General features: G+C 48.9%; 1 protein-coding gene and 1 pseudogene across 1 annotated transcript; one reads left to right on the top strand and one right to left on the bottom strand.

The window, feature by feature from the left end:
• Positions 1-47,998: 47,998 nt before the first annotated feature.
• Positions 47,999-62,023, bottom strand: LOC149335530 (calcium-activated chloride channel regulator 1-like). The gene is made up of 5 exons (XM_089553957.1): positions 61,772-62,023; positions 52,802-53,099; positions 50,789-50,895; positions 49,086-49,259; positions 47,999-48,130 (listed from the first exon to the last, which is right to left on the bottom strand). The coding sequence occupies exons 1-5, from the start codon at positions 61,916-61,918 to the stop codon at positions 47,999-48,001; spliced, it is 858 nt and encodes a 285-aa protein (XP_089410083.1). The 5' UTR covers positions 61,919-62,023.
• LOC149335531 (uncharacterized) lies at positions 53,818-56,102 on the top strand (annotated as a pseudogene).
• Positions 62,024-69,808: the final 7,785 nt, after the last annotated feature.

Here is a 69,808-nt window from a genome sequence, read left to right as displayed (position 1 = left end):
AGTTTAGCGCCAAAAACGAGGACAAAGTAGGAGTGAAGACACAACACGAGCGCTTAGCGCTCGTGTTGTGTCTTCACTCCTACTTTGTCCTCGTTTTTGGCGCTAAACTTCATCATGTACTAATGGCTGTCGGTGTAAAATTGGCAGGGTTAATGCACGTGCTGCCTGCCGAACCTCCTGCAGGATTCATGCAGATGGTCTCTTCGGCGATTGAACATGTCTCACTTAGCCAAAATTATGAAGGTCTTTGTATACATATGTTATCACAAGCCACTGGTGTGCTTGCGTATGAAAGGGGCAGATTTATATATAGCTTGCACCGACGTCGCATCCGGTGGCCGTAGGATGTCAGTCGGCCATGCTGACGAACAACCCCCAGACCGCCCTCTTTGTTAGCTCTCATCGGGTTAGTTCTCGTCCATCCATTGCTTCGATACAGCTTTATGTGCCACCCTTGGCTGCTCCAACCGTAGCGACAGCTCCAGGTGAAAGAAGTAGCCGATTAACACGAACTTCGGCATTCGTTTGGTAATCGTAGAAATGCAAGTGCGAGCGCTCCAAGACTCTCAGTTCGAATCGGCGCGGGCTGTAGCTGGCTCGCATTAACTGTGGCGATTTGTACACCGACAACTCCAATTTAATTGTGTATATAGTGCATTTTGTGACAGGTAAGAGGCTTGTGCCTTGAGCTAAATGTTTGCGAAAACGTGGGAAGCAGTTGGACTATGCCCTGAAGTGAATGTTGCTGCTTTGATCGATGCCATCTGATTTGTCTGCCAACACAATCCCAGACTGGGTCCCGCATCGCTGCATCTTGGCTACAGCACTAGGCAAGCTGGTTCACATCGCCACGAGCGCAGCGAGCAACGACAGTAGGGCAAGCGGCGTGCCGATGCCGAGCTTTTCGCCTCTTGGGTGCATGGCAGACAGGCTTCTCACCCACCTGCTGGGGAAATCCTTGTGTGCCTCCAATTATTTGAAGGCTTTCATTTCTTCCGACGTCACAAAGCTGGAAGAGTACACGATATCCCCATGGGTGATATCGCGGAACTCAACGCCCATCGTGTGCCGACTCCTGGTCGCAGTGTGTATGGACCCATATTGTCGCAAATTTTTACTTTAATTTTTTACTTTTACTTTACTTTCGCATTGGGGCAGGAGCGATCGGGCATCACAGCGTGGATGGGCGGGGACGGCCGAATGGTTCGGCAGCATGGCCGCCAGCGCTTAATGGGAGCGGAAGTGCCGTCACGTGCAAGCTATATAAGCTATATATAGGAACGTCGTCCCCCCCCTCCGGAAGCGAAGCACATTGGAAACAATGTGCTGAACGAGATTTATTTTTTTCACACAGAATGCTAGGTTAACCCCGCCAGATGGCCAAGAGCTTATGCGTCTCGGCGACCCAGTCAGCCCGTTGGACGAGCTGAGCCTGAAGGTCCTGCGATCCTGAAGGACCGTGTGCTGTGCAGCGTGCTCTCTCTCTGCTCCTTGGTAGTGATTAACGGAAAATGGCTGATAGAGTAGGCCCACGTGATGTGGGATAAGGTAGTGGGCTCACCGCAGAATCTGCAGTGGGAAGATTAGAGAGTGGGATAGATTATACTCATATATGTTCTGCAGTGGGAAGATTAGAGAGTGGGATAGATTATACTCGTATATGTTCTATAAATTCATGATTCAAATTGGACGGCCCCTCCAAGAGTAACCCATCAATCCGCCCCTGGCATGAGATGGCTCAAGAAACTGATCTCTGTGGAACATGAGAAAATTTCAAACGCTGAAGCGTGCACCGTAATACGTAATAGACATCTTTAGCGTACCGCGTACTTGCAGTAGACGTTGCCGGAATACCCAGAGCCCGCCCACCGTCAGTGCGGGCGCGCTGAATGGTCCCGTTGCAGCAGGTGAGCGCGCTGCGGCCGGGTACCTTGTGCCATCTGACGCCCTTAAGGCGATCTGGGCATGCGCACTGTATGTGCGCGGTCTCCCGGTACTGCGGTATCGACAGGGTGTCGAACCGGCATTTTTTCGGGTTCGGTTCGGGTTCGGGTTTACGCCTTTCGGGTTCAGTTCCGGGTTCGGCTCCAGAGGGCCATTTCGTTCCTGTTCGAACCGGTTCGGACCGTCCCGAACCGGTTCGAACCGGTTCAAACGGGTTCAGGACGAAAAAAATTGAACGCAGATGAGTTTGTCAACCTTGCTATGCGTTTTCATTTTTCCGGTACATCGGTATACATAATAAAAAATGCAAAGATTTGTTTACAAGAACATAAAACAGGGCTAGCTGGTAAGAGTTCATGCTTAAGCAGCGCAATAAACAGGACAAAGGAAGACTGGAGACGACACAGACGCTAACAACTGGTTGTTACATTCTAGTAAAAGTGTATGAAGGCGCAGGACACAGTGAACAATGCAAAAAACAGAAGAACAAAGATTAAAACTAAAGAAACATACGGCGCATGCCCACCATGGTCGAGTCATGACATCTTTTTCAACAAAATACGAAGACTGTATTCCATAGTAGACAGCAATTCTCTATCTTCTGGAACTCGCACAGTTGCCAAGAAAGCCTGACTCCTTCTCTACTAATTGACGGATGGTGAAGCAGCACGCCCATCTGCTTCCTTCCTGATCATAAAGGCCTCCACCACGTCCCTACAAATTCGATCTTGGTGAATAAGCAGGAGACTTGTCTTTCTAAATTGGTAAGCAATGAGCATTTGTTCGAACATCACAGATGGGTGAAAAAGTAGCGGTGTCGTACAACTTGGCTTTGCATTGCAGCGAGTGCAACGATTGCTTAACCCGTAGATAAGACAAGTGCCGTGTTAATAACCCTGTTTGCATAAGTAGGGAGTTGGTCGAGGCCTATATGACCAGGAAGGAAGCTGATGAGTGTGTTGCCTCACCATCTATCAATTTGGTAGATAAGGAGTAAGGCTTTTTTGGCAACAGTGTGATGCCCAGGAGATAGCGGATTGCTGTCTATTATGGAAGATAGTCTTAGAATTTCGTTGAATAAAACGTCATGACTCAATTGTGGTGTGCATGCGCAGTATGGTTTTTAAGTTTTAACCTTTGTTCTTCTGTTTTTAGGGTTGTTCCTTGAATCCTGCGCCTTTATATACTTTTGCCAGAATAAAATAACCAGCTGTTAGTCAGCGCTTGTGTCGTCTTCCGTCTTTCTTTTGTCGTGTTTACTGCGTTAATTAAGCATGAAAAATTGTTTAATGCGAGATGTTCTCGCTTTACCCATTTTACTTATTGTCCGCAGCAAAGACAAATTTACGGCAAGAGCCGCAAAATGAAATGAACTCGAAATTGATGAAAATCGGCTATGTATACGCTATAATCCACCTTATGAGGTGTAAGGCGAAAAGCCGGTGGATTTTCAATCTACAAGACCCTCCCGCTTGAGCAATTTGGGAGACCCCGTTGCGCGAGTAATACGTCTCTTTTGAAGCTTGAGTCAGTTGGGACTTTCTCGTACGCAGTGTAATTACGGGGCCCCAAGATTGCCGACGCACGCGCCCTCTACGTTCCCACGCACTACTAAGAAAAGAAACTGCCATGTATCGGTACCTACATACAGACGGACACCTTTCCGTCGCCCCAAAACCGACTTGCCAGTCACCCCTCCTTTACTCAATGGTAAGAAAATGTGCGAGAATCCCTCCACCGCCCATCTGCCGCCCAATGAGAGCCTCGTGGGAGCACAGGCTCTCCCTAACTTGCAGAACTTACCAAACATATTTTATTTAAATCACATATTCGACATCACCTTTGCTACTCACGTTATATATCCCGAACCCATATAGCTCAGTATCTTCAAAAACACAGCTAATCGTGGCTTCTCAATATAGTACAGTAAGAAATTACGACATTGACTTATTATGATGACGTCAACCCCCTCTCTTCTGATAAAAATAGTATCATGAAAACGCACGCTTGGATGGGTTGAGAACGCTTCGTTTTTGCACGGACACAAAATGTCAACAGCCCCGCCGCGGTGGCTCAGTGGTTACGGCACTCGGCTCCTGACCCGAAAGACGCGGGTTCGATCCCGGCCGCGGCGGACGAATTTCGATGAAGGCGAAATTCTAGAGGCTTGTGTACTGTGCGATGTCAGTGCACGTTAAAAGGCCCCAGGTGGTCGAAATTCCCGCAGCCCTTCACTACGGCGTCTCTCATAGCCCGAGTCGCTTTTGGACGTTAAAATCCAATAAACCAAACCAAACCAAACCAAAGAAATTGGCAACATGTTTGTTGCGACGTTGAGCTGCAGCATTCTTGCAAGTGCAACATTGTGCGAGGAAGGAGATATACTTGCACTACATTGAATGTTTGAGACTTTTCCTGGGGCGCTATCAAAGGGAACCTTTGCGTCAACAGAATTTTTTTGCGCCCTTGATAGAGTGATAAAGAGTGGTTAATCTGGCGTGCACCATTTGTCCATCAATTTGTTTCACGCATTTATTTTCAAAACTACAAACAACCCCTTTCTTATGCTTTCTGGGCGTGATCACTAACGCATGCCAGCGAGCGCATATATTTCCGCATTGCCCTTTTGATTATCCGGTATTTAATTTTTTTTTCTTATTAGTGCATCTCCACCGTTGCCAAGAACCCGCCTTTCGTTGCTTATTTCCGTCGCTGCAAACAAGAATATGCGGATTCCAAAAAAAAAAAGCTGCACCAATTTATACATCCTCGTTTTGGTAAAACTAGTAGTAATATCGCAGGTTTAACGTGTCGAGTAGACATTGAGGCTATAGGATAGACGGTGTAGTGGAGGGCTCCAAATTAACCGAGATCAGCTGGGGATTTTCGGCGTGCGACAGAGCACGCTGGTTTTTGTATTTTTAGGATCAGCAGCCGAGCTCCACACTCATTGAGCCATTTTTATGCGAAGCATACTACTATAGCTACCACTTCAGCCCTTCACCTTGGTTATGCGCCTCCAAATCACGTGATACATGACGTCACACCACGTGACACGATGACTTCACGACAGTGGAGAAACGGGGGCCCACCTCGCGCCGTCGCTGTGGTTGTGCGCCTCCAAATCACGTGACACGACGTCACACCACGTGACACGATGACGTCATGACAACGGCGTCACACCACGTGACACGATGACGTCACGACAGTGTAGAAACAGGGGCCCACCTCGCGCCGTCGCTGTGGTTGTGCGCCTCCAAATCACGTGATACATGACGTCACACCACGTGAATTGATGACGTCACGACAGTGGAGAAACGGGGGCCCACCTCGCGCCGTCGCTGTGGTTGTGCGCCTCCAAATTACGCGACACGATGATACTTCGCATTCTCCAGGCTTAACCAAGTTAAGCCTCAGCCATTTTTTTTTTCTTTGTTGCCCTGCATCGTGAGGGGTTTTATTTAGAACCTGCTGTCTGAGACAATGAGCGCCTACAAAAGTATATGTTGCACTACCCACTGCGGTGGCTCAGTGGTTACGGCGCTCGGTTACTTATTCGGTGTATCCGGGTTCGAACCCGGCCCCGGGGGACACGTTTCGACGGAGGCGAAGCGCAAAAGGCACCGTGTGCTGCGCGATGTCAGTGTACGTTAAAGGGCAACTGCGCCACTTTTTGAGAATATTGAGATACTCAAGGATTCAAATCTATATAGGCTGTAGGTAAGACATGCTAAGTTTTTTTGCACTACCATTTAAAATAGCGAAGTAATCGACGATTAAATTTTGCACTTTTCAAAACAATGGAGGAGCGCGCGCGGGGAAGTTTAGTGTGACGTCATGGAAGGTATGACTTCGACCACTGCCGTCAGCCACGCCCTGCCGTGCCTAGTGGGACGCGGCCAAACAACGTTCGGCGGGCTTTGCCTTCGGTGGCATTGGTTTTTTTCCTTCAAAGCAGGCGTTTATGCGTTGGAAATGTACTGATACCTTCGATGAGAAGCTTGAAGGCCGTCCCAATTTTAATTGGTGATTATGTCAGCGTTTCAAATGCTAGGCCAAAAGGACTTCGCATACTTTACCTGGAAATTTCACACATTCGACCCTTTTTAGCTCGTCGATTTCTAAAACCTATGCAGTTGCTCTTTATTAAGGATCCCCAGCTGGTAGAAATTATTCCGGAGGCCTCCCCTACTGCGCCTGTTTCTCTTTTTTCTTTCACTCCCACCTTCCTCCCTCTCTTACGGCACGGTTGAGGTGTCCATCAAGAAGTGAGACAGGTACTGCGCCATTTCCTTTCCTCAAAAACCACCATCACAACGTTGTTGGATCCTCGCGCTAATATTTCATCTATTTGTGAGAAATGACGCAAATAAAAGGAAGGCATTCTCAATCGGTGCTTAAATGACTATGATGATGATCAAAACGTTTATTAAAGCCACAATGCCTTAGTTGAAGGGAAGGCTGATCGGGTCCCTAGTCCGGGACGCCGTTGGTGAAAGCCGCTGCCCGTGCTCTGGCGACGAGGGCTCGTTGTTCCTCGAGGTCCGAGCTGGACAGGGATGGATGGATGGATGGATGGATGGAAACAACTTTATTACACACACACACACAAAAAAAATCTTCCAGGGTGGTCCCCTACTGGTCCAGGAGTCCACGGGCAAATGCTTCACGTAAAGCCCGATCCACCAGCCATTTCTGGTCGGCGGGCTGAGCGGTCCGTAAAGCAGCCTCCCAGGAAGAATGAGTGGGATTGGGGATGGGGGATACTGCCTTTGGGGAAGGACATTCCCAAAGGTAATGGAAAAGTGTGGATTTGGGCACGCCACAGGTGTTACAATCAGGAGGAAAGGTGGGATGAAAGCATGAGAGGCGGTGGGGTGAAATAAAGCAGCCTGTCTGTAATTGCCGCCATGTGGCGCTGGATAAGGGCGACAAGGTACTGTGGGGTGGTGGCAGTGTCATGCGGCTGAATTTGTAAAATGTGGTAATTTGGTGATATGTAGAGAGGACCGAAGGGGCTTCTTGCGCAGGGTTGGGTGCCTGATCCTCCGGGGTCCGGGAGGAGAGTTCTCGGGCCAGCGCATGAACGCGCTCATTACCGGGGATCGAGGCATGCCCAGGGACCCACGACAGAGTAACCGTTCGGTCGAGAGAGGTGGCCGTGGTAAGAATACGTTGTGTTGCCGGAGTCGCCACGCCCTTTAGGTAGTGGCGGTACGCGGCCTGTGAATCTGTGCAAATTTCTGTTATGTTTTTGTCAATGATGGAGTGGGCCAGAGCAAGTGCGATGGCGGCTCCTTCCGCCTCTGCAGGCGAATTAGTTCGAATAGTGGCGGCGGCCCCCACTGTGCCGTCTTCATAGGCTGCGACTGCCGTGAAATATCCTGGTTTAGAATTTTGTGCCGCGTCGACATAAAGGATATCGAAGCGGTTGCTGTATGTTTTGGTGTAATAGCTCGCTCGTGCCTGCCGCCTACCGTGACCTGGAGACTAGCACTCATATTGCGCGGTAGGGGCTTCTGATATATGTGATCCTGCGTGCGCAGAGAAATCATGTAAGGTGTAGGACTTGTTGGGGTGGAAATGGGTGGATTGAGACGTAGCTGTCGCAGTAGGCATTGTCCTTTTTCCGTGCGACTCAGGCGGACTAATTGGTTGGTGCGTTGAGCCTCTATTAATTCGATCACTGTATTGTGGGTACCAGTGGCCAGGAGACGTTTCGTGCTAACCGTCCGTGGAAGACGTAAGGCAGAGGTGACAGCCGTGCGTATTAGGATGTCTGCCTGTTGTCTTTGCCGCTGAGTGAGTATGTGGTATGGAAGGTGGTATGTAATGCGGCTAATGATTAGTGCATTTGTCATATTGAGGGTCTCGCGTTCAGACAGCCCATGATTGCGTGCTGCCACCCGCCTGATAAGTGCAGCGACCTGTTTGGTCTGTCTCTGCAAGAGCTGAAGGGTGGCGGTTGCATCGAGTGTGTTGTTAATTAGAAGGCCGAGAATCTTCACCTGAGGCACAATGGGCACTGGATTCCCGTACATGTGCAGTTCAATCGGGGGGTCACTGGACAGGGCCGCCTCCCAGCCCTCCCGCGTTGGCTGATTTATGATGTCAATGCTGTCATTTTTCTGACAAGCCCATACCATGTGGTACAAGTTTGCCTTCTGGCCACAAAATTTGCACTGTGCCGAAAAGGACTCGACCTCAATGGCGTGAAGCGTAGCTGGGTTATTGAAAGACAGTTTGTAGCCTGCGAAGGTGACATTCCTCCGATTTACTGAGACCCTTAGCGGGCCTCGGGAGACACCCAGTTTTATTGCGTGTTTCTCCTTTCAAATGACGCCATAGATATTAGAACAAACGGATCACCGTGTGGTATTCGCCTACTGCCACTAAATAATTTAGAAACTAATTTTTTCTTCTATGCTGTCCCGGTTTCACCAACCGAATGATGGCTGTGATGTGAATGAAGCTAAGAAAGGCTGTGATACGAACGCTGTGAAGAAAGGCTGTGATACGAAGAAAGCTAAAAACTGCCCCAGCACACATGAAAAAATTGGCTTACGAAACTTGTCTGCGGTCTTTACTTGAATATGCTTCAGTCGTGTGGGACCCGTACACGAAAAAGGACATAATGGTCCTTGAAAAAGTCAATAGGAAAGCGGTTAGGTTTATATACGGAAAATACAAAAGGGAAGACTCGCCCTCGCAGTTAATGATGTCAAATAACATTCCTACACTAGAAATCCGCCGAAGGATAAATAGATTGGTATTCTTGTTTAATAGTTTAACAGGTAAAAATAAACTGAAGCTTCCGGAGTGCATTAAGCGTCGTCTAGTGAGAAGGACTCGGAACGTTCATGAACATTCACTTACTCCTCTTTTCGCCAAAACTCACAGTTTAAATACAGTTTTTTCCCTAGAACAGTGCAACATCGGAATTCTGTACCGGAATCTGTTTTTTCCTCGGAAAATTTTTCTGATGCGTTAAATCGTCTACTTACCTGCTAATATTGCTTATATGTATGTTTTGTATCCGTGTGCTGCTAATATTGTATAAGTTTATTCTTTTGGTTTTATTCTTTTGGTATCCGTGCGCTGCTAACATTGTATAAGTTTATTCTTTGGTTTTATTCTTTTGGTATCCGTGTGCTGCTAATATTGAATAATTTTATTCTTTTGGTTATGTAACAATGTAAGTTCACTCCTGCTTGGGCCAAGCAGTGGCCTGCAGTATTCTGAAATAAATAAATAAATCAACATTAGGTCACGTGAGGCACGGAAAAACTAATACAAACACTGATGCGTTGTTTTGACTCACTCTAGCACTTAAATCAGCTGGCTTCAAGACCTATAATCACAACGAACGACGTATCAGCAGTTGTATTGCCATTTTATTGCACCTCACGCGGCCTAATTTCCTCTACACGTCACAGCCATCGTTATGTTGGTGAAACCGAAACAGGGTCATGAAGAAATTCAAATATAAATTATTTATTATGAGTTGGTGAGATACCACGCGGTGCTCCGTGTACACCAATGTCTAACGCATCGTTTGAAAGAAGAAAGCACGCAAGCAAACATTTGGTATCAATAGTCCTTCATTGAGTTAGAGCAGTGCTAAGAATTTGATTAAAGATTTACGCAAATATGTAAAAGGTGAGGAATAATAGCTCAAGATTTCACATAAACTTGAAGTACAAAGAATTGGCGGTAGTACATTGCAAAAGCGTCAATTAGGCATCTTCCCAGGCCCCAGACTTCCTGTAAGTTTTCTGTCGCATATAATGGGTACCATTATCGCACTTCCCAGCGCAGACAGCTACGGGTGGTTAAATCTATGCGCCAGATCATCTCATTTTGTCCGGAAACAAGAAGTATGCCGAGATGGAAAAAAAATGGGGCTGAACCGGGTACCGAACCGGTTCGGAACGGTTCCTTTGAATCGTTCCGGTTCGGGTTCAGTTCCAAGATGGCGAAAAAATTATGGGTTCGGTTCGGTTCCGGTTCCGGGCGAAAATTCGGGTTCGGTTCTGGTTTAGGGTTCGGGTTCGGTTCCGGTTCGACACCCTGGGTATCGATAACGCAGTATGCTAAGGTGTCTAATATTTTGGCGACACTTGTACATTTAAGACTCCATCGGGGATGCCACCGAGTATCGAATGAGAAGTGCCAGTCTGAATTCGCTCTTGCTATACGCTGCATATCTTCTGTTCCTCTACGTAGACTCGGCGCTGCACTTAACCTGCGTCAACAGTGAGAAACTCCTGCTTCGCGACACTCTTCCCTGTGCCTTCTGCAACGGTGGCGTCGTGTTCCGCGAATCTGGGTGCTGTAATTTCTGAAAAGAGGGCGCCACGCATATGATGAAGCGACTGGCAGACGCTGGGGGAAGGGGGGGGGGGGGGGTCATATTGTCCGAATACTTGCGCGAGTAGACAGCATTCGAAGATGATCTTTCGACAGTATACCCCGATTATTCATAACACGGTGGCGGTGTTGTAGTTCCGTAACGCGAATGCGCAGGATACAAACCGTGAAATGCATCCTGCATTAAAACCTGGAAAATACAGAACTACATTTCTGGGGGGTTTAACGTCCCAGATCTACTCGGGAACGCCGTAGTTGAAGGTCTCTGTAAATTTCGACCACCTGGGATTCTTTAACGTGCACTGACATCACACAGTACACGGGCCTCTAGAATTTTGTCTCCATCGAAATTAGACCCCAGCGGCCGGGATCGAACCCGCGTCTTTCAGGTCAACAGCCGAGCGACATAACCACTGAGCCACCGCGGCAGCTCAAATATGGAAATGGAACTACAGAGGAATTCAGTGGTTGTAAAAAAATCGAGGAAAAGACACCAAGGGCGACTGAAATTCGTAGTTGGTCCAGACGAACAAATGAACAGGGCGGAAATTTCGCGTTACTCGCTCTAGACCAGGGGAATTCGACCTTGACAGGTGCGAATTCTGCAGGCATTATGCTGACCCATACCACATGGTGTGGTGCTGCCAGTATAAAAATTGGCTGTGGCTTAGATAAGGTTAAGCCTGGATATCTCGAAGGGAAAAGCTCTCGCTGCTTTTCAGCCAACTCCCAAGCTACCACTTCTGGATCGGTGTTTCTGCGCCGTCCGACTGTTGCTCCTTCTCCTTCCATGGCAATTGGCTGCGCCTGTTCTATGGGCAACTGCGCACGGCTGCGGCGAAAGGTCAAACGGTGGCGAGGAGGAGAAGCGACGGCGCACATGCGCAGTAGCGCGCGGCTGCGGCGACGGCGGCCACCTGCGCCGTGCGTGACGTCGCTCGGTTTCGCGCATGCGCAGAAGTGGCAAATCTGGCCTCCGGCTCACGCGAAGTGCGGTGTTGACTAGCCTAGTGAAGCTTTGCGCTTCAAAATACAAATATAGACAGCATAAGTCAGCAACTAGGGAGTGCTGGGAGGCGGCCCTGTCCAGCTCGGACCGGGACGCCTAACGGGCACTGGTCAACCCGCCGAGGTGGCTCAGTGGTTAAGGCGCTCGTCTACCGAGCCGGAGTACCCGTGTTCGTACCCGACCCCGGCGGCCGAGTTTTTATAGAGACGGAACGCAAAAGGCGACCGTTTGCTGTGCGTTGTCAGTGCACGTTAAAGATCTCCAGGAGGTCGAAATTACTGTGGAGACCTGCACTACGGCACCTCTTTCTTTCACTCGCATCTTCCTCCCTTCCCTTACGGCGCGGTTCAGGTATCCACCGAGATGTAAGACAGATACTGCGCCATTTCATTTCCTCAAGGAAGTATTAAGTGACGTCACTGTGCGCAGGTGGCGTGCCTCGCCGCGCGCGCTCGCCTTCCTTTCCTTAAAATGATACAGGCCACCCTGCACTGTGACGTCACTGGCAGTGTCAAGCTAGTCGGCCGCGCGCTGTTGGCAGTGCAGGGGAAAACTGAAAATTGGTTTTGAGAAAAGTAAATGGCGCAGTAACGGACACCCCAACCGCGACGTAAGAAGGAGTGAAAGAAGGAAGGAAGAAAGAGGTGCCGTAGTGGAGGTCTCCGGAATTATTTCGACCGCCTGTGCAATTTCGCGCCATGTCAACGTGCCTGATGTGATGTGTACACCAGAGTGATGGGTCACGGCAACTTCTGTTGTGCTGTGGGGTGCACAAATTCTTCATCTGTGACAACGGGCGTGATCTACAATAGGTTTCCTAGCAATAAGAACCTTCGCGACAAGTGGGTGAGAGCTGTCCGCCGTGTCAACTGGTCTCCGAGGAAGCATTCCCGCTTGTGTTCGGAACATTTCGCGCCAGATTGCTATGAAGACAGCGTGTACTTCAGAGAGAGCTTTGGACTTGCTAAGGTTTCGTTCAACCGACGCTTGAAGGCATATTCTGTGCCAACGTTATTCGAGTACAACCGCCCATCGCAGCGGCCAGCTGAACGAAGCGCGGCCGTCAAGAGGAAGCGGTATGTTGGATTATGGCGTGAACTCACTTCGAAAAGCTTGCCGTCGAGACAAAGCTTCGCAAAGAGAATACTGTTGGTGGTGCATGCCCCTGTAAGGGCGTTGCGCACCGCGGCAACGTTCGGGCAGCAGATTCTTTCATCAGGCTGGGTCGGCCGGCACTCGCCACATGAACAGCTGTCAGCGGGAGCATCACATTAACTTTTGTTCTGACGACTGTGTCACAAATTCATGCACGAGAAATGGCTCAAGTAATTACTTCTCAGAGTTCAGACCGTCTCCATGCTGCAGGTGACGCGGCCTGTGGTGTGACTCGGCGGGCTCGCGCGGCGGTGGATCATACCTGAAAGGCGACTCGTCCAGTCCAAAATCGTCGAATGAGTCGTCTTCTAAAGACTCGCTGGTCTCAGAAAAGCTGTTCTCCGCTCTTTCAGTCATGTCGACAGCGCGGCTCAGGGTAGTTGCGATATCTTCGGGGACTTCGCAGCGCGGCGAATCCGTCAGTGACGTCACAGTCAATACCGCACGAAGGCACCTCCCCGGTTTCGGTTTTGCGGTTTCGGTTTCGAGTTGTGCGTTTTTTGCTGTTTAAAAATTATTTTAGGGTCACTTTTAAAAACCTTGTATCGTACACATTACAGGAGGTTCTTAGGAACACAAATCAGCCATTAACTTAAAATGGCTGAAAAATCGTCGGAGTTGCCCTTTAAAAGTGAGAAGGAGCGAAAGAGGGGGGAGGCGAACTCTTGCTCTTTCTGTGGTGAGTTTTCTTTTGCGAGTAGTCTCGGATCATTCCGTGGCGACGAACGGAGGACTTTGCATTTTCCCCGAAAGTCGTACTAACACCTACCGCGTTAAAGGGGAGGAGTTAAAAGGAAGATGGACTCTTGCCCTTTCTGCGATGAGTTTTCGGAGTAGCTTACGTGGAGACGAATGGCGGACTTCGCTTTTTCCCCGAACGTCGGGCTAACAGCTACCGCTTCAAAGGTTACTAGGGGCGAAAGAAGAGGGAACACGAACTGTTGCTCTTTCTGCGACGAGTTTTGGGAGTAGCTTCCGTTCATTCCGTACCGACGAACGGCGGACGTTACATTTTCCCCGAACATCGTGCTAACAGCTACAGCTTCAAAGGTTACTAGGGGCGAAAGAAGAGGGAACACGAACTGTTGCTCTTTCTGCGACGAGTTTTGGGAGTAGCTTCCGTTCATTCCGTACCGACGAACGGCGGACGTTACATTTTCCCCAAACATCGTGCTAACAGCTACAGCTTCAAAGGTTACTAGGGGCGAAAGAAGAGGGAACACGAACTGTTGCTCTTTCTGCGACGAGTTTTGGGAGTAGCTTCCGTTCATTCCGTACCGACGAACGGCGGACTTCGCTTTTTCCCCGAACGTCGGGCTAACAGCTACCGCTTCAAAGGTTACTAGGGGCGAAAGAAGAGGGAACACGAACTGTTGCTCTTTCTGCGACGAGTTTTGGGAGTAGCTTCCGTTCATTCCGTACCGACGAACGGCGGACGTTACATTTTCCCCGAACATCGTGCTAACAGCTACAGCTTCAAAGGTTACTAGGGGCGAAAGAAGAGGGAACACGAACTGTTGCTCTTTCTGCGACGAGTTTTGGGAGTAGCTTCCGTTCATTCCGTACCGACGAACGGCGGACGTTACATTTTCCCCGAACATCGTGCTAACAGCTACAACTTCAAAGGTTACTAGGGGCGAAAGAAGAGGGAACACGAACTGTTGCTCTTTCTGCGACGAGTTTTGGGAGTAGCTTCCGTTCATTCCGTACCGACGAACGGCGGGCGTTAGATTTTCCCCGAACATCGTGCTAACAGCTACAGCTTCAAAGGTTACTAGGGGCGAAAGAAGAGGGAACACGAACTGTTGCTCTTTCTGCGACGAGTTTTGGGAGTAGCTTCCGTTCATTCCGTACCGACGAACGGCGGACGTTACATTTTCCCCGAACATCGTGCTAACAGCTACAGCTTCAAAGGTTACTAGGGGCGAAAGAAGAGGGAACACGAACTGTTGCTCTTTCTGCGACGAGTTTTGGGAGTAGCTTCCGTTCATTCCGTACCGACGAACGGCGGACGTTACATTTTCCCCGAACATCGTGCTAACAGCTACAGCTTCAAAGGTTACTAGGGGCGAAAGAAGAGGGAACACGAACTGTTGCTCTTTCTGCGACGAGTTTTGGGAGTAGCTTCCGTTCATTCCGTACCGACGAACGGCGGACTTCGCTTTTTCCCCGAACGTCGGGCTAACAGCTACCGCTTCAAAGGTTACTAGGGGTGAAAGAAGAGGGAACACGAACTGTTGCTCTTTCTGCGACGAGTTTTGGGAGTAGCTTCCGTTCATTCCGTACCGACGAACGGCGGACGTTACATTTTCCCCGAACATCGTGCTAACAGCTGCAGCTTCAAAGGTTACTAGGGAAAAAAGAAGAGGGAACACGAACTGTTGCTCTTTCTGCGACGAGTTTTGGGAGTAGCTTCCGTTCATTCCGTACCGACGAACGGCGGACGTTACATTTTCCCCGAACATCGTGCTAACAGCTACAGCTTCAAAGGTTACTAGGGGCGAAAGAAGAGGGAACACGAACTGTTGCTCTTTCTGCGACGAGTTTTGGGAGTAGCTTCCGTTCATTCCGTACCGACGAACGGCGGACGTTACATTTTCCCCGAACATCGTGCTAACAGCTACAGCTTCAAAGGTTACTAGGGGCGAAAGAAGAGGGAACACGAACTGTTGCTCTTTCTGCGACGAGTTTTGGGAGTAGCTTCCGTTCATTCCGTACCGACGAACGGCGGACTTCGCTTTTTCCCCGAACGTCGGGCTAACAGCTACCGCTTCAAAGGTTACTAGGGGCGAAAGAAGAGGGAACACGAACTGTTGCTCTTTCTGCGACGAGTTTTGGGAGTAGCTTCCGTTCATTCCGTACCGACGAACGGCGGACGTTACATTTTCCCCGAACATCGTGCTAACAGCTACAGCTTCAAAGGTTACTAGGGGCGAAAGAAGAGGGAACACGAACTGTTGCTCTTTCTGCGACGAGTTTTGGTAGTAGCTTCCGTTCATTCCGTACCGACGAACGGCGGACTTCGCTTTTTCCCCGAACGTCGGGCTAACAGCTACCGCTTCAAAGGTTACTAGGGGCGAAAGAAGAGGGAACACGAACTGTTGCTCTTTCTGCGACGAGTTTTGGGAGTAGCTTCCGTTCATTCCGTACCGACGAACGGCGGACTTCGCTTTTTCCCCGAACGTCGGGCTAACAGCTACCGCTTCAAAGGTTACTAGGGGCGAAAGAAGAGGGAACACGAACTGTTGCTCTTTCTGCGACGAGTTTTGGGAGTAGCTTCCGTTCATTCCGTACCGACGAACGGCGGACGTTACATTTTCCCCGAACATCGTGCTAACAGCTACAGCTTCAAAGGTTACTAGGGGCGAAAGAAGAGGGAACACGAACTGTTGCTCTTTCTGCGACGAGTTTTGGGAGTAGCTTCCGTTCATTCCGTACCGACGAACGGCGGACGTTACATTTTCCCCGAACATCGTGCTAACAGCTACAGCTTCAAAGGTTACTAGGGGCGAAAGAAGAGGGAACACGAACTGTTGCTCTTTCTGCGACGAGTTTTGGGAGTAGCTTCCGTTCATTCCGTACCGACGAACGGCGGACTTCGCTTTTTCCCCGAACGTCGGGCTAACAGCTACCGCTTCAAAGGTTACTAGGGGCGAAAGAAGAGGGAACACGAACTGTTGCTCTTTCTGCGACGAGTTTTGGGAGTAGCTTCCGTTCATTCCGTACCGACGAACGGCGGACGTTACATTTTCCCCGAACATCGTGCTAACAGCTACAGCTTTAAAGGTTACAAGGAGCGAAAGAGTGAAGACGAACTCATACCCGGCGTGGTGGCTCAGTGGTTAGGGCGCTCGGCTACTTAGCCGGAGTACCCGGGTTCGAACCCGACCGCGGCGGCAGCGTTTCGATGGAGGCGAAGCGCAAAAGGCGCCCGTGTGCTGTGCGATGTCAGTGCACGTTAAAGATCCCGGGGTCGAAATCATTCCGGAGCCCTCCACTGCGGCACCTCTTCCTTGCTTTCTTATCTCAGACCCTCCTTTATCCCTCCTCTTAGGGCGTGGTTCAGGTGTTCACCGAGATAAGTGACACAGATGCTGAACCATTTCCTTTCGCAAAAACCGATTTAACAAAACGAAATTTTGCTCTTTCTGCGACGAGTTTTGTGAGAAGTTTCCGCTCATTCCGTGGAGACGAACGGTGGACGTTGAATTTTCCCCGAACGTCGTGCTAAAGGCCGATTCACACGACGGTCCGTTTGCCCGCGGCCCGCGCATGACGTGTTCATACGCCACTAAAAACTGGCCTGCGATCCGATGGCGTCCAGCGGATGCGACAGACCAAAATATCAGACGACGCGCTGGGTGTACCACAGTTGCCAGATTATTTTAAAATGTTTGGCAGCGCTAGTCGAACTGGTTTTTGCTTCCGACCCATGACTGTGCGATTGAATGAAAGAAAAACATCACTGAACTGCAGAGGAAACCCTGTAAAGCGGGTGCGGCCCTTTGTCCAATTCCTCAGTGGCCTGGGCCGTCTTGCTAGCTCAGTTGCCAGAACTAGCGCCCGCATCTTCACGGGCCGCCGCTAATTCCCACGAGGCGAGAGGCTCCTGAGTTTCCTTGCTTCACCAGGGCTACAAAGGGCTGTCGTGGGGCGGGGTGCAGTCGTGACCTGTTATTTTTTTTCTGATGCGTCTGCGTGTTTGAGTTCAGATGGGCAAAGAACATGGTTTGGTTTATGGGGTTTTAACGTCCCAAAGCGACTAAGGCTATGAGAGACGCCGTAGTGGAGGGCTCCGGAAATTTCGACCACCTGGGGTTCTTTAACGTGCACTGACATCGCACAGTAAACGGGCCTCTAGAATTTCTCCTCCAAAGAAATTCCAGCCGCCGCGGCCGGGATCGAACCCGCGTCTTTCGGGTCAGCAGCCGAGCACCATAACCGCTAAGCCACCGCGGCGGCCCAAAGAACATCATGTCAAACCGAAGATATCGGCGATTATAAACAAAGAACATCATTTATAATCGCCGATATCTTCGGTTTGACATCGCACAGCTCATAGATACCATCTGCAGCAACTCTTTCTCTTTCTTCTGTAACTCCCACGGCGCGGTTGAGGTCTCCACTGAGGACAGTTGCTGCGCCTTTCATTTTCTCCAAAATCAATTTAGCTTAAAAAATTTGCCGTGTGGTGACTAGTGATGGAATACCCGCTATTGCTATTTTCCTAACCGGAGTGAATGTCATTTCATGAAGAGAAAAAAAGCAACGGTAGTTTTGAGCTGATGGTCAGCCGGAATAGAATCAAGCGCCCGAGGCAAGGAAATTTTCTGCCGCCTGAAAATATTTCGAGATATTTGCTTCTTCACTGAGGAAGGCAAGTGGCGGCGAGTTTTAATGTACAGCAGCACTTTTCTATCCATGCGTGGCGTCCGAAAGGCTATTGAAAAGGCAACACGAACGAGCCGGTAATTGGTAAATTGGTTTTTTGAGGAAAGGAAATGGCACAGTATATGTCTCGCATATCTCGGCGGACACCTGAACCGCGCCATAAGGGAAGGTAGGAGTGAAAGAAGAAAGAGAGAAAGAGGTGCCATAGTGGAGGTCTCTGGAATAATTTCGACCACTATAACCTGGGGGTCTTTAGCGTGCACTGACATCGCACAGCAGACGGGCGCCTCTTGCATTTCGCCTCCATCGAAACGCGGCCGCCGCGGTCGGGTTCGAACCCGGGCACTCCGGCTCGGTAGACGAGCGCCTCACCACAGAGCCACCGCGGCGGGTCGAGCCGGAACGGCGAAGTTGTATCCAAACACAATAATACCAGAGGTATGGAATCATACAGGCGCGCATGGAGGCAGGCGTGCTTTGTGCAGCGGTGATATTGCATCATCATTATTACCGCTGTTAACTGTATACGTAGCCGACACTGCCCTTGGGTCACCGAAATTTTCTGCTTATTCCTACCGTGGATTTTGCCAATGCAGCTCCTGGTGTTACAGTGCACTGCCCAGCGCCGCCCAGTACCATCGCTAACGGAGCCGTCGACATCCCTCAGGGACCACTGGTAAAGGACGCTGTGGTCCACTATCGGTGTAATCCGGGCTACGGGCTGGTCGGACCCAGCGAGCGCACCTGCCAGAGCGACGGAACATGGTCGGGCGCCGAGCCCACGTGCCAAGGTCAGTGTGTGGTGTGGGTCTGGAAGACTGTTGGTTTTGCGTATTAAAGAAGCAAGACGAAGAAATGGACCGTAGTCCTCCACTTTCCTTTGTTTTTGTAAGCAGCGAAATGTGGGCTTGCACTGCAGCCCGTACTTACCGCTTCCGTCTTCTCATAAGTCCTCATATCCTCCCCGCGTATGTAAAGAGTGCACAGCATAATCTGAGCAGAAAAAAATTCAGGACGGTTACCGCTGGTAACACCAGCTAAGAGTTGGCGTGAAATAAAAAGAAAAGAGCAGCCACCATACTGCAATTATTGCATGCCTCACGGGATCTCAAATAGTCTGTTACGTCACAGCCGTCGTTCGGCCGTTGGAACCGGAACAGCATGCGAGAAAAAAATTATCAATTATTTATCTATTGTTGGCGAAATCAACGTGGCATTCCATGTATTCTAATGATCTGCGCATCGTTTGAAAGACAGAACACACAACACTCCTTCAAAAGAATATAGACACCCATTTTTGGCATCGTGTTTTCTCCTTTGTAATGATGCTTAAGGCGTTACTACACATTGGCCACCACATGATATTCGCATACGACCGCTAAATAAGCTATAATCGATTTTGTTCTCTCTCCTAGCTGTTTCGGTTTCAACAAACGACCGATGGCTATGACGTCAAATGCCAGTATGGGTCACGTGAGGCACGTAAATTGCCATATAATCGCTCCTTCGTCGTTTTAATTCTCTGCAAAGCTACAGCCAGGCTACCTTAAGAGTCTGAGTCACAACGAACGTGAAAGCAGCGATTATATATATCACAGCTTTTATGTAGGCCTCACGTGATATATGCTGGCCTTCACGTCATCATCCATCGCTCGGCTGTTGAAACCGAAAGTGATAAGAGAAGAAATTCAATTATAAACTATTTAGCGGCCGTAGTAATGCCTTAGGCATTAATATAACGATGCAAACGTGCAACCGAAATTTGTCTAAACGCATTTAATTAAGCGGTCGCTGCGCGAACCACGGAGCGAGATGAGATGCAGGACTTAGAAGGAGAACAAGACAAGTGCGGCCTATCATTTCCCTATTACCTCCACGACTTAACTGGCCCGTCAGTGTCACTCAAGTATAATTATGACTTAATTGGATCTTTGGACATTGTTACGTTCTAGCTTGGCGGAGTTAAGAGATGAGATGCCCTTGGGTTGTGATTCGTTCAGGCCCCTAGGTGCCGGCTCGATACGATGTTGTTCGGACTCTAGAGCTGTACTGTTACGGGGGAAACTGTGCAGTAGATTTATTTTACATTTTTAGAGCAGAGTCAGGAGCGCCTGGGTAACACACCATCAGCCCGATCAATACAGTTCATATTCGCCAGCCAGGAATAAGATTCTGTGAAAGCTTCTGCCCAGTCAAGTAGGCAGTTGTGGACACTTGGGGTAACGCCCATAACAGGATGCGATGCTAATGCACTCTCGTAGTTTGGTCAGTGGCAATGGGGAAAGACAGAGCAATCGAAAACTGCTGTGTCGGAGATTTCACCACTGCGGCAAGCATTCCGTTCAGAGCCCCCGGGAACGGAATTTCAACCCGCCTTTAGCAGACGAAGGTGAGCAACCTCGTAGTCCCCTTGCAGAATATGTGGAACTGAAGATCTCTGCCACTTCCGTAGCCACCTCTCGGTAACCCGGCAAGTTGGAGATTCCGTGTAAAGAGGGGGGGAGCATGTCGCTCCCTCAAGCAAACCGGAGATAGACTGCCATTTAACGCCGTCGCTGCCGCCGCCTGCATTCCTTTCCGCCTCGTTGCCTCCTGGTGGCTCATCCGCCTCCACCTTGGTGAAGAGTCCGCGAGGAATTTTGTAGCGAAAGCTACACTACTATAGCTGGTACGCAATTCGCCGTGAGCCACCGAATGACCTTGAAACGACCTTGAGAAAAATTATGGCTAGTGTTGTTATGCGCATATACCTAACCATGTGTGGTCCACTTAGTGGACCTTTTTGACCTTCAATTTTGATCTTGACATTGGACCTTTGACCTTGATATTTGACCTCGAATTTTGATCTTGAACTTTGACATTGAATTTTCACCTTGCAAGTTGTCGGCAGAGGCACTAAGAAAGCCACGCGGTAATCACGTTGTGTCGCGTAATTCAATTCACAGTTGTGGCGTCAGGGCGCATACAAACAAGAGCTGTGCGCTTGACTTAGACGCTGTGGAGGACGGAGAGCGGAGCGCGCGTATAGTGCTTCGAACATTGCGGCAAGCCGCTTCTGACCATACGGTAGACATCGCTTTTTTCTTATGTAGCTTTCGCTACGGGAAGCTCGGTTCGACAGAGTTGAACGGCTGCCTGACTTTTTTCCCATGCCCAAGTTCGCCAATCTCGACAACGAAGGACTTAAAATACGGACACATTGTGAAGATTTAGTGTTAGGAATGTGTGGACAAGAAACCCCAGGGACCAAATATTAAAAGTATTCTGCTTTAGAAACGAGAGTGCTGCAGGAATTTAGTGTGGGCAGCGAAACGGGTGAGCTAGCACGTGCTCGGGAGTGCTGCTTGATCTTGACTGTCTCCGCCACGCTGCGTCGTCTCCCCGCTACATGTTTTCTCCGCCGCTTCCGGTAGGCGCGCACTGAACGGCATACGTTTCGAGAGACGCATACGCACAATCTACTGAGCCGCCACGGTGGCTCAGTGGTTATGGTGCTGGGCTGCTGACCCGATCGAAAGACGCGGGTTCGATCCCGGCCGCGGCGGTGGAATTTATTTGGAGCAGAAATTCTAGAGGCCCGTGTATTGTGCGATGTCAGTGCACGTTAAAGAACCCCTGGTGGTCGATATTATCCGGAGCCCTCCACTACGGCGTCTCTCATAGCCTTAGTCGCTTTGGGATGTTAAACCCCATAAACCAAACCAAACCAAACCACAATCTACTTTGAGTGCTCATCGTGGCCGTACACTGGTGTTGGCCTATCCAGGTGGACCTAGGTCTTTCGAAAACTTTCACGCTGATGATCCGAAATTACTTTGCTTTGTACAGAACTTGTATACATGAGCAAACTGCATAAAGTCAACAATAGCCGCGTGCATCTATCGTTGCATACCATCTCACCTTCCGCTCCTACCCCTTTTTATGAGAGCGCTGCCTCCAACGCCGATAGGGTCTTGTTTGAATCATATGAGGGTGTTTTCTCGAAGACACTCAGTCCCCTGCCTACATGGGTATTCACTGGTTATTCACTGGTTATACACTCCCGTCGTATCCGGCACCCGAGCAGATATTGCGATGAGACCCGTGTCCATGGTCGCCTGTTGCTTTCAGCGGTACGGCTGCCATTACAGGTTCAGGTCCAGCACCTGCGAGTTGTCCTTCGCCCGGTTCCATCGCCAACGGTGTCATCGATGTGCCAGGGGGAGTTCTGGTAGAAAACACCAAGATCCAGTACCGGTGTAACCAGGGCTACACGCTGGTCGGAACCAGTGAGCGTACCTGCCAGAGCGACGGCACCTGGTCGGGCGCTGAGCCTGTGTGCCAGGGTGAGTATATGGTGTGCGTTTCAGGGGCAGGCGGTTACTATTGAGTCTTATGGCGTATTCAAATCGGCGATCCGGAGCAAGTTCTCTTGCTCCGCGAAGCCGAAAAGCGTGTTTCAGTGAGCGATGTGGACTCAGATCTCGAGTTCTGACTGGACCGCGACGGTATGGCCCCTACACTCCCGTGTTCGATCCCAGCCGCTGCATTCGCATTTCGATGGAGGCAAATTCTTTTACCCGCCGCAGTGGCTCAGTGGTTAAGGCGCTCGTCTACCGAGCCGGAGTACCCGGGTTCGAACCCGACCGCACCGGCCGCGTTTCGATGGAGGCGGAACTCAAAAGGCGCCCGTGTGCTGTGCGATGTCAGTGCACGTTAAAGGTCCCCAGGTGGTCGAAATTATTCCGGAGACCTCGACTACCGCACCTCTTTCTCTCTATCTTCTTTCACTCCCACCATCCCCCTTTCCCTTAGGGCGCGGTTCAGGTGTCCACCGAGATATGAGAGACAGATACTGCGCCATTTCTTTTCCTCAAAAACCACTTTACCAATTCTTTAAGCGATAAAATAGTCACTAATAAGATATTTTTATCAACACCGCAATGCTAGAGGCCCGTGTGATGTGCGATGCTGTGCACGTTAAAGAACTCCAGATGGTCGAAGTTACCTGGAGCCCTACACTGCGGCGTCCCTCATAGCCTGAGTAACTTTGAGACTTTAAACGCCATAAACCAAACCAACTCCCTCGAAACCTTGCTCCTTTGCGGAATCTGAAAGCTTCCCCTGATGGGCGATTTGAATGCGCCATGGAATGACAGGCAGGCATGGATGTAGATGACTACAGAAGGACGTAAAATCGAAACGAAATATTTAAATTGGACGGAGTTGTGCCCGCAAACAGAAAACAACTCGGCGACGGCGGGACAGTGGTATATGTACCGCGCTATAACCGAACATTTTCGTGCTTGATAGAATTGCACATTTCTCCCTCTAGCAGTTTAGACCGAAAATTCCCCGAAAGGAACATTACTGCGTCGGTAGCACCTGGACGGCCGTTGGGTCAGAATGGCCATATCTTTGAGCCGGACTGTATGACTGAACTTTCTAGATAGCAGAGCTCTGTGTCGTTGACACCTTTGTCACTGATGTTAACTGTTCAAACTTTACCTCTTATTACTGTATCCGAAACGGGCATGAGGGTCCCACGTTCATCTGGTTTCGATCTCCGCTCTTGCCGTTACAGGTTCAGGTCCAGCACCAGCGAGTTGTCCTTCGCCCGGTTCCATCGCCAACGGTGCCATCGACGTGCCAGGGGGAGTCCTGGTAGAAAACACCAAGATCCAGTACCGGTGTAACCAGGGCTACACGCTGGTCGGACCCAGCGAGCGCACCTGCCAGAGCGACGGCACCTGGTCGGGCGCTGAGCCAATGTGCCAAGGTAAGTGTATATGGTGTGTGTCTCAGAGAGATACGGGATGCTTTTTAGTCACATAAGCGCGCACTCGGCGAAAAACCCGTGATGCTTACTGACGCCTCCGGAGCAACCCTGTGGTAACCTTCATCCATGGTCAGAGAGTGCCTTGGAATATTTTTAAACCACGGCTGAAGTTAGCTGGGACACCCTGTGTATATATATCTATATATATTGTGACGAAGAAGCTGGAAGTGGCGCGGAACGGAGCGCTCGCCAGCGGCCATTAAATCGTCTGTTGTCCACCGTTCATCGCGCCTGTTTTATATATATATATATATATATATATATATATATATATATATATATATATATATATATATATATATATATATATATATATATATATATATATATTTAAAAAATATATATACTTTTTTTCTCGCAAGTCAGCCGGAAAAACCGAGATGTCTAGTCAGCTGTGATACTCTGAAGTTTTCTCTTCGGAACGAAGGATTGCTTACAGTGTTTGTCTTGAGACACGCTGGTTAGAGCGTACGAGTTTTGAGTCGGAACTCCTCACTTTGCAGTGAAACACGAACCACCTTTGCAGGCTGAGTGCTCGAAACTAGGTCTGCCCCCGAAGGGGGGCGCAGCGGGGTTTACGGAGCTTCCTCCAAGCGCACACCCCTGAAGAAGCCGGGCGCCGGGCCGGGGGAGGCTTGTATACCCATTTTTACCGGTGGGTGTCCGGCGGTGGGTTTCGAACCAACCACCTCCCGCAGCCGAAGCGGACGCCCAGACCACTAGGCCACGACTGCGGTCGTGGCCCAGTGGTTTGAGCGCCCTTCTTTTTTTTCTTCTGCTTGTCTAATTTAAAAAAACGATAACATATTCAGTAATATTCGGAATTGATCAACACCACAAAATAAATAACTTAAAAAAAATCCCCTGTGCCCCTTGGTTTCTGTGGCTGTTGGCTTCTGTCATATATATATATATATATATATATATATATATATATATATATATATATATATATAATAAGTTGGGGAAGTCACATTGAAAAACTTAACAGATTTATTCAACGTTTCGACCAGGGACTGGTCTTTTTCAAGAATCTTGAAAAAGACCAGTCCCTGGTCGAAACGTTGAATAAATCTGTTAAGTTTTTCAATGTGACTTCCCCAACTTATTATATTTTTAATCAGTTGCCTTGAAGATTTTGTTATCCCTTATATATATATATATATATATATATATATATATATATATATATATATATATATATATATATATATATATATATAGTTGCAACAGTCTTGTCGTTCAATGGGCCAGGAATACTTGTAGAAGAAGGGGTCACAACATTGCAATTATCTTCATTTAATACCGACAGTTTCGAACGGAGGACCGTCCTATACCTGAGGAAGGACGGTCCTCCGTTCGAAACTGTCGGTATTAACTGAAGATAATTGCAATGTTGTGACCCCTTCTTCTATATATATATATATTCATATATGAGAAGCCAACAGCCACAGCAACCAAGGGGCAAAGGGGATTTTTAATTAATTTATTTATTTTGTGGTGTTGATCAATTTTATAATATTACTGAATAAGTTATCGCTTAAAGCTAATTGATTAGAAAAGCAGAAGAAAAAACAACCACATGCCGCCGGTGGGATACGAACCCACGACCTCTGAATGGTGCTCTACCGCTGAGCTACGGCGACGGCTGTCAAACCTTCTGCTTTCGGGGGTATTTATGTTTACAAATAACCTAACCTTGGGAGTGTTCACCAGCGCCACCCACGTTCTTATGCGGCGGACGTAGCACGTCCTGAGTTACCGCTGATGTGACGTAGAACGTCATCGAACGGCGAGGGTGGAAGCTGTGTGAGAACCATCTTATGCTTCCTAAAGCATCAAGGCTGCCAGAACCGAGGCCCTCGTTAAGCAATTAAGCAGACGAGGAAAGGGGAATGAGGGGCTCGTTATAAATATGAGAGAAGCCAACAGCCACAGAGACCAAGGGGCAAAGGGGATTTTTAATTTATATATTTATTTTGTGGTGTTGATCAATTTTATAATATTACTGAATATGTTATCGCTTAAAGCTAATTGATTAGAAAAGCAGAAGAAAAAACAACCACATGCCGCCGGTGGGATACGAACCCACAAGGGTTCGGAGGTCGTGGGTTCGTATCCCACCAGCGGCATGTGGTTGTTTTTTCTTCTGCTTTTCCGCTTTGCGTGTAGCCTCGCTCGTCCCCTGTTTTACACCCGGTAGATCGTTGGCAGATCTCGCACCATTCCTGTCGCAGTGGTGGTGGAAAACGTTTATTTGCTCTACTTTACAATATTTTTTTGCGGCTTCAGAGGGAGTCTTCAGGGTCGGTTCCCCTAGTCCAGGGCTCCGCTGAGGGTAGCTGCCCTGCGTGCACGCCTTACTAGTCCTTGTTGGACTTTCAGGATGTCGCTGGATAGCATCCTCTCCCAGTGTTCCGCCCTCGGGTTTTCTATTATGGCCAGCGGTTAAGCGATGCTCCACGGTCCCGGCAGGTGGCTGTTCCAAGCGCTGCCACAGACGGGACTTGTGAGACCCAGGTTGCTTTCCCCGAGAACCTCTCGCGACCAGTCATTAACTTCGCTGCCACCTGCCACGATGGGCCGGTTGCGATGACGTCACAAGGTCACGTGACCTAGGTGGCGGGTGGCTCATGTTGCACACACGGCGATACCCGGATTTACCTAGCAGAGTGAAGCTATCGCTTCAAAAAAATATCGTTGCGGGTTCTACTGGAGAAATAATTCCACCTCCGCACGCTTCCTCAAACCGAAACTATAGTCGGCAAAAGAGCAACAGCGACGTCTCGTCTCCGCCTACTGACGAAGCATGGCGCCATCGACGGCGCTATAGTGCGAGCACCTGGCGTGCAGCCAGGATTTTTTTAACGTGGTAGTGTTAGTACCCTCATGTAGTGAAAAACTGTCCCGCGTGGACGCTGGCGACCGTTTGGGCCTCGCGGCAGGTGCGGCCGGAGCCACAGGTCACTCAAGAAACCTAGGAGGGCCACCTAGGTCACGTGACCTTGTGACGTCATATCACAACCTGCCAACCCGATTGTGAGCAAACTTACCACTGTGACAGGTGGAAATTAGATGAATGACTGGTCCCGAGAGGTTGCTCGGGGAGAGCAACCGGGGTCCCACAAGACCCACCGCTGGGAGCACCTGCCATCGCAGGGCAGTGGCGCATCATTAACCGCTGCACAACTACGCCAGGAGTGGCATGAGGATTTCCAAGGATCTATGAATGTAAAGTCTATAATGACCAATTCCGCATTATTCCGCTTAAGTGTGTCACCTTCAGTGTTTTTTTTCCGGAGGGACCCAAGGTAAATTCTTGCATTGAGCTAGAGGGGTTCACCTTGATCTCCGGGATGGGTAGAAAGGGCCTTCCCGGTGCCTCCCGTCCTCTCGGATACCCGGATACCCACCTTAAATAAAATTAATCTCCCACCTCCTCCATAAATCTCCGCCATACTACGGTGGAGAGAGCAAGCTGATGTCACGCGTCGCCATAGCAACGGAGAGGCTGACGTCACACCATCTGTTAGGCGCGGCGGCAGCTCCTCGAGGAGCAGGGGGGTCCACGGACCACACGACGGGCGGTTAGGCCTGGCGTAGTATTGCTTTCGCAATAAAAACTCGAGACGCTCAATACGATTGATGCGATTTATATAGTAAGAGTTGGCATTATGTTTAATGTCTCTGTGCGGGTTGCAACGGTTCAGCAATGCGCCACTGCTCTGCCATGGCAGAAGCTCCCAGAGGTGGGCCTTCTGCGGCCCAGATTTCTCTTCAGAAACGGCCAATCATTAATTTACTGCCACCTGCCACGGTGGAGAGTTAGCTTATTACCCGGTGGGCAGGTTGTGATGATGCCGAAAGGTCACGTGACCTACGTGGCCCACCGGCCTTCTAGTTTGCTCTGGGGGCCACCTGCAAGTGCCATGCTCGAGATTTCGTGCTCACAGCGCCGATACCAGATTTCCTGGAGATCTAACGGTGTCGGGTTAAAAAATTCAAACTGTTAAAAAATTCGTCTCCCACATACGAGCTTCCACCACCCACCCGCCCGCATTAGGCTTAGGCATTATCCGCATTAGGCATTATCCGCATTAGGCTTACCGCGGCCGCCAGCCGCCAATGCGCACGCGCAGATGCCTCCATCAGCGCATGCGCACTAGCGGCCGCGATAAGCGATCACAATACACACACTACACGCTAATGCTATTGTTTACATTAGATACATTATCTTACAGTTGCACTTTGTACATTTTACATTGGATAATTTATCTTACACTTAGAGTATCGTTAGTTTTTATTTTAGATATATCATGTCCCAGTTAGAGTATTATTAGTTTTTATTTGTGTTGTTATACAGTTGTTCTATTTCCGCAGTGGAGTCCTACGGCAGTCTTCCCTTTATACGTGTACCCGTACAGTACACGGGCGTTTTCGCACCCATCCTCCAACCTGGGTGACAGTCTCCGAGGCCGGGTTACTAGCCCGTGCACCTGCCCGACGCAGTCGCGTAACGCCTTAGCCACTGCGCCACCTCGAAGAGTGATTACCATGAGTGTGAGGGAGCCTTATGTGTGTGCAACGTCCAGCGATGAGCACTTTTAAGCTCCTTGACAGGCGTGACAGGAATATATAGCCAAGGGGTAGGGGTGCGAATAAAAGGGCCCTGAAATCCCCCCGGGCGAGCGGTTAAGCGATGCGCCACTGTCCTGCGATGGCAGGTGCTCCCAGAGGTGGACCTTGTGCGTCCCACGTTGCTCTTCCCGAGTGACCAATCATTAATTTAACTGCCACCTGCCACGGTGGGCAGGTTGTGATGACGCCACGTGACCTAAGTGGCCCACGTGACCTAAGGTCACGTGACCTAAGTGGCCCATGTGCCTCCTAGGTTGCTCTCCGTGCGCCACCTGCCAGGGTCATGTTCGTGATTTTTCGCTCACAACGCCAAAGCTGGATTTTCGCTCATAACGCCGACGCCTACAGCGGATTTTCTGGGCAAGGGGGAAAAGGTAAGGGTAAGGGAGAAATAGAAGCTCCGCCGTAGGTGGCTAATGCCTATATTGCGGAATTGGTTATTCTTAGGGTTCTTCGTTTTCGGGTTTTTTATTTTTTGAAATGCGGGGGCTTGAAATCGGGCGGTATTTTTCAACTTCATAGTAGGAGAGAAAGAGTTTTTTTCTGAAAACATTCCGAAATGGGACTTTTTTCTAGCTTAAGTTTACAAAAGATAATAATTTATTCGATATTTTTTAATTGCAGTGTAACAATTAGGGCTATGGCTGAGGCTGGTAAGCGAGGAAAAATTGAAGTTCTCAAGAAAATAGTCTGGAATTAGGCATTTCTTTTCTAATTAATAATTACTGTCAGTAAAGTGTTGGGTCATTTCGGACATGAAGCATTTTACTGACAAGTTGGTCATCGACTTTTTTTCAATATACCTGTATTAATGGGTCTTGCTTCCTGCAAGTACTAGTTAAACTCTTCGCTTGAAGCGCGACTACATAGTCGGTAACGGAAATCAAGGGAGGCCGGTAGTCATTAAAAGGCTGACTCAGCAGCCACTTCTGGAATGGATTCAGTACGGCTCCCAGTTTCCATAACGTCAACTGGTTTTCGTCTTTGTCTGTCGGCCGCCTCTCGCCCACGCGCCAACAGGGGGCAGGGTAGTTCCGCGGGCACAGTTGTTCCAGAATTCGAGGGAAAAATTGGCTGTGGTTTAGCTCTGGTTAAACCTGGAGGATTGCGAAAGCAACATCTGCGTAAGCTACATTGCCCACAGTCTCGCCGTTTCGCGTGCTCTTGCACGACCATACTGCGCATGCGCGAGGAGCAAGTGACGTCACTACGCACAGCTGGCGTGCCTCGCCGCACGCGCTCGCCTTTCCTTTCCTTAAAATGGTCGGTGTGTAAAACGTTGACAACGCCAGTGTCAATGAACACAATGCACGCCAATGGCCTATGGCTCAGCGCCGCGTTTCTGGCACAGCCTTGCCAGTGCCTACAGCTCACATCTCTCTCTGGTCACCCCACGTACCTATAAGCACTAATTAAGGCGTCCACTGACCCAGGGAGCCATTATGCGCACTTTTCCTTAAAATGATCGGAGTGTAAAACGTGGTCAACGCCAACGCCAATGATCACAACGAACGCCGACGGCCTATGGCTTCAGCGCTGCGTTTCTTGCACAACGTTGTCAATGGCAACGCAGAAGCGCACATCTATCACTACCGCCACTTAGCTTATAGCATGGTTTGGTGTCCACTGTTTCAAGAGGGCAGTTATGCGCCTTCCCTCTGGTTCTGGTGTCCACCGAGATGTGGACACCTCGCCCTCACCTCACGCTACGTATATCCTGGCATAGCGGAGCTGTTGTTGTTGCGACTGAAAGAAGGATGAAAAGGAAATTGCATGGGCCTGCCAACTGGCTCCAGCCGAGCCACCACCGCCGCCACGTGCAGATAGAGGAGAGTTGAAACATAAAAGGAAAGAGCGAAAGAAAAGAAAAGACGTGCGTCGCAGCAACAACCGCGTCCTTCGGAGCGGACGCTGGCTGAAAAAAAACAGATAAGCGGCCGTAGCCGCGTTTCGTCACCACCTCCCCGCATAGCAGAGCTAAGCCACTGCCAATTTTATATACATCACAATCCACGCAGATAGCGATGCGCAATCACTACTGCGCATCAGAGAGGGAGAGAGAGGGAGACTGTCGGCGAGGCGATGGAGAGCGCGCGGCGTCGGCCCCGGCTTGCCAGCTGCGCGCCGTCTGACGTCACCTGCTCCTCGCGCATGCGCAGCTTGGCCTTTCCAGAGCTCCGCAAAATGGCTCGGTGACTAGCGTAGTGTTGCTTTCAAACAAAATTGGGTTTTACCCGATATACTGAATATAGATTACCGATTAGTCGACTACCGAATCGGCCATTACCCGATCTTTCAGGAAGATGTTCGGGGTGCCAAAATGAGGCAAAATCTGCCTTTACCCAAAGAACCCTAGTCGTTATCTCATCATCACCTTCCATTCGCATCCTCACTCTCCTTTTACTTTCCCTTTCTTCTTCCCCAGTGTACTGTGCGATGTCAGTGCACGTTAAAGAACCCCGAAATTTTCGGGTGGTCGAAATTTTCGGAGCCCTTCACTACGGCGTCCCTCATAGCCTGAGTCGCTTTTTTTTATTGGTTTATTTTTGGTTTACAATGCATACGTAAACCAAGGACGAGCAGGCAAAAGGCGTTAAACAACACCTGACTAAGGCCTGCCCTCCTATACAAAAACAAACAACAAATTAAAACAAACATTCAAAGCATTTGACGTTAAACCCCAATAAACCAATAAGCCTTCCCCAGTGTAGAGTAGCAGGCCAGGGTCACCTTACTGCCGGCCGACCTCTCCACCTTTCGTTTCATTAGATTAGTTTCTCTCCTAGTCATCCTCTGCTTTACATTCATTGATCGCTTGGAGTGCTCCTGCCACTTCTGGCGCAGTTGTGCGGCGGTTTAGCGATGCGGCACTGTCCAGGGCTATTTCAAACACAGCCACCGATTTGTCTTGTGAGACCCTCTCGCGAGCAGTAATTAATTCAAATGCCACCTGCCACGGTGGGCAATTTGCTCACAATCCATTGAGTAGATTGGGATGACGTCACAAGGTCATGTGACCTACGTGGCCTACTTATTTCTCTGGGGATTTTTCGCTCACGCCGCGACGACGACGATGCCGGGTTTTCCGCGGAACATAGCCCTCAACGCTATTGCGTTTACAAAAAGTCTACTGAGGACAATGCGAAGTGATGCGGTGACAAGCGACAGCAGGGGGCGTTGCCTTTCGCTTTAAATTGTTCGCCTTCCCACTGCATTTTTGAATTTTTTTCGCCGTCACTTTTCCGTTCCGCTGATGCCTTGGCTCTTGGCGGGTGGATGCTTCTGGAGGGTAGAGCTGGGTGGACATTGTGGAGGGTGAAAACACATAGCCAGAATTTTTTCTGTGAGAGAGAGGAACGTAAATTCTTAGAGTTCCAGGAAAGACGTAGTTGATGACAGCGTTTACTAGCGCGTTCTCGTTAGTGCGCCCGTGTCGCAGAAAATCAGGCGTCGTCGTCGGCGTTGCTGACCGGGAGCGAAAAATCCCCAGAGAATCCCCAGTGTCGTGTCGCAGGATCACAGGTCACGCGACCTTGCGGCGTCATCGCAACCTGCCCACCGTGGCAGGTGCTCGGCAGTTAATTAATGATCTGTCGCTCGGGAAGAGTAACCTGGGCCGCACAAAGTCCACCGCTGGGAGCACCTGCCCTCGCAGGGCAGTGGCGCATCGCTTAACCGCCTAAACGGGGGGATTTCAGGGCCCTTAATTCGCACCCCTACCCCTTGCCTATGTGTCCCTGCCACGCCTGCCATCGAGCTTAAAAGTGCTTATCGCTGGACCTTGCACACACATAAGGCTCCCTCACACCCCTGGTAATCACTCTTCGAGGTGGCGCAGTGGCTAAGGCGTTACGCGACTGCGTTGGGCAGGTGCACGGGCTAGTAACCCGGCCTCGGAGACTGTCACCCAGGTTGGAGGATGGGTACGAAAACACCCGTGTACTTACTGTGCGGGTACACGTATAAAGGGAAGACTGCTGTAGCACTCCACTGCGGAAATAGAACAACTGTATAATAAAACAAATAAAAACTAATAATACTCTAACTGCAACATAAAATATATCTAATATAAAATAAAAACTAATGATACTCTAAGTGTAAAATAAATTATCCAATGTAAATTATACATAGTGCAACTGTAAGATAATGTATATAATGTAAACAATAGATTTAGCGTGTAGTGTGTGTACTGTGATCGCTTATCGCGGCCGCTAGTGCGCATGCGCTGATGGAGGCATCTGCGCTTGCGCATTGGCGGCTGGCGGCCGCGGTAAGCCTAATGCGGAGGTTGGCGGGCGGGTGGGATGATGGAAGCTCGCACGTGGGAGATTGATTTTTTAACGGTTTGAATTTTTTAACCCGATACCGTTAAAGGTCCCGTTCTCCAGGAAATCCGATGTCGGCGTTGTGAGCAAGAAATCTCGAGCATGGCTATTGCAAACTCTCCATAGAAGCAACCTATAGGTGGCAGGCGGCCGCCACTTGAACTTGTGACGTCATCATAATCTGCCTACCGGAGTGTGAGCAAATTGCATGCCCGCCGTGGCTGGTGGCAGTTAAAGTAAAGGTTGGTCTCGAGAGGTTGTTCTGGAAGAGGAACCTGGTTCTCGCAAGTCCTACCTGTGGCAGCACCTGTCATCGCAAGGCAGTGTCGCATCGCTTAAAGGGCAACTGCACCACCTTTCGAAAATTCGCGATATGCGAGGATTAAAATTTATATAGGCAGTAGGTAAAGCGTGCCAAGTGTTTTTGCACTAGCGTTTAAGACAGTGACGTAATCGACGATTGAATTTTGTGCTTCTCCTCAATGCACAAGAGTAGTGCGGGGAAGTTCAGTATGACGCCACGGAAGGTATGATTTCAAATTGCCGCTGTCGTCAGCCGCACGCTGCCACGCCTAGTTGGACGCTGCCACGCCTAGTTGGACGCTGCCAAACGCTCGGTGAGATTTGCCTTCGGTGAGGTTGCTTTTTTTCCCTTCAAAGCAGGCTTTTATGCGTTGGAAATGTGCCGATACCTTCGATGACGTCATCATCCCCCCCCCCCCCCCCCACCCACTTGGCGTTGTGCGCTACGGAGAAGATTAAAGGGCGTCGCAGTTTTCATCGCTGATTGCGTCACTATTTCAAATGCTAGCCGCAAAGACTTCGTATGCTTTAGCAGCAAATTTCACACATTCGACCCTTTTAAGCCCGTTGATTTCTAAAAGCTGTGCAGTTTCCCTATAACCGCTGCACCACTGCGCAAGGAATGATGTGAAGACTCCCAGGTATCTATGAATGTAGTCACCTATGATTGTAGATGTGATGTAGAAGTATGGAATGTCTTATGCCACATACGTGGACTTAAACGATTGACGCCATGACGTCATAGCCTTAAGGGCGGAGCTTAAGTGTTCCCTCCAGTTTTTCCTCTTTTTTTTTGTTTTCCCAGCAGCGGTACCGCCGCCACAGCCTACAGAGCCTCAACCGGATCCAGCGCCACCAGGCTCAATGCCCGGTATGTACGGCCCGAAGGATATAGATGAGTCAGGTTATAGCGACAAAATACACGCGCTTTCGAGAAGCTTGCGTGCAAAGCAACCTTTCCAGTGCTCGTAACTCGTCGAAACGGCCAGAATTTATTGAACCACAGCGCCGAGGGTAACCGCGTTTTCGAAATTCTAAAAACTGATGGATATTAATTACGATTGGGCTATACACGCTTCTCAATAATTATGGAGCCTAATGGAGCCTAGTTGAAAAGTTTAGTATTCAAAATTAGTTAACCAGTCAACTAGTTAGCACGCCTGAGCTGTATTCTGATGTACTACACCTCTGACAATGCTTTGCCGAAAAAAGCGCTCTTCCAACTCGAAAAGCCTATCTTTAAAAATCGCGTAAAGTCTTAGGTGAAACATCATGTGGTATGTAACCAGTAGCCAGCGCTTTCTCTTGAAAATGTATGGCGTGTGGAAACGCAAAAGGGGGCGTGTTTTCACGTCTGCTAACCGACGTCCAAGGACCATTCGTTTCTCATTTTGTGAAATGCAGGAAAAATAGAGAAAGAAGTTTCATAAAAAAATAACTCTCCAGGCCCTCATTGATTGCGTCTGTCTTTAGTAAATCCTCGAAACTATTCTGCTTGTGCTGGTAACTTGTTAATTTGTGGTTTGTCGCGAATAAGTGGCAATAGGCGCGACTTCGTATCTACTGACAAAAAATATGCTTGGAAACTCGTGCTTTTTTGTCACATATAATGTGTATAGCGAAAGCTGCTACGAGTCCAGCTGTTTAAAGGAGGCGTGAAATTTCGTAAGGAAATATCGCGACAACTGCTGGACGGAAACAAAAAATTGAGGGGGCACTTTGGCTCTCTAAAGTGCTGCAAGGCGAAAGCGTTTCCTGGCGCATTGTTCGTTTTTATTTACTGTCTTATTTTTGCTCCTTTTCTTATTTTTATCGGTTTTTATTTTTTATTTCCATCTTATTTTTTACTTTGTTTTTATTTTTGCTTATTTTCTTATTTTTATTTTGTATTTTTTCTTTTCTTGACTTTATTCCTTTTATTTTATTTATGAAACCCATGCATTCTCTAGATGCGCCTTTATTCATGCTCGAACCTTGAGCCTTCGTGGCGGAGTGGTAGCGTCTCCGCTTCAAATGCCAAAGGCCCTGGCTCGATTCCCACCCTCGGCGCAGTTTCTCGGCGCAGCAGTGACCCTCGGCGCAGCAGTGACGCCGAAAGGCGGACAAATCTGCCGACACGGCTGCCGACACGGCGGCCGACGCATCTGTCGACACGGCTGCCGATCGACGCGTCTGCTAACGACAGTATGAGGCATTAAAGGCTTTCACCTTAAAACTCGAACCAGAGGAGGGTTAGGGAGCGCCTCTATCAGCTGACCGATTTACGCCGTTGCTTACGGTACCGTCCCACTGTTAATGTGACAGGAATAGACCAGATGTAGGCAAGTCCTTTTACTGCGAAAGCTTTGTAAGGCTGATCGGTAACGACACCCGGCGTCGGCGCTGACCAGCAGCACTGTCCCAGAAATCCTTGCCTTACGACTGTATGCTAATGAGTTCATTAGAAAGAAAGATAAAAATTAAACATCACAGTGCTTTCACATTCAAAGCGCGTAAGTAGTCCTAAATGCACTCCGTAAATTTGTCGAAACTTCGATCAGCTGGTGGACTCGTTTTTTTTTTTTTTTTGCGAAAGCTACATTGGCCACGAACTTGCGATTTCGCTGTGGCGGTGCTCTGAGAAGGCACAGAGACCGACCTTGAGCCGTTGCATAGCAACCGCCGACGTTTGGTATGACGTCACACCGCTTGCCTCGGCGTTGCGCTCGCCTCCGCTCGCTTCGCCAGCTGTGTCGCATGCCTGCTTTCGGCACATTTATCCTGGCATAGCCGAGCTAAGCCACTGCCAATTTTTTTCTTCAAATTTGTGTACGAAGTACTCCCATGATCATTCTACTGTGAGTTGTTTTACAAATGACATAGTCAGGCATGACCCACACTTCATATCCGTTTAATAAAGAGATCAATCGCTGACTATTATTGGCAGCAGCAATCGTGAGGTGGGGGGGAGGGGGGGACATTCGTACAATCTAACGCCATTCTGAGCTTGCTGTTAATGGAGAACTGCTATAGTTGGCGAGGACAGCGACAAAAAGTCTCACTGCCTGCGACAGAGCGACTGCGCCACAATGTCCCAGATTTCTGCTGCTACAAATGCAGTCTGCACCTTTGTTTAGCAGCTGCTACATGCAACACTTTTAGTTGGTCTTCCATACATCTCGCACTAGGTGCGCAAAATAGGTCAAATTAGCGACGTCGTGAAATCGCTACATACGTACCTATTCCTCTAAATTCAGCGGCGCAAACAGGTTGTTCAACTTGATTTTCATACGTTTCTACATTAGGACAACCTCGCGTAATATAGCAATTACAAAATCCTTTTCTTGGATTCCTTCATAATTTGGTCGTTGAAGGGTTAAGGAACCCCATATGCGGTCTATGTTGATCTTGACCACACCACTAAGGGGCCCGTTTGTCTCTCCGTGTTTTCGACATCTCCCTCATATCTTCACTCACTGCGCTCCTCAGGTGTCCTCTGAATGTGGGAGAACTATTGCACCCATATGCTCCGAACATAAGACATTGAGACTGGAAAATATGAAGGGGGCGTAACAGGGGAGAGTGGAAGAAGCGAAGGTAGAATAGTCCACTGTTAGAACGAACATAAGATGAGGACGAGGACGATGAAGAAACTATATTGAAGGACAGTTCAGCGCTCAGTGAAGCGCACTTTTTATAACTGGGTCTAGTACTGCCCTCCAATACTTTTTATGCGTAGCATATTGCAATCACTCAGTTCAGCCCTTGGGCGCGGCCGAGCAGCCACCAAACCACGTGACGTCACGTTGTTCGGTGACGTGACGTCACGTGGTGACGTGACGTCACCAAACCACGTTAAAAAAGAAAAAAAAGAAAAGGAGAAAAAAAACAAAAAAGAAAAAAATAGAACGGCTGAACATGATGGCGGTTGCCACCGCCCCGTTTCCAAGGGGGCTCTCCTATCCATCCATCCATCCATCCATCCATACGTCACGGAGGAAAAGCTGCTGAGAAAATCGAGTGCCGCCAAGCAATACCTCGCGCAAAAAGACCGCTCAATGTGCAACGCATTCTTGGCTTAACCAAGCTAAGCCTGGGCATCTTTTATCTCCTCCTCCTTCCTTCTTTGTCATGCGTCGAGTCTGAATGAAGCCAAGCTCTCGAGGAGAACTGGGGGGGGGGGGGGGGGGGGTAGGAAAATGAGGGGAGGTGATGGCGGCGTCACATAAGCGTAGAATGTGTTCCGTATCTTGTGCACGCGATGGAAGTTGGATCACAACTGCACAGCACGTCACACGAGAGTTAAGTACACGCTATTGCCCGTGTGCAAAAAGCGCAGGAACCATGAGAGCTCCTTGCGCTTGCCTGCACCAGCTCTCTAATTCGCCCGTATCCTACATTCATCTCCAACACGACGTACCGCGCATGGTGTGAGGGGTTCGCGGGTGAATTTGGAATCGAGGTACGTCTGTTCTGGTTTTTGTCGTCACAGTACTTTCTCGGTGGACACCTCAACCGCGCCGTGGGGGTAGGGAGGAAGTGAGAAAAGAAAGAAAAAGCACTGGTAGGGTTTAAACGTAGTTAAATCGAGTAGAAGTGCGAAAGCATGTGTTTGACACCGGTTGGCTCATGGTTTTGCTTTTCTGGGTCGTCGGCACGTCAGGCGACGATATTAGTTCGATAGTAGTATTAGTTGATTAGTCTAGTTGATTAGTTCGGTAGTAGTATCAATTGGTGAAGACGACGATGTGCAGTGCACAGCGCGAGTGTGTTTTGCAGTTTAACAGGATGCCTGATTAGCTGCGGCGGTATATAGCATAGTGCTCTCGTGCTGTTTCCAGCAAAGCTGATCTGTTCACTCCGCCGATTGTTGGGATTCCAGTCCCGGCAATGTTTATTTATTTATCCATGGTTTGGCCAAAGTCACCCTCAAGGTCAAGCTTCACACAAACTCAGTGAGCCGGTTTCACCTCGTGAAGCCGGCTGGATGGATGGATGGACGGACGGACGGACGGACGGACGGACGGACGGACGGACGGACGGACGGACGGACGGACGGACGGACGGATGGATGGATGGATGGATGGACGAACGGACGGACGGACGGACGGACGGACGGACGGACGGACGGACGGACGGACGGACAGACGGACGGATGGATGTATGGATGGATGGGAGCGCCCCCTTTGAAACGGGGTGGTGGCAATTGCCACCATGCTCAGCTTTTCTTTCTTTATTATTTTTTTGTTTACTGTGTTGGTAATTCTCATTAAGATTCTCCATCACATTTGCCTACGGTTTTCTACAATTCTAACCTTATGCCACATCTTCGCATCTTCGCACAAGCTTTCGCACAAGAGGCGCCGCATAGTGGAAGACTCCCGAATATTTTCGACCAACGCTGCGTGTGCATGTATGTGGCAGACGTCCCAGCGAAGGAGAAGGTCGCTATGAGGAAAAGAAAGGCGCTACTCTGCGAAGATGTCGCTACTTGAAGTGAGGTGCAAGGTATATTCCAGCGCGAGACGGCGGCTTCAGCCAACCTGTATAGATGTTATAGTGTAAATAAGTTGCTTGTACATTACACCTCTCACCCCATATCCTTTCTACCTGTCCCCTCACCTCTTTCATCTCATTTCTCCAGTCTGCCTGCTATCCCTTTATTTCCGCTGCTCCAGCTCAGGTGCTTCCCGTATAGTGATTAAAAGATGGCGGGGCTAGCAAAACTCTTTTCCTTGCTTTTATTATCGTTTTTAAATAAAACCACTACTACTACGGCGGCTTCAAGATGTGTGTGGCAGGCTTGCGAGCGGCTGAGAATAGCTTGTGGAAGAAGCCATCGGCTCGCGCTTGTAGCTGTAGGCGCTGTCATCGAGTGACCACATCTTTGCCTCTCTCTACGGCGACCACTCTGTGCAGACGTGAACGAACCGCCAAAGCCGACCGAAGGGACTCCTGGCGGCGACGCCAGCGGACAGGGCTCGTCGCTGCCGCTGCTGCTGACCCTGCTGAGCCTGTTCGTCGTGGGAGGCGCTGTGTTGCTCTACGTGGCGTACCACCTCTACCGTAAGGAAGGGCGGGCCAGGATCTCCTCGCTCACTAGCGGCACCAGGACGACGCAGTAGGCGCCGGACCGGTGTGTGCACAGCGACTCGCCAAAGACTCTCATTGTCCGGGGGAGCGCGCCTTCAGGGCCGCGGTCTGAATCGGTTCTTTCTGGCCGCTGCCACTATGAGGGGGGGGGGGGTGCTTGCCTGACTACCCACTCCTCCCCCCCCCCCCCCTCTCCGGAAAGCCGCAGTTGGTCATAGAGGGCGGAGTGGAGGCCCGTATGGCGTGAGCGCCCTGGACGAGCATGCAGGAGGAGGTTAATGGTGGCTGGAGATGTCGGCCTGACCAACAGCCACATCGCTCGTTTTTACAGCGGGGCCGGTTTGGACGCCTCGTTTGATTATTTTACTCGTCACAATGTAGCGCCACTTCTGTGGAGACGTGCATTACGCTATAACGTGAGCTTCTGGCATCACTAGCTCAGAGCGAGGGGGAAAATAGGTGAAAAACTTGGTCGTCCATTTTTCGTGGAATATCGCTAGTTATGTCTCTCTCTCTCTCTGAATGCACGTAGGAAGCAGACATGAAGGATAGGGAATGGGAGAGAAGCACGATGCGACAGGTTTTCGCTGTTTCCTAAGCTGAGGTACGCGACGCATTGAAGTAAATTGGGAAATTGGGGGGCCGAGACACGGCGAGTGTAAAGAGCGTGCCCCAGAAACCCAGTTGGCAATGGAAATCCTTCGGACGTCCTGCGGATGTCCTGAACGTCCGCAGTACGTCCATGGGAGTTTTAATGTCCACTGGGAAGATATACTGGGGCCGGGCGTTTTTTCCATGCCGTTCTGCTCGCTCCTTGATTTAGGCATTCCGCCCTTGCTCTTTTAAATCATAGCGTAGCCTGATTCAGGCAGGATTTCGTAGCACGAAATCGTTTCTAGTTTGCGATTAGGCATGCAGATGACTCCTGCTATAGTGGCGAAATGCATTCCGCTGTGGACATTTACAGATCAAAGATGGCCGAAATTTTTTCTCATTACGCGGAGTTCGAATTAAGGGTATACTCGTTTCGAAACGATTGCTGTTTAAGGCACTGCTAAAAATTTCAGCTAGAATCAACCGGGAGTTCGAATTCAGCCAGTTAAAGCGAACGCCTTTCTCGGAAAGTCGCGATGTTCTTCTACACACACGATTTTATGATTGTATTTTATCGTTGTTTGTAACTAACAACCACTGTCTTAGTGTTTGTTTAAACTACCTATTTTGTGTTAGGAGGTCCCCCTGACGGTTTTTTAACCATGGGACCTCCTAGAGTACTAACTTCAAATAAAAATTTTGCTTGTATTATTGTTGTCCAATAAACGTGAAACTTGACTTATAGTTGGCCCGAATTCTCAACATTCGTGACTCCGAAGACCATGACCTCGCCGCCATAGCTGTCGCTCAACATTACGCTGCAAGTCTTTGTGCAGGTTTTTTTAGACGCTTTTGTGACTTTTATTGCGAAAGCAATACTACTTGCACTTTCACGCCTTTGCCGTGCCGCGGCGGTGACCACCATTGACCTTCATTTGACCTTGATTGCATTACATTGAATTAGATTGGATTGGATTGGATTGGACTGGACAGGACTGGACTCGATTGGATTGGATTAGATTAGATTACACTGGAGTGGATTGGATTGGAATTGAATGGATTGGATTGTATAACCGATGCATCACCACAAGTCTAACCACAAGCACCACCACCAGCTACACTACCAGCTGAACCATGGCGTAGGTACGGATATTGCTTTCGCAATTACCGGGCTTAACCAAGCTAAGCCACAGCGAATTTTTTGAAACGCTTTTTTCGACGTTGCGTGTAGACGGCGTTGTTTTGCCGTGCCAAGGAAACAATGCCTTCGTGTCGTCCGCCTCCTTTTTTTCTATTTTTCTTCTTTCTTTCCGCCGCAGTATCGAGGTCAAGCACCGAGGAAGAAGCTGGGCTGGCGGCTCAGCCGATAGGGACGGCCAAGTCGTCGCTATTGCAGTGAATGCAGCACCGAGGAAGAAGCTGGGCTTGCGGCTCAGCCGATAGGGACGGCCAAGTCGTCGCTATTGCAGTGAATGCAGCGTTTGCTGGCAGTCACGTGTCGTCCCGCCTGGCGCCCGTTGGTTGGAGCCGCCGAATAGACTTTTAATACGTGCGTGTCCCGGCCGTCGGCGGTTGAGTGCCACTGACGAAGGACTTTATAGTGGAATCTGAAGAGCTGGCCCCGACAGCGCAATTGTGCTGCGCGGCCGCTGTATCGCGTGAGACGAAATTGACCTTCGATGCGTTGCGTGCAACTGTATTTTGTGGGGGTTGTGTATTGTAGGGACCGGACGCATGCGCGAATGCTGTTTGCTGAAGCGTGCGCTGTAGCTTTGCAAGCGCGTAGGCGCTTTCAATGTAGTGCGCTTCAAACTGTACGAAAAATAACACAGAAAAGAAGGTGAGCAATTTCTATCATATCGAAGTACCCTTACAAAGCGTCTCTGTGAGCGAGACGCGACGGTAGTTGCGGTAAAGTGAACGTAGATTTTCACGCGAAAATGTTGCGTAAGTTTGGGTCATTGCGCAAGTTTAGGTTATTGCGCAAGCTTAGACCGACCATTGCTGTTCAGGAACTATTGCATCCTAATGTGCACTTGTGGCATCTTTTTTGGACGTAGATTGGAAAATTCGTCGTTTTTTTTCTTCGTTGTACCAGCGATTTGCTTGGCAACATTCGCGGGGAGCAAGCGCGGGCATTCTCTTCGCGCGCCGTGGAAAGCTAGCTAACTAGCCGCGTTATTTAACACGCAGTTATTCATCGTAACGGTTTCGGCGGTAGCCGTGTTTGCATCATAGCACTACGCAGCTCACTTCCCGGCCTGTGCAGTGCACTCCACGGAGAGTTAAAAAAAAAAGTACAGTTGTGACCCTCACGCAAATCATAATCATCATATAATAATCATGATATAAATAAAACAAACTTGTGCACGAAAAAAAAGCTACTTACTAGTGTTAGCGTTACAATCAGTGGTGTAGTATATATTCCGCTTCATACATAGAAGGCAACGCTAACAAAGCTGGCGCACCTGTTCACGCAGGCTTAGTCCGTGTCCCAAAAATAATTCGCCACGCAACCATAGTGAACAAAGCCATATTTCGTTGCGACAAGTCTCAGTTACCGTGACTGGCAACCTCCTGAACTTCGTTTTACCTCTTAACACATTTTCATCCTGCGTCTAACGGAGAATTCGAGAAGTAAGAATGACACGCGGCGGTGTGATACGCGGCTGGTAGGGCGAATTGCTCAGACTCCATCCGCGCCTAAAAAAGTAGTTCCCACTCAACGAGAATTATCTCCAGAGGCCCCCGAACGCTGAGCGCCTAACAGCTACGACCATGATTTTCAATGCTACCACTCTGTTTCATATCGCTCTTTGGTTTCGTCCAAACACTGAACGAGGCTTCGAGAAGAACGAATAATTTATGGCGGAGTAATATGGTTTCGCTGACGCACTATTTCCGCAGCCTCCTCAGGGCCGCAGCGAATATAATCAGCTCTGTGGCAGTAGTAATTCAGGCTGCGATTTGGGCTAGTTGGTAATGATTCATGGTGAAAACAGCGCGGGAAAAAACGAACGGACGACGAAAGACACAACACAAGCGCTGACTCGCAACTAATTTTTAATGGAAGAAAACGTCCTTTAAATGCTTTCCTAATCAGGAAAACACCAAAAGTGAAAACACAACGAAAAAACCTGATCATACATGACGGTGACAAGACGCGCACACCATCTCCGTGGCGCATGCGCGTGAGACAGATGTCTCTTCCGTATAAATAGGAGAGCTCTTTATCATTAACAGCAATGGAAGGATCGCTGATGCACCCGCCACAGTTATCGTGAATATGAAATGCCTCTATAATTTCACGTGTTAATCGATCTTTATGCCTGGCGAGGATGACGGCGTTAGAGAAAAGAGGAGTGCATGTGCCTTCCTTCCAATGACGGGCAAGATTGCATGAAGAATCATTGGACCGGGAATTGTAATGTTCACTCAAACGGACATATATGCATCGCCCCGGCTGGCCTATGTAAACAGCTCCGCAAGTACAACGGATCCTGTACACCACCCCCACCCTGCATGGGACAAAGCGACTCTGATGGTTGATCTGGCAACCACCCATCGTTTTCTTTTTTGTGTTTGCCCTCTTCGCTTTTATCTCCACTTGCCTGCACACGCGGTGACGTTTGCTCGGAGCTGAAAACACAACGTCAACATTGTATCTACCTGCGACATTCTTTAACCCGTGCGCTGCACCATGAGTGTACGGCACTACCACAAACTTCCAGTTTCGGCTTATCAGAGTAGCGTGGTGCGGCTTATCGTTATGTCTTCTTTATAAACGATTACATCTAGAATATACCAGTGTGCCTATCAAAGAGATGCCCAATTTTTGCATGTTTGCTGAACCCGTGAGCAACTGTAAACCTTTTCCGCGTGTGTGCTGCCAGACTTGTAGAACGTAGCGCAGAAAACCGAGCTCGATACGAAGGAGAATGGAACAGACACCTGGGGACTTTTAGCCGACTCTGTGAGCACTGCTTTCTACAACTCTTCATCTCGCCTAAAAATGACCCATACTTCAGTCATTATGCATGCCTGCCCATGTTTGTGTGCGTTTGTGCAGTACGTGGAGTACAATCTTCCTTTTTAAGATTTGCGGGAACAGTTTATTTATTTATTTATTTATTTATTTACTCTCAGGGCCGAAGCATTACAGAGAGGAGTGGGTGGTACAAAACAAAAACAGTACAGGTAACGCAGCACTACAATGTAAAATCAATTACAGCGTTTTTAAAGAAGTCGGCGTTTGTAATGGAGGCGATGGAAGCGGGAAGGTGGTTCCATTCCTTAGCAGTCTTGGGGATAAAAGAGGCGAAGTGTAAGTTGGTGCGACTGCTGGGTACGCCAACTTTGAACTGGTGGTCGCTGCGGGATGAAATGTAAGATGGTGGTACAAGCAACGTATCTCTGAGATGATGGTTTGAATGGTAGATTTTGTAAAATAGGCATAGACGGGAAATTTTTCGACGAATTGAAAGATCCGGTAAGTTTAAATTTGCTTTCATTTGAGTTACACTTGCAGTTCTATGATAGAGAAAATGAAACGGACAGCCCGATTTTGAATGGCTTCGATTTTCAGAATTAGTGAGTTAAGAGGAGGGTCCCATACAGACGACGCATATTCAAGTTTTGGTCTGACTAATGTTTTGTACAGTATAAGTTTCAAGTTAGTGGGCGCCATAGAAAAGTTGCGACGTAAGTAACCGAGAGTACGGTTAGCGTTACTTGTGACATAGTCCACGTGAGCTTGCCAGGAAAGGTTACTGCAAATATGCACACCAAGGTACTTGTATGTGGAAATATGGGTTAAAGGAGTATTACATAGTGAATAATCACAGGAAACTTCAGTAGGTGAGTGGCGGGAAATTCTCATAAACTTGCATTTACTTACATTCAGCTTCATTAGCCAAGTGTTACACCAAGAGGAAATCTGATTAAGGTCCGACTGGAGGGTAAGGCGGTCAGCACAGCTTTTAATTTGACGGTAAATAACACAATCATCAGCAAAGAGTTTTATGGAAGAAGAAATGTTAGTAGGTAAGTCATTAATATAAATTAGAAAGAGCAACGGCCCCAGCACTGATCCCTGTGGAACACCAGAGGCTACACCGCAAGGATCAGAGCTATGGCCGTTAGCAGTTACAAATTGTGTGCGGTTAGACAAGAAGCATTCAATCCATTTTAAGACGTTCGGATCAATGTTAAGTCTGCTTAGTTTCAGAAGTAGTAAACTATGGCAAACAGTATCGAAAGCCTTAGCGAAATCAATGAAAATGCAGTCAATAACTAAGTTAGAATCAAGAGCTGAAAACAAGTCATTTGTAAAGGCTAAAAGTTGAGTTTCACATGAATAGTTCTTTCGAAAACCGTGTTGATGAATACTGAAAAAAGAGTTACTCTCAAGAAAAGTTACTATATGGCTATAAATTACATGTTCCAGTAGCTTGCAGGGAATGCTTGTTAGTGAGATCGGTCTGTAATTTGTGGGAGAATGAACGTCACCTGACTTGTGCAAAGCAACCACCTTCCCCACTTTCCAGTCCTCCGGAAGTTCACCACATTGCAAGGACTGCGAAAAAAGTTTTGTTAACAATACTGCAGAATACGCTTCAGTGTTTTTCAGGAATTTCGGACTAATATCATCGATGCCTGGTGAGGAAGAAAGCTTAATTCCAGATATTAATTTGCATATACCGGTCCAATCTAAAATGACAGGATCCATACATGGGTGATCAATCTGAGACACAATAGGAAGGGTAGAGGGAACGTTTTTCAAAAAGGACGCTGAAAACACTTCATTCAAAACAGTACAACAGCTTTCCGGAGAAACGACAGATTGATCAGCAGCGAGTAATTCAATCTGCGTAGTGTCATCACCGCGGACAACATTCCAAAATTTGCGCGGATTGGAGGCAAGCATCGATGGCAATGTGCGTTCGAAAAATGTGCGTTTGGCGATTGAAAGTGCGTTTGAGTACGCTGCTGCCGCGCGATGATAAGCCTCCCATTTTTCTTCGCACGTGGATAACTTGGCCTTCCGGAAGATACGCTTTTTTTTGTTCAGTAATCGCTTCAGTGACGCTGTAAACCAAGGTGCATTGGAGCTGTTTTTTATTCTACGTAGGGGAATAAATCGGTTAGTAAGCTCCAGTATTTTCGATTTTAAAGCAAGCCAGTTTTCTTCTACTGATCTGTCAGAAAATCTAGAAAAGTAATCACTTGTAAATTCTGCCAGTCCTGCGTTAATAGATGCATAGTCCGCTCTTCCGTAGTCCCTAATAAATTTTGTGCTTACTTGCTTTCGAGGGGAATCATTCCGCATATTAAAATGTATGACGGAGTGATCACTCAAGCCAGGAAGCTGAGAAAGTGACTCAACGAGGTCCGGATGTGTGGCAAGTACTAGATCAAGGATACTAGCGCTAGACTGAGTAATACGTGTTGGACTAGTAACTAGCTGACACAAATTAAAGTCGGAGCATACTTCAAGAAAGGAAATGCATTCAGCGGAGTTGTCATTTGCAAACGGCAAAGGTACGTTCCAAGTGATGTTAGGAAAGTTGAAGTCGCCTAAAACGAAAGTGGGTGATGAGGGAAACCTGGTGTGCAATTTACTTAGAACATCATGCAAGTCAGATGAAAAGCTACTACATGAATTGGGAGGACGATAACACGCGACAAAAATAATTAAGCTGATCTGAAATAAATAAATAAACCTGAATCATCAGAGCTTAACCTGAATCTAATATCGTCGTCAGACTAGCCGACGACCTTGCAAAGGAAAACCATGAATCAAGTGGGCTAAACAGATATTTTCCAAATCTACATTACTACTCTACTTACTGTCTTACTACTCTACTACCCAAGTACTCTACTACTCTACTACCCTACTCTTCTACTACTCTACTACTCATGTACTCTATTACTCTACTACTCCACTACTCTAGTACTATAGTACTCTAATACCCTAGTACGCACTTCTGCTCTACTACCACCGGCCATATTCGCAAGTAAACGGCGGTTTGTCCACAAGTGTCATATGGGTGCGGATACCACTGGGCTAAGCTATACCGTGATTCACTTATTCACTTCAAAATCACCTCAAAACGGTGCTCCTTGAGTTCTTGGCGCGCCGACGTCATAGCCGGGAAATTTTGAGGACATTTCTCAGCAATATGAAATCGATTTTCGCAACCAGAGAAAATCAGAGTGGCAGAAAAGAGGCATTATAAGCTAGTTTTACTAAACATAAATCTCGATAAGGACCCTTAGTAGAATTTCGTGCCCTTTTAAGGTCCCAGATGAGAGTGTTAAATTTTTGCTGGGACGTTGCTGGCTTCCGCCCAACATCTCCAGACGAGAACCCCTATTAAAGGCACAAAATGATTAGCGTAAGGCGCTCGCAGGGTTCTTTAAGCAAGCGCTCATACCTTTTAATTGTTCGTTCTAGTTAGTTACACACTAGCAGTGCAATATAACAATGTCTTCCCTGGAAGCTTTTATTTACAGCTTCATTTCGTGCATAAGCATAATTGCTGATTCTCAACACGATGTAAAATTGCGCTGTTTCGGTCATGCGTCCGTATATGTCTTCCCTCACTTCTTTCTTTCCCAAATCACCATGAAGGACGCACGCAGCGCTTTAGAAATAACCGTACTTTACCTACAAGGTTTTCAGGTTGCTTTGTCCCTCGCTCCAGTTGTTTCTTTTTGTATACCATAGCATGTGCGCATTTCTCAACCGCAAATTAGTCAGTGCCACTGACAGAAAATATTCCAGTCATTGTGTGGAAGCCAGTTAGAAAGTGAAGAACATTCTTAGATAATAAAACTAATAACCGGCAACGTCAGCACACTCGGTCTCTAAGGAAGGCATGCGATAGTATAGAGGAAGATTTTGTGTGAAAACTGTATTTTTTTTTCTTGTTTAGTTGATGTTGTGATTTAAGCATAACTGATTTTTTAATTTAATTGAAACGTGGTTGAAATTTTTATGGCTCTGCATCATGTGTTTGAAAACGTTTTTATACGTGGATCAGTTTTCTTGTTGATAAAAAATATATATCCATGATAAATAAGTTATCTTTTTTTATGGGTAAAAACAGCACTCGAAGGAAACGCTGCGTAACCATTTAATACGGAGGTTGGTGCAAATGTGACCACGTTTCTATACTCTGAAACTAGCGTCGTCAGCTTCTGCTATAGCTGCACAGAAGTGAACAAGGCTTATGCAGACCCATCATGGCTTTTTCAGAATCACTGAGGGAATCTTGAAAATAGTCGTGAATATAATTACTGCTGATCTGGCGCTTAACTACTGCTACAAGCCCCAGTGATATTACTTCTGACCGCCAGCGGATAGAGCCACCACACTCACTTCTTGAAGTCCTCGTGTTTGCTGATGACATCCCAAGTGGACCGTTGATTACAGAGGTAGTTCTGCTTGTTTGGGGCGAACGGGAAGTGGGGGCGGGGCCCGTCGTTGCTGTCACAGAAATGGCTGACCTGCAATGCGGGAAATTTGGTCTATGCACATCAGGGTACAGAGCGATGTTTCGAAGAAGAAGACGACGAGGAGGTAAAGCCATTATGAGCCCGAGGTCTCAGGCAGTGGAAGCGAAGCTCATGTCTCACAGAAGGGCGCGATAATCACTGAGAGAGAGTGAAAGCGATGCAAGAAAGTAGGCAGGCTATGAAGGAGGGTGCTCTCATTGGCTAACCTGCACTGTCCTATAAAGAGAGAACGGCATGTAAAAGCGCAAGAAGAAAAAGGAAAGTGGGGTGAGCAGCCATGTCGTCAGGCAAGGAGGTGCGTGCAGGAAAGTCACAACCAGTCAGGAAAGTTTGACTCCCTCAACAATAGAAACAGTCCGTTCTATCACTGGCACGCAGTGCATACAAAAATTAGCAAGGACACCTAATCCATTATGCGTTGGCAATCAGATAGCATTAGCACATCTAGGTTCATTTACCGAAAGTTGGGTCATTTTCGTTCTGCTGACGTCAGTTACCGTCTAGTGACATCGATATTTTTTTGTCCTCAACTGCAGCGCTTTTCTTTTTTATGGTGAAATCTCTTCATTTGTGCCAGTGGGAATGCAGCACAGTGGTGAAGCCCCTTCAGTCTAGAGAATAGGCGAACTCTATGACTGATGAAGGATTTTGACCCCACGGGCTTAATCAATATCTGAATTCGGGCGACATTTCTGCCAACTATCTTAAATGTAGCTTCCCTAGCACAAACTGCAGTTCAATCACAACAAGATGCAAGAAAGAGGCCAGACCTATCGCCTGGTGCTATCCTTATATGTTGATATCGTGATCACATGGTAGGCCTCTTAGCCGCCGCCCCCTTGCTTGCTCTGCATGAGACACTAACCAGCATTTGTAAACTCTAGGCCCCTTCAAACAGAGAGGGTGATGCCGCACTTCGCCGGCACAGTAAGCGACCACTTCTTACATTGGCTACGTAGGGCATGAACATGATGGACGACTCCACAGGGTCAGGTTTCGGCTGGCGGATGGTCACCACGCAGTCGTCGAGAAAGCGGCTCTTTTTGTCGATCGAGCACCTTTCTCCTTCTGCCGTTGTCGGGATGAAGACGATTCTGTCCGAGCAGGCGTTGAGCCGTGCCTGAGAAAACATTTCGCCCGCACACTTACGAAGTGGTGAGCGCATCTGATAGGTCAACAATGCAACACAAATAAAAAATTGCTCTGCCTTTCTTCCTCTTCTCCTTTTTAGCCATGGCTAAGTAATGAACGGCTCAGCAGCTACTTATTTGGCTAAAAGAGGTCCCTGCTCAAAGAAGGAACAAAGCTGATTTGACTTTTTCATGTGTTTATCTCTCTTAAATCCTAATCAATCCTAACAGGTGATAAGTTTTGTTTGCTAATTGAGCCATATAACTTTTATAGGTTGATTGACTTCCAGAAACGACAGATCTCGTTCGTGATGGCGACAAAACATTCGTGAACTGTATTGTGGTCGTTCTCAGTGACAGAACTTCGCGTTACCCATTTTCTCTACAATCACCATTATCATCTGCACCAGCCTGAATACACCAAGTGCTTCTGCTGGTGAGAAAATTAGGAGGGATTAGAAATGCTATTTTTCATATCTAAAGAATAGAGTAGTGCCAGAGGAAAAATTTGAACGTTTTCTTTCAAGGAACTATGCGCTGCTTCATATTCGCCAGGCTTTTCTCCAGGGTCCGCCTGTTCATAAGAACTAGCAGGAAACTGGCCAAATGCACTTTTCGTTCCCCGTTGCGGCTAAAAGATATTGGAAGCGCTCAAACTAAGTCATTCAGGGGCGCTTTTGACGCGCTTTACTCGGTCCTTGCGTGACAGCCTCGAGCGATGACGTGCCGGAGCTCTTGGAGGTCCCGCTGGGCTCTTCGTCCGCATATAAAGGACTGGTGTTTTTGTATATGTTATAGAAACACTACCCAGCTCTAATGTCCTTGTTACCGAGCATGACTGCGTCCATATTTGCGCTTTATTTATGCCATTTAAATTTGTCCCTGGGTCGCGATCCTAAACATGGAACGACGGTTGTGACTGCCGAGGAGATCGGCAGGCCCACATCAACTATAGCATAAAGCGTGCAACCTAGAGTCGCTCTGCGACCTGTTACATGCAGCTTATGTTATCAAGGTTTAAGCCTTCACTATAAAACGTTTAGGTGGAGCCTGAAATTCACTATAGTTGTTTTAAACGCGAACATTTTTAACTAAAGCATGTCTCGTTGGGTTTGTATTATTCAAGGAGTCTCTGGCGCCAATCAAACACAGAAAACAAGATCCAACATTTAGGGGTTTGCTCGGTCCTCCACAAATGAGAATACTGACATATGCTCGGGATCTGTGCCCTCTGTGAACATCCTACGCGACGCCGCGGAGAAAATTCGAGATCTCCTGTCCGCTAGGTGCTCTGAATTTTAGCCCCATTTCAGAAATTAAATGACCGAATTGGTCACGGAGCGTTGGTAATTCAATTGCAACCCTTGGTTCACGACAGAGCCTCATTCTATGTATAGTTGTCTTTCTAGCTACGCTAAATATCTGTTTGTAATCAGCTTTTTTTTTACAACTGTCTGCCAAAAACCGCAAGCCCCTCCCGTCTTTGTTTACCCCATGCAATATTTCCCGTGTGGCTCACCGTTCCGTTGTGGCAGTAAGTGAGGGGGTGCCTGCTGTCGTTGCGGCTGCCGTACTCGTCGAACACGCCGTACCTGAAGTGGGCCCACTCGTGCACGAACACGTACGCTGCGAATGAGTTAGTGTCTTCCTTAATCATACTTTTAAGCATAAAATGCTGTTTGGAACTTGGCACCAGGACGGAGGAGAAAACAGACCCGAACCTAAGCTAACACTGGAGAAACTTCCAGTTCAACCTCTCTGTCTGGTGCCTACGTGCTGCTCTGCCACGGGAGCTGCTCACGTGTCAACGTAGCGTCGTCACTGTCTCAATGTGGTAAAAGCCAGCGGCGACGCGAAGGAAGTTCTGCCGCGCAGCCAGAGAGGCGCACGCGCAGGCCTGATGCCACTCGATGAACGCGGCAAGCGCCGTGAGCGAGCCGACATCACTGCGCATGCCCTCGAGAATTGCCGCCAATACGGAATGGGCATGGTGCCTACGCAGGCATCCGTGGCGCCGTCCATTACCACGGCCAGTTATCAGCTCTGGTTACGCAGGTCGCCATATAAACACTAATTTTTATTGCGAAAGCAATACTACGCTAGGGTTTGAGCCGTCAGCGTGGCCCCGGCGGTAACCACGTTTGACCTTTAGACGACCCCCGTAGTGACGTCACATCATCGAGTGGGGAAAACTGGAGACCAGCTCGGCTCGTCGGCGCGGACCCAGGGTAACCACGGCGCTGCTGCTCTCTCTCTCTCTGCTTCCGTTCCTCTCTCTGAGAGAAGATTACATATATATAACGTGTTTCGACCAAGGCCTCGTTTGCTTTCGCAACCTACCAGGCTTAACCAAGCTACGCGTGTGCCAATTTTTTAAACTAACTTTCACTCCAGCGCCAATTTTCGCTTCATGAAAAAATTTCTCGCTTCCTGCCGGATTATGCGACGGAACAACGAAGAAATCTTATGGTTGCAAGGCTGTTCTGCCCACACTGACTGCACACATGGTCTAGAATTATTCTAAATATATTACCTTGGGTCACTCCGCGCACTGCAGGACCCTTGTGCTGTACAGCTACTTTCCGATGTGCCTCAGATTGAGTGACGCGGCGCAATCTCATCCTCTCGGCTGCTTCACTCTTCCTTTCGTCACTTTGAGACGCCGCGTTGGCTCACTGGTTATGGCGCTAGGCCGCTGACCCGAAAGAGATGGAACCGATCCCCGGCGCGGTGGTCGATTTTCGATGGAGGCAATATTCTAGAGGCCCGTGCGCTGTGCGATGTGAGCGCAGGATAACAAACTCCTGGTGGTCCAAATTTTCGGAGCCTTTCCCTACGGCGTCCCTTATAGCCGGAGTCGCTTTAGGACGTTAAACCCCCGTAAACCATGCACCTTAAACATTTGGTCACTTTGCTGCGCGCATCGATTCTCTGGTTTTGTGCTACACTCTATGCTCAGCACAGCACAGGCAGATAATTCCGGCGCGTTTGCGAGCGAATTCCTCGTAACAGTGTAACACTCATTTCGGCGGCATAACGGCTGCATCCCGACTGTGGCTTCCCACCCTGTCCTGACTGCCCACATACACGTGCGTGGTACGAGGAACGCACCGGTGACCCGCCACCTGTCACCAGAGGAAATAGGAGGACTCTCGATTAGTTAGTGCTCTGGGGGCAAGTGTTCTGCGCGCGCAAACTGGCACTCTGCTTTCCCATTTACGGAGGTGTTCCACTATTCTTAAGCGCCCTGGTGTAGCCATCCTACCCACCTAAACTTAATGTCTCCTCGAAACATCCACAGCAGCTTAAAGTGCTCTTACTTTTTGTTTTTCCTCCTTTGTTTCTGCCTCCCTTCTCTCTACCACCGTGGCAGCATCGTTTTCACCCTTCCTTCGTTACGCTTCTCCTCTTCACAAGAACTGTATGTTGCTACGCGAACATACGCGCCTCCGCTCATCTTCATTGGCAAGAACGGCCATCGTCGTACGAGAACTAAAAGCGCAAATATTGTGTCGAAAACTAAATCAAATACCTGGGTTAAGCCATCTCTTGGCCGTGGAGTTGTTGATTGTGGCCAGGAATGCGGGAGTGAGCTGGATGAAGTCTCCCGGATGGCCGCACGGCTTCCCCTGATGTGTGAATGGCTTGTCGTCGTTCTCCTCCGTGGGCATGTCGACGCGCACGTCGCTCCTGTAGAAGGCACTCGACGAAAGTGTCCGGGTGCCATTTCTCTTCTGCCACGTCTTGGGAATCTCGATGGTGACGTGTTTGAAGTACAGACGCCCACTGGTGGCCTTGTGGAGGAACTCGGTTGAGGAGAGGAACAGCCGCTGTGCATTTTCAACATGCTCACAATATGTACTCATCGTGTCGCAATATATTAAATCTTTAACTTCACGTGGTTGCTAATCAGTCACGCACCTAGAGTATTTCCCTTTATAGTCGCGTGGCATGTACCTTACCTCTACATATTCCTTATCTTTATTTTGCTCGTTTTTTATCCATCTGGCGCTTTTGTTGCTCCTCAGTTGCCTGGCTTGGTATGCACATTACTTCGAACAGTATTCTTGAGCGAGGCGACAACACGCTGGGAGATTGTCATCGGAAGGAGGAAAACAGATGGACTGAGCACAAGTTGACAGGCTCGCCCATCTGCTACCGTGATATAGACGGACGGACGCTTGCTGTTCTCGTGAACGGGACCCCTAATTCTATCGCATTATTATTATTTTTCAAAAAAGAGAATAAACGCATCGCGGCAGGCTACAAAAAATTGGCTGGGTGTTTAGCTCAGGTTAAGCCTGGATATCTCGAAGCGAAAAGCTGCGGTGATGCTTATGGTTTATGTTATAGTTATGTTAACCTATCCTGGAGAGCGCCACGGGCTACCATAGTTGTGTATATAATGACGAAACTTATCTATTAAAAAGGTCTTCGATCGGCTATTGGTGTCGTGCTTGCTTGGCTGGCTGCTGCTCTGCGTGTGCCAGCCGGTGATACAACAGATGGCGACGAGGTAAATAGAAGTGGACGCGAATAAGCTATAAGATGAACCTGCTTCAGCCACCGGAATTCCTGCCAGCGCCGGGAAGGCCAGCCATTGCATGGAAGCAGTGGCGAAGGATGTTTGAAAATTATTTGCTCGCCTCGGGGAACAACGCCCACCCTACTTATTGTAGGAAAGCACTCTAGGTGCACTGCTTGGGCGTGGAAGGTCAGCGCATTTTCTACGCATTGCCAGAAGAACAGTCGTCAGCTTCAGCAGGAAAACAGCAAGACACAGATGCGGCCGATAAGACAACGACCAAACAGGATGAATTTGACATCGCCACGGTAAAGCTCGAAGAATATTTTGTTGCCACGACTAATGCCATTGTTGGGCGACAAAGGTTCCGCCAGCGTGCTGAGCTGCCAGGTGAATCCGTGGATGCATTCGTCACAGCTTTTCGAGAGCTTTCTGTTACATGTGACTTTGGTACGCAAGTGGAAGAACTCATTCCGGACCAGCTTGTTGAAAAGACGGGCCACCGCCAGCTACGGGAGCGACTGCTGCTAGAAGGTTCTGCTCTGACGTTGCAGCGTGCGCTCGACATTGCCAGAGCAATGGGAAACGACAGAGCAGCATTCGCTGCAACTCGCTCCACGTCCGGATGTTCACGTAATAGAGCGTCATGCAACACCAACCGGGCGACCAGAACGTTCTGCAGTCTCTAGAGCAGCGCTAGGCCAGCCGATTACCAATTTTAGGGGGTTGTTTCCGGTGCAGCTCCCCGCGGCACATAGCAAGTTCTTCAACGTGCAAAGCCAGAACAAGGACGTGCAACAAATGTGGTAGGCTGGGTCATTTCGAACGTGTGTGCAGAAGTCTGGAAGAGCCAAGGCAATTCATGCCCATTCGAGGGGTTACTGCCGAAGATGACATTGGAGTTATGACAGTTCTTCACCTGGGGCGAAGGCGTACAACAGGAATACAGGTAGACGTGCAAGTGCACGCTGTCACTATTTCATTGCTAGTGGACACCGGCTCCGCGGTCTGAATTTTGTCCGCAACTACATACGAGAGACTGAAGCTTCCGACGTCGTTGCAACCATCTACAGCCACACTCTTCGATTTTTCACGCAATCGCATTGTTGTGAGGGGATGTTTCGTCGCTTCCGTTGTATTGCGCGGTCGCCAAGCAAACGTGCTCTTCCATGTCGTGCCAGTTGGAACGGACATCCTGGGGTTGAACGCCATCGTCGCCCTGCATCTGCAAATCGATGGCAGGTGCGTAAACTGCATGAAACCTTCGTATGCGCCTCAGGGCATTCCCAGTGAATTGCAGGCGGACTTTGGACACTTGTTCGATAGGAAGCTAGGGCTGGCTAAGAACTTCATTCACAAGGTGCGAGTTCGTGAAGGCACAACTCCAGTTGTTGCGAAATTGCGGCGATTGCCGTTAGGAGTAAGAGACTAGGTGTCAGAGGAACTAAATCGTCTTGAACGTGAGGGTATCATTGAAAAAATTGACAACTCTGAATGGGTATCGCCGCCTGTCAGCCTGTCATTGTGCGGAAAAAGGACGGGTCAATACGCTTATGCGTGGATTTACGTGAGCCCAACAAGGCAATTGTCGTCGACAAGTTCCTGTTACCACACACAGAAGAGCTCCTGAATAAGCTGCATGGTGCAAAATACTTTTCGAGATTGGATTTGGCTGCAGCGTACCACCAAGTTCCACTGAGCCCAGAAAGCCGAGATTTAGCATCCTTTATCACGGACCATGGATTGTACAGATTCCGACGTGTATGTTTCGGCCTTGCTTCAGCACCGGCAGCATTTCAAAAAATGATGACTGCGATTTCACAATCTTGCAGGAATACCTTCTGCTACATTGATGACATTATCGTTTTTGGCAGCTCACTCGAAGAACATAAAGTGAACCTTAGGCAAGTTTTTCATCGCATCAGTGACAACGGGCTGAAGTTAAATCAAAAGTGCATTTTCAGTGTGAGCGAACTTCCATTCCTTGGTCACCTCGTGAGTGATAAGGGCGTGCGACCATCGCAGAGCAACATTGAAGCCATTCAGAACGCGCCTGCGCCGACGGACAAGGCGACGTTACGTTCCTTTCTTGGAATGACGGGCTATTACGCGAAGTTCATTCCGCGATACGCCGAGATGGTCGAACCTCTTCGTGAGTTTCTGCGAAAAGATTGAGTGCCAATGGGATTCGAAGTGCCAAACTTGTTTTGATGAAATGCGTCGTTTTTTGTCTGACAGATGCTTGCAGCTCTTTGATCCTGCCCTTGAGACCATCGTTACAACTGATGCGCCCGGAATTGGCCTCTAAGCAGTACTGCAGCAGCGGCGTGGTCACGAAGTGGTTTCTGTTGCTTTCGCTTTCAGGAGATTGACAGATACGGAAAAGAAGTATTCCACTGGCGAGCTTGAAGCTTTAGCGTGTGTATGGGCCTGCGAACATTGGCGTGTGTACCTGTGGGGCCGTTCGTTTATTCTGCGCACGGATCACCAGGCCCTGGTAACTCTGCTGACAACAAAAGGATGGGGTCGCAGACCCTTCAGAATTGCAAGATGGCATGCTCGGCCACTCGATTACAACTGCACAATAGAATTTCAGAAGGGCAGTGAAAACGTTGCGGCGGATGCGCTGTCACGAATGCCCCAATCTGCACTAGGGGCGCACATGGAACCGGAAGGGCCTGATGACGCAGTGTGCGTTGTTTCGTCATGCATAAGCCATGAAGATTTCGTGGCTGAAACTTCGCAGGATCGAATGCTGCAGGACGTCATGCAGTGGACTACCTCGTCATGGCCGCCAAGTAAGGATCTACCATCAGGGGTACACCTCTTTCAGCGTATCCGAGACGAATTGTCTGTCGCTGGAGGGATTCTTCTTCGTTGCGAGCTGTTTGTTGTGCCTGCATCGCTAACTGGGCGCCTCCTGTCAGCAGCTTATGAGTCGCAGCCAGGTATTTCACGGACTAAACAACGGCTACGTGAGAAGTACTGGTGGCCAGGAAGGGACAGACAGGTGGAACATCTGATTCAGTCTTGCGCTGTCTGCCAATCCGTGGACAAATCGGCGCGACTAGTAGTGCCCCCATTACAGCCGGTAGAGTTCCCTTCATGTCCATGGCAGAAATTGGGCATTGATATAGTTGGCCCATTTGCGTATGCACCCACAGATAACCGGTTTGCCATCACACTAATCGACTACTTTAGGAAATGGCCCGGAGTGTGTTTCACGGCTAACGTCATGTCTTCAAACGTTGCATCATTTCTACGCAGTGTTTTCAGCAGGGAAGACTACCCCGAAGAACTTGTGTCCGATCATGGGCCTCAGTTCACATCAACCTAGTTTAAAGAATTCCTGCAAGAGAGAGGTATAAAGCATGCTTTTTCCGCTGTCTACCATCCACAAGCGAATGGACAGATCGAACGGTTTAACCGCGTGCTTAAGGATTACGTCCAGGTGTGTTTGCAGGAAAAGCGGCCCTTAAAGGATGCCATCCCATAGTACCTTGGAGTATACCGGTGCACACCACACGCGACGACAGGAGAAAAACCTGCCCTGATTTTGCATGGGCGTCACCCAAGAACTAAGCTGGATGTTGTCGGAGCTCCAGGTGCCCATTTCTTCCAGAGGCCAGACATTGAGTTGCAAGAGTTGCGTCACAGAGTGGCCGAACATCAGCAGCCAAGCAAACAATACTCGGATAGGCGACGAGCTGGCAAGCACGCGGCGCTTCAGTCAGGCCAACGAGTACGGGTCAAGTTGCCAGGGCACATTCCCAAAGGTGCTCTTAGGTATTCCCAGCCCTTGACGGTTGTTAAGCAGGGGCACTAAGACAGCTACGAACTGGAAGATGGTCGCAGGTGGAACCGAGAGCGTTTAGTGCCGTACCCTAGGGAGCATCTGCCCGCTGCCGTCGAAAGTTTTCAGTTCGGCGCTACCCGGAACTTCCTTGGGCCTCATTCGACAACAGCACCGTCAACAGAAAGCTGCGCAGCTCAAGCATCACCAGCGAGTACGGAACCACCCGTAACTTTGCGACGATCAACGCGAGAGCGAAGGCAACCCTCGTGGTTCGCGCAGTATGAAATGTGATTGTTGACAATGTGAAGTAGTCATATGAGCCGCCACCTCGGCTCATTTTTTAGAAGGGGGGATGTTATAGTTATGTTAACCTATCCTGGAGGGCGCCACGGGCTACCCTAGCTGTGTATATAATGACGCAACTAATCTATTAAAAAGGTCTTCGTTCGGCTACTGGCGTCGTGCTTGCTTGGCTGGCTGCTGCTCTGCGTGTGCCAGCCGGCGATACAACAGTTTAGCTTATAGCTATGCTTTATGATCACTTCTGTTCTGTGTCGGTAGTGTCATGCTCTTCTTCCATGTTGAATGCGCACGCCTATTCTCTGGCAAGCGGTTATTTGCCGGGTTCCGCGATAAACACGCACTTGCGACGAACGTCAAACGATGACTCACAGCGCGCGGCAGCGTGCGCTTGTTCTATGGGCAAGCGGGCCTTATATACCCCTCATTTCAAGTGCGCACGGCTGTGGCGAGAGGTCAAACGGTGGCGAGGAGGAGAAGCGGCGGCGCACATGCGCAGTAGCCTGCGCCCTGCGTGACGTCACTAGTGCTACGGCATACGCCGGCTCACGCGAAGCGCGGTGTTGACTAGCGTAGTGAAGCTTCTCGCTTAAAAACAGCAAACCAAAATCAACTGAAACGTGCCCAAAGAAACCATTTGGATAATGCAGCGCTTAGTGTACAAAAAAGCGCGCTTGAAATTATACACGGGATTCGCTATAGAACGCATCTCTAAAACAGAGAGAGATAGACAAAAGTGATAGAGGGAGGGCAGGGATATTAACCAGAGCGCTGTTACTGTTGGCTACCCTACATAGAAGGAAAGGGATGAAGGCTGCGTAAAATAATAACAGGAAGTAGAGAAAAGAGTCCGCAGCAAGCACATGAAGCAGTGACAAGCGCGCTTAAAATCATAAGCCAGCTGTAGCCGGCGCACGAACCATAATAGCTGGCGAGAGCTGTGACCTGAGCAGGGTACATCGACCGTCCTTCTTCGCTTAAGACGCAGCGCAGATGTTCCTCCGTGCAGGAAGGCTGCTTGCCGTTGCGGTTGATAATATAGATGACAGAGATATGTATCCGCACTCCTCGGAACGATGAGGCTGGAGGTGCCATGGACTGGACTAACATATCTAACACTTGAGGCATTTTGTGCAGCTGGTGTGCCAAAGCTGGAAAGCAGTACACGATGGCATTCACGAGAGTCGTCAGCTTTGCAATTACTTGCACGTGTAGAACTTGCACGGCTACCTCGGCTAGTGTCCGACCAATAGGAGGCTTAGCACACTGTGTGAGCTGTGACTGGGCTTCTTCGGTTATCCTCCTCTGGCTGCCCGCGGGCTGCCAGCCGGCAGCCAGACTCGCCAGGACGATTTTGAGCTGGCAGAGCTCGGTCAACTAGCAGGCTACAGACAGGTGGTATGGCAGCGGGAAGCTAGCACGGCCATTTTTATATGAACTAGAAGGACCGCGGTTCTTCATGCGATGTTTTGCGGAATCCTAATTTTTAATAGTTTGGACTAGGTCATGATGCATACCGTCTGTGTCGCCTGGAATGACGCATTTTGCGGTATTTATCGCTGTTTATTGATATGTTTTGCGTGCGGATGCGCGATCGTACATCGATCGACCACCTCGCAAGCACAAATGCTCGCTTCATATTACGATCGCATGCTTTTGATTCACATAATATTTCGCCTTTTAATTTCGTGCACCCGGCTGATATTGCGATGCTGTTTGAGGCCCTTCACGAAAGAAGCCGCGGATTCCAGGACCGAGTACGTGCTCAGACACGCGCATACAGGCATGTTCTGAACGTGTTTTGCGAGGTGTTATATTTGAGGGCGGTATGGTTTTCACTGCAGTGCAGAGGTGGGTATGCTTTAAGAAACGCTTGACTGAAACATGTCTTTTATTAAAAGCACTCACGAGCACATTGCCCGGGGCATCTCTGCGGGCATATATGTGTCCACACGGTTACTTACGGCAGCCGATCGAGGCGAGCGTCCATTCTGTCGTCGCCAACAGTTGTACAGCTTTATCTTCGCTTGATCTACACATGCTTAAAATATCTGAGAGGTACAGTCGCGGGTAAAAAAGATTAGCACACATCACGGAACGCCAGAGCGCCGGAATGACAATGCGTGGCGCCGCGGGTGGCGAAGAGGCTGATAACGAGAGTGCCGGGCCATTCCCATTCTACAGTATTAGGGGGTTCAGCGGACTGCCACGGACAGCAAAATTACTGGCTAAAACCAGCGTTATCGTCTATTGTTAACGCTAGTTCCTTTTGACAAACCATCGCGCACATAAAAAAACAGTAATAAAAAGAAGCCATCTTTGCTCATGATAACCGAGCTAAAATAAATGCCGCAAGCACAGTCACGTAGGGCCGGCACTTCAACGCTCGGGCGGTGCACGCTTGATAAAGCTTACTTCCTGCCGTCCCCCCCTAGGCTGCAAATATGGAAACGGTCCGTTAGGCAGGTCTGCGTACCGCAGCGCCGCTTGGTGAGATATACGAATTCTGATCGCCAGTGATCTGTGCTAATTTTTTTTACCCGCAGCTGTACTTTAGGCATGCACCTCTTCGCGTTTGGTTCAGTAAGGAGATAAAAGGAATCTCCCAGCACTGATGATGCAAGCACACTCCGGACGTGAGAGCCGACACACGGGACTTGATTGTAGCGCCTTTTATTCCAGTGCCAGTTCTCTGGGGTAAAGCTGTGGCATTAGAGATACGATACGTCGGGTCGTTTGATAAGCAACGCACGGGCAGTTTTTCCCTCCGATGAGGGGTCGACTGAAACACGTAAGATTGCGATTGCTCATCACATGCTTTTGAGGATTTCTCGAATTTTACACAGCACACTGCGCACCGAAAGCACACGCTCGCATCGTCGTCGCCGATGTATACTGGTGCTAGCATGACCAGCTATTTGTTCTGCAGTCAGCGCTGCCCTGAATAACTTCAGTTCGTTGTTTTCAATCCCAAGCAGCCTATTTCTGCCGTACGCGTACGCAGCAATGAGAGAGAGCCGAACGCAGAGGCACAGGGAGCATCTGGCCTCCGTGATCCGCTTCTTGTTTGGCGCCGTGATTGCCGGCTGTCTGTTTCCGGTGGCCGCCAGCCCTTGTGACCATGATGCGTTTTCCTGTCAGAGGTCAACTTTGTTGCAGCCAGTGGGCAGCCCGAGCGCGGTAAATCGAAGAGGCCCATTGCTCCATCACAGAGGGTGGGCACCACTTCGGGAGCGATAGCCATGTGACTTGCCGGTTCCACCCTTGTAGAGGAGTTGGTCCTTGTGCTTCTTAGCGATTGGCTCCGGATTTTGGGGGGCGGAATACCTGCCTGGTCACTGTTGGTCTGTGTAGATTGAGCAGAGATGGCGAATGCCCGTCTACGACCACCGTCTTTGCATTGCCCGTCATATGGGTCCCGTTCTTTATGGTGGTATGCTGAGGTCGAGGACAAGTTGCAGAACTCAGGGACCATCCTTCCCAACAGCCACAGCTCTCCTAGAAGACCTCGGACGAGGGTGACAACGTCGTCGGACCTTAGCAGCGGCACCTGTGTGTGTGGAACCGTCTCGTCTCATTCGTTCATCTCCCGTTCCTTTTTCAGGCAAGGACAATCTTTTGAGGCCACTTCAGAGCCTGGCAGCGGCTGGCAAACTTTAAGACTCTTTACAGGCAAGCGTCACCGCTGTGTGGATGAGAACGGCCTGGGCACATTTCGTATACTGCTCACGTGTCCAAATTTCATGCGTTTCCGGCACTGGAGAGCCTTGGTTAACGTGACACTTATTCTAATCGGTCTTTAAACCCATGCTAAAAACAATGCGCCGTGAAAAAACGTTCCGAAGTGCCGCGGGGGGAAAGGGGGAGGAAAAGCTGCTTACCTTGATGTTGTCAATGATGGACTCGTCCGGAGGAACATTGTCGCTGATTGATACCCAAAGCTCCTTGTAGCCTCCATCTGCGTTGTCGATGTAGACTGACGCCGCTGTGGTTAGCAGAAGCAGCAGAACGTGCGTAAAACCGAACATCCCGCCCACTTTCACGTCGCCCTCAGTGCACCTGGGAAGTATTAAAAAGATATATTTAAAGGCGTAACAACCACAGCTGTTGTGTTCAAACTCTGTAGCAATGATTTGAGAATGGAGAGAGACAGAGAGTGTCCTGAAATTTAGCTTTTATTCTAGACAAGTGGGCAAAATGATGGCCTTTCTGCGCTCGGTACCAGCAGTGGTGCACTCAAGGGAAGAACAGGAGCTGCCTTTCGTCTGGTGCTGCTCATCGCTTCGAAGACAACACTTGCAACGAAGCTAAGAATGAAACTTTTCACTGACGAAAGTCTGAAGGCCCCGAGCGGTGTGTATTCTTTCCACTCTCACAATTCACGCATTTAGCGATCACTGAGGATTACCTTCGTAGAACTGCTCTTTCTGTACGAACTAAGTATGACTGATTGGGCCACAAAATTCCCTTACCGGCGCCTTACTCTGCAGAAGACAAGGCAAATTGCTTTCGCAACAGAAGCCGTCGGATGAACAGACTTTAAATTATAGGCTCCCGCCGTTTAGATAAAAGACTGTCTAACAGAAAATATTTCCTAGATTCAAATCGGTGTGAAAGCACGGATGCTGTTGTTGTGGTCCTCAAGAGGATAATTGAGCATACTCATGGCGGTTGATTGGTCAAAGGCACAAACGGGGACTGAAAGACGCTCAGAAGTTGTTAAAAAAAAAGGAATGCAAGTCAAGATAGTGCACTGCACGGGCTCGGTCTGGCCCGAAAGCCCGGGCCGGGATATGATTTGTTTTGCCGGGCATGGGCCGGGCTCGGGCCTGAAGTTGCGGGCCCGGGCCGGGCTTGGGCTTAACTGCGGGCCCGGGCCGGGCTTGGGTCCGTACAGAAACGGCTGGTGTCCGACTAGTCATACACTATTGCAGAGTGAAATACACAGCTTCGGCATTCAAGGAGCGATACGGATGAGCTATGCGTTATAGTACGCGCTGAGAAAAAAAAACTAAGCTTTCTTCATTGACTTATTTATTTCCTTATTTCCACGCCGCGCGGGTCAAGGCGCTCGATTACTGAGCCGGGGAACCAGGGTTTGCTCCTAGCCTCGGCGGCCACATTTCTATTTAGGTGGCAAGCATGACAGCCATGTACTTTGTAGTATTATTGCTCGATGAAGAAACCCAGGTGGTCGAAATGATCCGGCGCCCTCAGCTTCGGTGTCTCTCACAGCCTGACTCCCCTTAGTCCCTTAAACTTCAAAAACATAGCTTTTATTTTATAGCTATATTTTTCTCATGTGACAAAATTCACGAACGAAAGCACGTTTGGTTTTCTTTTTGATGAGCTGACCGGAACGTCTCGTAAATGAAATAGCCGCAAAAGCTCGCGAGAGTTTGAAATCTCATCGCATAACCACATCTATCCCTCCTCGCTTCTTCAGCCTGGTTGTCAAGACGAGTGTTTTGCCCTGTAAGTTATTGCGTGGTTAGCGCGTTATGTTCTCCTCCACCAGTAATAGTAAAATTCACTGCAAGGTGAAAAACGTAGCGCAAAGAGACGAGGACACAGAAAGACGGACAACACACGGCTCTAGCGCCGTGTGTTGTCCGTCTTTCTGTGTCCTCGTCTCTTTGCGCTACGTTTTTCACCTTGCAGTCATGAACCAACAAGCCCAAGCATATACCCTTCTGAGTAAAATTCAACCGGTCTTAATTTGCCATTGATTGTTCGCCATCTTAAAACATGCCTATACACTATTAGAAATGCATTCGGGAAGAACATATTAGTTTAAGATGCATATAGTCTTCAAACTCACACACCTTGAAATACTCAAGCCTTTTAGCTTTTTGTTTCTGCTGAAAGGCGACCAGTTCGGCTATTAGTTCAACCTGTGAGATCGCGTTCACTAAAAATAATGTCATCCCACTGCTTGCTAGGCAGCTTTAATGTTTATACCTTGGAGCGGCAAAATATAACTGATTAAAATCATGCGGGAATGCAAAGTTTTCTGGTACGCGCGTATGCAGCTCTTCTTATTTGGCTCCCGGAACTTCCGAGTTTATCTTTGCGCACCTACACGAGATCACTGTCCAAAAGACGGGCCTGGCGAGCACTACTCTTAATGACTTCCTTCTGGATTTAAAAACCAACTGTCTGCAAGCCAAACTGGTTTCAGAACCTCTGTCGGCCAGTTTATTATCGGTCTAGCAGCAGTCCGCTTGCTCAGAGTGAGCAGTATACCTCAAGCGTTACTGTGAAACGGGCCAGTCCAAGCCGGATCCGGGCTGGGCTTCACTCTGGGATTTACGGGCCGGGCCGGGCTCACTAGAGCGATAATTTAGCGGGCCTGGGCCGGGCTCGGGCTTCACGTCTCAGGCCCGGGCCGGGCATGGGCCTCAGGTTGGGGCCCGTGCAGTGCTCTAATGCAGGATTGGTTATTTACAATAAGGACAAATCGAAAACTGTGAGATTGGTGACTGAGAATGGTAATTGGGCAATACTTGCAGTGTTTAAAAGGATTTGGTTACAGATCAATTTTTGAACAGAAGTCGCCATAAGAGAGATTTGGGAAAGCTTCAAGCACGTCACCCATATCGTGTCTTAAAGGGAACTTTGTATGGCGGAGAGCAATATCCTGTTGCTGGTCCCAAGGATAGAAGCACCAAGAGGCAGAACATCCTCCGCGGAGAAATTTACTCTAAGCTGTCGTAACGGGTGTTCCAGTAAGTGCCCTTGTACTTCCCGCATACCGACTGCCCGCGTCTGTGGTGCAGTAGAGATTGCACCACAGGTAGAGAAGATGCGGGAAGTCGAGACAGGAGGCAAGCGCTGAGGCTGAAAATTTCTTTCAATAGCAGGTACCTACGGAACCTGGCCCCTCTAATATATGCGCAGGTTGGAAAAAGAGTCAAGACGGGGCGCTTCACATCATAACCCACTTTGTGCTTCATGGGAAAATAAATCTATTTGTTCGGAAAGCCTTGACGGGCAGTTCCGCTCTAACCCTGTCAGCGACCCCATTTTGCCGCCACGAAGACCGCATTTTCCGAAATACTGCCTTTAGCTACAGAGTTCGGGTGATTGTTTTTGTCTTCATCAGAGAGAGACGAGCAACACCTAATCGGTATCCACTGCGCTTCCGAGCTGGCACCTCGGCATCCAAGTTAACGCACTCAACACATGATACTACTGCCACACTGTGATTTTGAGACCTGGTTCGAGGAGCAGGCAGTGGCACTGTTTGCGCTTGACATAATGGATTGGTAGCCGTGTGGAGAGCGGATTAGGTAGGTGCAGCCAGAGCTGATGTGAATGCGGCACATAGAAGAGCAGTTGATGCGTGCAACGAATTTGACATCTGACTCGCCATCCCCTGCGAGATGAACGCGGAGAGATGGTGATTCATGGAACTCGCCACTGTTTTCCACCAGCGAAACCATCGCTTGCTGTAAGGTGGATTGCAAAGCAGTTTCATGCCGCGCTGGCAAACTCGTATAGCCAGTTCCCTATTATTTACAGCTGCAAATGCCTCTCGTCTTGAACACCTGCGCTTGTTAAATACTCCACTTGAAGATCTTCAGCCCACTTCGCCTAATAGGAAGAACAACCTGCGGGTTTGTGGCCCTCTCCGCACGCACAGCATCCAGGTCTTGATGTAAAGGTATTGGCGCTATGGCTAAACACATAGCAAGTACCACACTGTAGGGGCCGAGATGTGAACTGATCAACGAGATGCCCTCTGAGATGCCCTGTGATCAACTGATCAACTGAGATGCCCTCAGCTGTGGATGTACGACGCGGACTCACCCTTTTGAACGCGCCAGACGAGCAGATATAAACGCGCTCACCGGGTAATTCGGGAAGGTGGTGCACGTGTGTAAGCCTGCCACACATGCCTGGTCAGGCGGTCTGCAAACATTTCCACCACTGTCGAAATTCCGGTCGTCTTGTGCTCCTCATGTACTGCGGGGTGGGGAATTTCAGAGCAGCCTGCTCCGCCACGTGGTAATCTAGCGCGATGAAGCTCCCATCCTCGGGGACGAAAGCAACTGTGATGCCTTTTACTCCACCACGGAAGAAGCAGTCAAGTAGCAACGAGAGACAGGTCGACCAGGGGGAGCTCCCCTGGCCAACCGAACTTGTGGACATCCGGCCATGTTCCGCTTTCAGCCACCCCGTAAAGCAAGAACGCAAGAAACAAAGCACAATATTAAGAGACAGCGCAGCACACCTGGTAGTTAGCCGCAACCCACGAGGCGCCGATGTCGCTGAGAAGTTCCAGTCACCACGCATTCCAACCACAGGGAGACTGGCAACGGTTGAGCTCACTTCTTCTGCATCTTCCCTCCACCTGGCGGCGAAGGCAGACTGGCAGGAGTCCGCTCTATTTCGGATATGTTACATATCTAAGTTGCATATAATTCTCAACATGAACAAATCTTCCTTTCTCTTTTTTTCCACAGCGTCCCCTCTCTATACGTGGCTACTGTATCGTTGTGCCCAAATCCCGCAAGTTGAGTCCCTAAAGTACCTATGTGTAATATACAACCCTCATCTAGACTGGCGACCTCATATCAGAAGTACTGAAAGGTGAGCGAGCTCTCGGTCCCTAGACGCGAATGAGCATTAATTAATTCAGTATGCGCACAGAAAGACTGATTTCTCTGTAAGACTTACGTAAGACCAATTTCGGAGTTCGGTTGTGTTCTGTTCGCCGGTTGTCCGAGATAGGTTGTGCACCGTTGTCTTCTGTACTTCACGTGCTTGTGAACGCCTCCTTTTCGATGGTTTTCCTCTTATCATGCACCAACTGACCCAACAAGCTACGGTTCTTCAATATTGAACGACTAGTTCGTTTGGAGAGGCGCACCCTAAGGCTTTGCCTGGGTTTTCCAAATCAGTGGCAAATTGTGTCCTCTTTCAGGAAGCTCGCCTACTGCACTTGAACTCTCGCTTCCAGCTTCTCACAGTGCGCACCTTCTTACGGGGACTTGAGCCTCTGCCTGGAGTGGCTCCTCGAACTTTTTTTTACTAACGCAGCTTTGTTTCTAGATAAAGATTGGCCGCTCTACAAACTGCCTCAATTTGAGTTTACAGAGCACCTGTTGTCTAGAATTGCAGTGTCGCTTAGGTTCATGCAATGCTTTAGGAAAGTGCAGGCTGCAGTAGCTGTTTTTTTTTTCCACCATACGCTACCGCTATATGTAAAGCACTTATCTGCCCCCCTGCTGAACGGTCTCCTGGAGGAATATATGCTCCAGTATCTGAGCCATGCTGTTATTTTCAGAGATGCCTGTCAAGAAGGCGAGAAAGTAGCAGGAGGTGTTTATTCCCACACCCTAGATTGGTGTTTTTCTATCCCGATCCCTGATCACGCACCAATTATCGCTGCTGAAATTCTCGCTGTTGGTTTGGCCCTTCAAAATGTTCGCGAAAAATTTTTCAAGTAGTCACTCTATCGGACTGTCCTTCAGTCTTGGTCGTGCTCGAAAGTTCGGGAACTGGTCTCTTGTGCCAATCCCTAGTGTACTTTGTGCCACTTGATTTGCAAGAGGTGCGTTTTTAGTGGATCCCAGAGCACTATGGCATCACTTCAAATTCTATTGCCGATTTCTTAGCGAAATCAGCCATCAATGAACCTGGTGCCCATGTCGTTCTGAATCTCACCCTGCTGACCACGACCCGTTATGTATGTTACGAAATACACCAGTACGGAGCCATGATGCCATCCTTGAAACAGCGCCTTTCGAACGCTTAAATTTCCTATGGAACACGCGTTCATGCGCATCAGGGCAATGTGAGGTTTCTATGACGCTGTTCCGCTTAGGATTCCTCGCCTTAATCTATATTTATGGCGCTCTGGGTCCACGCCCTCGAATCTATATAGGTCATGCGGGGACGTTGAAATGGTAGACCATTTCATCCTCTACTGCCGGCAGCTTGCGCGGCATTGAATTCATGATCATCATGATCATCAGCTGATCATGACGCCCACTGCAGGGCAAAGGGCTCTCCCATGTCTGTCCAATCAACCCTGTCCTTCGACAGTTGCGGCCACCGTATTCCCGCAAATTTCTTAATCTCATCCGCCCACCTAATTTTCTGCCGCCTCCTGCTATGCTTGCCCTCTCTTGGAAACCACTTCGCTACCCTCAAGGACCAGCGGTTATCTTGTCTTCGCATTACATGCTCTGCCCAAACCCACTTCTTCCTCTTTATTTCGACTAGGATGTCGTTAAATCGGGTTTGTATCCTCACCCACTCTGCGCGCTTCCGATGTCTTCACGTTACACCAATGATTTTTCTTTCCATGGCTCGTTGGATTATCCTTACCTTAAGCTGAACCCTCTTTGTTAGCCTCCACGTTTCGGCCACATCCTCTCGCTCAATTAGGGCTGCCGTTCACTCTTCCCGTCCTCCTCGCGTTCGGCGATACCGTCAAAGGGCATGCCCTTATGCAGGTGTGTCACCTCCGTCACAACTATATAATTGAAAGCGGGAGATTTTTGTGTTAACTTCTTGATGCCTTTACTTTTCTCTCAAAATTGCTTTTTTTTTCTGATTATTGCTTTAAACATTAGTTATTCAACCGGCACCGCTTCGTTTCCTCGATTTTCATTCCAATGTCCTGAAGACCTCTCAATATTCGTGATTTTTTTTAACAGCCGCTTGACATAAACCTCGATGAGCTTTTTCTTGTTCAGATCTGCAGCAAACCCTTTCAAATACTACCCCCCCCCCCCCCCCCTTGGGGGAATGTACCATATTTTTAGGCAACAACAACAACAATCTCTGACAACATTGATGGAATCATGAAACGTCTAGATAATGAAGACGAAGAGATCGCGCACCTGCAGAAAAGAATGGCACAGGTAGAAAATACGCGCTGCGATGAACATCTCTCCCAGCGCCACTCTGATTTGGACAATCTGGAATTCTGAAGACGGAAAAAAGATGATAGAAATTCATGGTGTTTCTTCAAGTCAGCTTGAGATTCCCCCAGAGAAAGTTAACGAAGTGGCTATACAAAATAATGTCGCAGGTATTAGAGTGACACTGTCGCCTGCTACCAACTTCCTTCCAACTGCTACCAACTGCTACCAACTGCTACCAAAGCCGTTATTTACAAGCTCAAAGAAACCAATAGCTTCCAAGCAAGACATCTTCGGGAGAGGAGGGCAAACGTGTGTGACTGTGTAAAAACCTTGGCAGAACAACAAACTCCTTACTTCTACAAACAAAAGATTGGGCTAGTAGAATAAAATTCCCTTCCACATCTCATGTATCAATTTTTTCTTTGTGGTAAAAGAAACTTCTATCTTCAAACTTCAAACTTCAAATTAATGGTGATTTAGCGTTGGTTAAACCCAGTGAGAAGCTGTAGCTTCACGATGGTAAATTCTTGTTATGCTGTTTGTTGAGCGTTCCTTTGGTATTTTCCAGGCTAAACCATCGTGAAGCTACCGCTTCTCAATCGGTTGATCCAAAGATAACACACCGACAATTTTTTTTACGCGCTTTTCAGCGCTTGACGTCACGGCCGGGCACATAGACGCCACATGTGGACTTCGTGCTTGGCCGCGCTGCTCCTGCAGACTTTGACGTCACGGCCTGGCACGCGAACACCACGTTTGCACATACTGCCGGGCGCCCCACTGCTACTTCCTTTATGTACCCCCTTTGTCAAAAGTAACCAAGCAGCAGGTTTTTGCTTCTCGACCGCATAACGGAGCCTCTATGGTACCCCTCAGGACCGAAGAGTGTCAGAACTTGAGGCCAAGGGCTCACCTTACTCTATACAGACTCATAGCTTAAGGGCTGAACCAAGTGCTTCGCTACGCGGCTAAGAAACAAAGCACCTGTGCCCGGTTACTTCTGACAAAAGGGGTACTCGGTTTAGGAGGCCGTGACGG

This window comes from Amblyomma mixtum, chromosome 7 (genome assembly GCF_055824585.1).
Source record: "Amblyomma mixtum isolate Tamu chromosome 7, ASM5582458v1, whole genome shotgun sequence".
NCBI classification, from domain to species: domain Eukaryota; kingdom Metazoa; phylum Arthropoda; class Arachnida; order Ixodida; family Ixodidae; genus Amblyomma; species Amblyomma mixtum.
This window is presented reverse-complemented; position numbering and strand designations above follow the sequence as displayed.

What these genes read in the sequence shown, in the direction of transcription:
- LOC149335530 (XM_089553957.1), bottom strand. Translation starts at nt 61,918, where the DNA reads ATGTTCGGTTTTACGCACGTTCTGCTGCTTCTGCTAACCACAGCGGCG. An exon ending in CCATCATTGACAACATCAAG is followed by an intron (nt 53,100 to 61,771) that starts GTAAGCAGCTTT and finishes GAAAATGCACAG; the next exon opens with CGGCTGTTCCTCTCCTCAAC. An exon ending in CAAGAGATGGCTTAACCCAG is followed by an intron (nt 50,896 to 52,801) that starts GTATTTGATTTA and finishes ACTCATTCGCAG; the next exon opens with CGTACGTGTTCGTGCACGAG.